The sequence below is a fragment of the Peromyscus leucopus genome, chromosome 2 (genome assembly GCF_004664715.2).
Source record: "Peromyscus leucopus breed LL Stock chromosome 2, UCI_PerLeu_2.1, whole genome shotgun sequence".
NCBI lineage: Eukaryota > Metazoa > Chordata > Mammalia > Rodentia > Cricetidae > Peromyscus > Peromyscus leucopus.
Genome location: NC_051064.1, coordinates 78,054,862 through 78,126,950, shown reverse-complemented (window position 1 = coordinate 78,126,950; position 72,089 = coordinate 78,054,862). Strand labels below are relative to the sequence as shown.

The window sequence follows — 72,089 nt, the reverse complement described above, 5'->3', positions numbered from 1 at the left end:
CTAAACTAAAAACAGGGGGAAAAGCCAAAGAAACACATATTGATGCCGACACACACACATATTTACACACACAGAAAACTCATAAAAACAAAATCAGAAACCTTAATATATAAGCAAAATATCTGTAAGGTTAAAAAAAGTTCAGATAAAGCATTGTAGAAAAAAAAAACCTTCAGAAGTACTATTGAGTTCTTTTTGTGTTGACCATCTACTACTGTAATGGGCCCTGCCTATAAGTGTGGTTTGTATACACAATGAGACTTCACTGGAGAAAGCTAATGTTCCTTTGTGAGTGGTTATCAACTGGAGATAGCTTCTGTGTTAGGGATGGGGGTTGTATCCTTTTCTCTCAGTGCTTGGACCCCATCTGGGGCAGATCCATGTAGGACCATGCTTCTACAGTCTCTACTAGTTCATATGTGCACTGGTCTTGTGGTGTCTAGAAGGCCTTGTTTCCTTTTTGTCCTCCCTCCCCAATGGTTCTTTCTTAGGTTTTCTATTTGCTATAAAGAGACATCATGACCACGGCAACTCTGATAAAAGAAAACATTTAATTGGGGATGACTTACAGTTTCAGAGCATTAGTCCATTTTCATCATGGTGGGACATGGCAGCTTGCAGGCAGACGTAGTGCTGGAGAAGGAGCTGAGACTTCTACATCTTGATCTTCAGGCAACAGGAACTGGATTGAGACACTGAGCATAGCTTGAGCATAGGAGACCTCAAAACCCACCTCTATGATGACACACTTCCTCCAACAAGGCCATTCATACTCCAACACTATTAGGCCACACTTCCTAATAGTTCCAGTCCCTATGAATGTATGGGGGACAATTACATTCAAACTACCACAGACTTTTAGACTCTTTTTGCTTCCTCTTCCACAGAGTTCTCTGAGCCCTAAGGGGATGGGTTAGATGAAGACATCCCATTTAGGACTGTGTACATTTCTTAAACATACTAAGTTCCATTTTGAGAATGAAAATGGTTATGCACCAACTAGATAAGAATGTTGTGAAGAGTGAATGTGACAACTTAAAGGCTTAACATCTGGAAAACATAATTGGTAAGTTATTATTGACTGATTATGCTAATCTAAAAAGCACTCATAATTGATTACTATATAATGGGAACTATTGTAAGTATTTTGGAAATACTAACTCATTTAATATTCATAACCACTCTGGAAGATACAAATATTTTCTGTCCTTTTTATAGATGAGGACATAGAGATGTGAAGTCAGTTATTACTACTATTTGTGTGTCTATGTATGTGTGGTATATGGACATACATGTATTTGCATGGTATATGAGCATACATGTGTATTATGCACAGGTGTATACATGTGGGGGTCAGAAGAGGACACTGATATCTTTTTCTGCCTGCTGTATTCCTTTGAGACGGGGTCTCTAACTGAATCTGGAGCCACACTAGCAGCCAGTAAGCCCAGATGATTCTTTTGTCTTTGCTCTCATAGTCCTATGGTTACAGGTGTTAGCATCATCATGCCCAGATTTTTCTTCCCTGTGGATGCTGGGATTTAAACTCGGGTCCCCATGCTTATAGAGCAAGCAAGCACTCTTACTAATGGAGCCATTTCCTCGGACCCCCGATGTCAATTATTAATGTTTAGTGCTTCTGGTGTCATGAGTTTTTGCTGTGTCCCTGTCTCCCACAAAGCTTCAGTGGCTTTCTGCCAAGTCATCTGCCCTGGCTTGGGTTCCACTGGACAGTTATGCTGCTCTTGGCTAGCCCCACCCATGGGTGTGCCAGTCCTCTCACCTTCCTTATAGGGATGCTGTGCTTCAGAGTCCCTCACACTGAGCCACAGAAACTTTGAAATGAGAAAGGTGCATTGTTTGGAGCACCTGTGCTTTGGAATAAGTGTAGGACCTCAGTATCCTCCTGTCTTCTCATTGCTTCCAGTCTTCTGCCATGAAGGAGCATGCCTGCCACATGCCTCCCAAGGAATCGAGAGAGACAAGTGATCTTGGAGCTTGCAAAGCCAGGATCCAAAAGAAAACATTTCTTTTTCTAGGTTCTTTGCCTCAATTATTTTTATTACAGGGATGAAAAGTTGATTAACATACAATGGCCAGGCCTATGGTGGGGTGTTATATCTGGCTTAAAGTGAAAGAGCATTCAAAGTTTTGAGATAAAAGATGTGATAGAATTGGATCCAACACATGTGGACTCAGTGATGTAGAACTGAATGAGACCTGGCCCTCCCTTTGGAGAGCTATGAGCTCATAGAAAGGTCAGAAGAGCCTCTGGAGTATCAGCACTATTTTTCCCTTTAGTGGCTTGACATTGACTATTTGGATAATTTCCTGAAAAGCTTACTACCCTTACCATAAATTGACAGAGGGAGTCTTCCAGTTCTGAGCACGTCCCTGATTACTCTCCTGAGTTAGAGTGCAGATTCTTTGCTGATGCAGCTTCTATGGCCCTAGATCTCACCAACTGCTAACAGAGACCTGCAGGGAAAGGAATTCATCTGTTCAATAAACATGTCTGTCCAACCATAGAAACAAAAATGTTATCTATCATCTTTGTCAATCAAGAAAACATGAGGTGGTTTTGGCACAGGAGGAAGCTGGGTATGAAGTATCAGTCATCAGAAGCCCAATGTTCAAAGTCGGGGGATCTCAATACATAGTCTTTGGTAAGTCTGTTAGGACACTGTGCTAGGCACCATCTCATCTGAATATCACAAGGGCTCTACAAAGTAGGAATCACTGTCCCCAGTTTGTGGGTGGGGAAACAGAACCAGAGAAAGTGAAGCTACTTACTGCTCAAGGACACAGAGCACCTAAGTACTGCATGCAGGAATGTTATTTACCTAGGCAGAGTTCTTTTCATAGGAGAACATTTTATACCATCTTCCTCTTACCGAATTTAACACTAACATTATGGAACACTGACTCTGGTCAGCACTGGAACAGGAGTCCTATCACCTTACATTCTAATTGTTACTGCCATGATGCATAAGTACCTTTCTTGAAGCCTGTTTTGGTGATGCCACTAACAACTGTCTGCTGTATTGAAAAGACTTTGAGGCCAGGCTTGTGCTCAGTGGGGAAGGATTTGATGCTGAGGCAGAGAACACTGAAAGACGTGTAGCAGTGGAATAGACAATCTCTTAGTTCTTTTGAAAATCTTTGTCTCCTCTTCTGTTTCTCTCTCTCTTTTTCCACTTTATGGGTATTGATCAGGCAAAGCCAATCAAGAAAGGTTCCATCTGTTTCTGAGTGTTCAACTGTTGTATGGAAATAGAAAGCTAGATGGGCAGGCAGCCCTCAAGCCTGCAGGGGGATGAGTCCACACAAAGCCCCATATGTCACTATTCTGATAGCACCGTTTTACCACCTAGTGTAAAAACCCCATCTGTGAGAGCAACCAATGCCATCAACTAAAGGGCCATAAGAACCTTATGAAGACTGTGGGCTCAGATGCTACCCAGAATGCACCTATCATCTTGGAATATGGGTGGCACCACTGTGAGCATCCAGCTGCTGGGATGCAACTTTGAGCTTCACTATTGAGAACCCAGACAAGTGGATACATCTACTTCAGAGCTGGTATCCTGGAGGGTTCCAGGAAAAAAATACAGGCCTCCCATTGGCTACTAGGTGTACTATTCGTGGGCCTTCAGTGGTTTAGCCACAGTTGAGTTACAACCATCCTTTTTTTGAGACAAGGTCTCATGTAGACCAGGCTGCCTTCAGACTTACTGTATAGCTAATGCAAGCTTAGAAGTTCTAATTTTCTGGCCTTTATTTCTCAAGTGCTGAGATTACAGGCATATGCTACCATGCCATTTTTATGTTATACTAGGTGGAACTCAGGGTCTCATTTTTACTAGGGAAGAACTCTGCCAATTGAGCCACACCCCTGCCCTCTTAAGTTAATTTTAATTTAAAAGTGAAATTATAGTAATAAAAATCTCCTGCACAGCCGGGTGGTGGTGGTGCACACCTTTAATCCCAGCACTCGGGAGGCAGAGCCAGGTGGATCTCTGTGAGTTCGAGGCCAGCCTGGGCTACCAAGTGAGTTCCAGGAAAGGCGCAAAGCTACACAGAGAAATCCTATCTCGAAAAACCAAAAAAAAAAAAAAAAAAAAAAAAAAAAAAAAAAAAAAAAAAAAAAAAAATCTCCTGCACATGTTGGCTCTACATAGCACTCCTTGGCTAGGATTTCATCTTCCTAATTGATGCTCAGGTTTTGTATTAGCCAGGATTCTCTAGAGAAACAGAACTGATAAGATGAATATTTATTAAAAGGTGATTTATCAGTTTGGCTTGCATGATGTGGTTTGGGTAGTCCAACAATGGCTGTCTCATACCCGAAAGGCATAGAATCTGGTAGCTTCTCAGTCCACAGTGCTAAATATTTAAGTAGTTCCAGCCTGGGACTCAAGGATTCCTGGAGAGCTTTGGGTCTTTTGCCATGTTGGAAACGTAAAGCTAGGTACTAATATCTGCCAAGGAATGCAACAGTAGCAGCAGCAGGATGGATGAATTTGCCAATGAGAGTGAAGGTAAGTAGACAAAAATCAAAGCTTCCTCCTTCCATCTTTTATCTAGGTTGCCACCAGAAAATGCCACTCATATTTAGGGTGCTTCTCCGCCCCAAACAATCTCATGAAGAAAATCCCCCATGAGTATTCGCAAGTTTGCCTTTTAGTTGATTCCACATCTAGTCAAGTTGAGAATGAATCGTACCAATTACAGGGTGTGTCAGGAAGCAGCTCTCAAAGTGCAGAGGTCTGTTGTGGGACACTAACTACAACATAGTTTGACGATGACAAGAGCAGATTTTGGACCAACTTTTTGTTGTTTCAGCTATGGCAGCAGATAAAGTACAGAAAACGGAAATGATGTTTGACCCCAACTAAGAATAAATTAGACATACATATCTGATAGTGTATCCAGCCAAAGTGGGCCGCGCCGGCCAGATGAGATTTTTAAAATGATGTTGATTTCTTACTATTCCTAAATGCTACACTTCATGGATTATTCTTCCTATTCCCCCCTTCCTCTTCCCCTCTCTCCCTTCTCTTTCTCCTCTCCTCCTCCTTCTTTTGCCAAACAGTGAATATTTTAACTGTCCATGGAGGCCTTAGTAGGCTCCCTCAAAAGACTAGTACAGAGTTGTAATTGATCCAAGCACTACTCCAAACATTGTCTATACATTTACCTACTTATTTAAAAATTGAGCTGTGACATAGTATTACACATATACAGTGTACTATTCCAAATACGTATATAAGTAATCTATTATGATCAAATGGGAATAATTAGCATTTGTGCCCATTCAAACATTCATCTTTGTTTAAGAATCTGATGAAGAAACTGAAGCACAGAGAGTTTAGGTAATTCGTGCAAGGTTGCACAGCTAGTGAGTGGTGGATCAAGGGTTTATAAGCAAGTATCTTGTCTTCAGAGCCTACATCCTTTACTGCAGTCCTTCTCAGGTCTAGAACCACACATTGTGTCATAACCATCTCTGCCTACTCAGTGCTGCTCTGTCCCCATAAACAATGGACTCTGATTGTGCATCCAGGGGACTACTTCCCTGACCCACCAGCACGGGTCTGTCACAGACTTTCCTAGGCTTTTGAGCTGTCTGGAAACCAGGACTTGTTTCTCTGGACCATTTACCCTCTTCATCAAGGTTGTTTTAAATATCATCTTTTCCCTTGAACCTCTAGCCTCTCTCCCCTTCCTTCCTTCCCACGCTGGGACCTAGTTTTTAGCTCACAAAGATAGCTTCACTCCCCCTTTCTTCAGGCAGCCTCTGCTCTACAGTCCTTCTGAGGACCAGCACCTTTACTCCCTCAGAGATGTCACATGTGCTCTCTCTCTCCTGGTCCCTTTACATAGGACACAAATATATCAAAGATGTACCCGATAAACACCTGAATCTCACTCTCCCTTCAGATGCTGTTTCATGATTGGTTCCCTTACAAAGCAAAAATTCTGAGAAGACCCATTTTTACTACTGACTCGATCCTTTTGGTACACTTCCTCCTTGCAATATTCTAATTGGACTCCTGTTCTTATCACTCTGTCAAATCTGACTTTATCGCCCATGATGATCTCTGCCAGCTCTCATTGTCTTTATGATGCTCAAGCTTCATTGTCAGCTTGACTGGATTTAGAATTGGCTAGGAGACATACTCCTGGGCTTATCTGTGAGGGCATTTTCCTGAGAGGTCTAGCTGAGAAGACCCACCTAGTTGGGTCTGAGGCTGTAGTGACAGCACCTCCCTGACTGCTGCTTGTACCAAACACTTTGGGGGACAGCTTTAGTTCCACTCTTTCTTTCATACCCTGCATACAACTGGTCAGGATCCCCTACTCATTCGACTTGCAGAATATACCATAATCCAGCCAGAGCTCACAATTGCCACTATCACATTGTACATGCCACTAGCCATTGCTCCTGGCCATTGTCATGACCTCTGGTCCTTCTGATGTCTACACCCTGCCAGTCTCATATCCCGAGTGACCTTTAGAAACAGCAGATTTCATTCTGCTGAAAAGATGCCAATAGCACCATGGTGGTACTTCCAAAACCATCCCTTCCCTGTCTTCAGTTCTGACCCCTACCCCAAAACTCCCCTCTCTCTCTTTCTCCTTTGCTCTTCCCATCATCCTTCTTGTCCTTCCCTGAACTTTACAGGGTCATGGTACCAGTTACCTTGTTCGTGCCCCAGCATCAAGGACTGACTCCCTCATATCTTTCACATGATCCACTGCAGTGTCCTTGTGGTTGAACTGTCTTCCACGTGTACCCCTTTTACCTTTCCTGCTTTATTAATAATGTCCATATCACTCCTCACCATCACACTACAGATCATCCCCTTTGGAAGGTGAAGTTACCATCTCCCACGTGCCAAAGGCTTAAACCTCAAGGTGAGACAGGCAGCTTGCTTTTTCTTCCAATAGCATCCTCCGAGGATGGAGCCATGAATGGTGCCTTAGGCACCCAGGAGGTAGCTAATGAACAAGCAAACATGTGGTGAGCCATTCTACCATGGATCTGTGCTAGGAGGAGATAATTTTGTAGAACTCACATGTCTTTGACTTCCTTTTATGTTTCTGGATCACTTTGAAGAGTAGTCAAACACTGCAAATCAATTTCTTTTCTTCCTTCTTTTTCCTTGACCCACTAGCATTTATCTGTGTAAGCCATGTTCTCAGAACAATGTACAGCTAAAACTAATGAAAACAATGAGTTTGTTCTGATAAACATAAAAGGGGTGCAGTCAGGGGGTTATGATGATGTTTTTGGTTTTGTATCAACCTGAGCATAGCATGTAATTTGTTTAATCAAAACAGTCCTGTTCTTATTGACTGACTTCATAATAAGTAAAGATTATAATCTGCACTTAGAAAATAAATCTGCACAACTAAAATATTTCTTTTTCCTTTTCTTAGTTCTTTGAATATTTTGTATAAAATGATTTGGTCATATGCACCCTCCCTCCCCCAACTCTTTCCCGATCCATCCTCCTTTCCTTTTCCACCAAACTTTGTATCCTTTTTTTGTCTCCATCAATGCCAATTTGTGGCCCAAATATTCTTGAGTATGTGGCCTTACACTGGAATGTGGTAGACTTACAAATGGCTACACTTTTAGAGAAAACTAGCTACTAAAGGAGAGAGAGAGACAGAGAGAGAGAGAGAGAGAGAGAGAGAGAGAGAGAGAGAGAGAGAGAGAGAGATTTTGGGGCTCAGATGCAGTGCTGTGTTTATGTGTGTGTGTATGCATGTGTGTATATGTGTCTGTCATGGTACACATACACATATGTGTTCCTGCATGTGGCGGTAAGAGGAAAACCTCAGGTGTCCTTCTCGGATTCTATTCACATGTTTTTGGAGACAGAGCCTCCCTAGAACTTCTTGAGTGGTCCATGGCAGACTGGCAGTGAGTCCCATAGATCATCTTGTCTACATCTACCCCAGCTAGGGTTACGAGTGTGGGCCACTGTGCCAGGCTGTCTTTTTTATTTTTCTTTTTAAAAGATGGGTGCTGGGGCTTGAACTCAAGTCCTCATACTCGCCTTACCAACTTAGCTGTTCCAGATTCTAAAAGGCAATTTTGCACGTATTCTGGTTTCTGCTTGCCAGCATACCAGTTTGTTTTCCCTTCTTTCTACAAGAGAACTTGTCATGCCTTTTGGCCTTTTATATGCCGTGGACTGCCATACCTGCCCTCCACACCCACCAACTTGATTTTAATCCTTTTACCTAAATTTAATTCAGGCGTCATCTCTAGGAAGAGTTTATGCCCCTCTGCCCTTCTTGCAGTATCTTCCCTGGGCACGAGTGTTCTATAAATAATGACAGCTGCTGTTTACTAAGCATTTATTACAGGTGGCAGAGCCTGGGCTAGTTATTTAATGTGGGTTTAACAATTCTAGAAGCAGGTACAATCATCCTTCCCATATTCTCATTTTATAGATGTAGAAGAGGGACAAGGAAAGGGTAGAAAGAGAAAGGGGAAGGAGAGAGAGAGAGATTTTACATAGTTACATATTACATGATCAGTGAATGTTAATTTCACCGTCAGGGACTGAGCCAATTGTGTAGCCCCAGAGGTAAGGCAGGGGTTAATTACTCAGTAGGGTCAGTGAAAGTTGGCTGCTACTACTCAGATACTAGATGTCTGTTTCCTGGTCCTATCAGGGTGTATGTTAGCCCAACTGGTCCTTTGCAGAATGTAAACACTTGGGTGCATGTGTATACTTCATCCTCTGTTGATGAACTCTTTGAAATATTCCCTCTGGAAGAGCCTCTGAGCTCCCATTCCTGTGGGATCTTTCACTTTTGTTCTGAAAAATGCAACAGAATATATCTGAGCTGTTGCAATGTCAGAATGGTGTTTATTATCACTATCTGATCCCAAGTTGGGAGCAGTGTGGCAGATCTAGGAAATAACATGACAGTAGCTGGACATCATTCCAGTTTGTAAAGATCAGAATGTCCAAGAATGAATCCCAGGGGTGGTGAGTGGTTCTTGTGCATAAATGCTTGGACTCTGTGTGAAGCTACTCCCACATATCCTTGGGAAGTAAGACCAGGAGGAAATGCATAAAGTATAGAAGAAGGTTGAAGAGGTAGAGAAGCAGAATTGGAGTCCAAATCACCGATTTTTCAGGGCTTCTATAAAAAAATAATACGTTGAGACTTGAGACGTAGCTCAGTGGTAGAGCAGTTACCTAGCACCTAGTACAAAGCCCTGTACTTGATCCCTAGCAGTACTGAGTAAATAAATAAAAATTTAAGAATCATAGGCTGACTCAGGTTCTAATACTATCACTGTGCTGAGGCTGGACTCTTTCTGAATATATATATATATATATATATATATGTGTGTGTGTGTGTGTGTGTGTGTGTGTGTACATATGTGATGTGTTTGTATGTATATATGCATACATATATAATATGCATATGTACATAGGTCTGTATATGCTTGCACACATTGTTATAGTTTGAATACTGTTTGTGTTCTCCAACGCCCATGTTTTAAAGGCTTGGCCTCAGGATTATGCTTCTGGGAGGTGGTGGGAACTTGGAGGGGTGAGGTCTAGTAGGTCTTTGGATCACTGGGGATGTGTCCCTGAGGAGGATGGTGAAATCCTAGTTGTCCTGTGCCCCATCCCACTCTTTTTGGCTTTTTGACAATAAGATTCCACCACATACTCCTGCCATGTATTATTACTGTATCCAAAGTAACAGGGCAAACTTAATGTGGATAGAATCCTCCAAACCCATGAGCTAATAACCTTTCTCTTTATAAGTAGATAACTTTAGATATCTTGCCATAGTAATGTAGTGCCAACTAACAAACATGCAGAGGCATATACATATGTATATACACACTTCTGCACATCAATACATTGTGGCATCCCTAGTTTTCTTTCTTATAAGTCTTGTTGAGTTGCCAAGTGTGAGAGTGGAGTGACTGACTCTGTCTCAGGTAGCTTACAGCTGGTCAGGAGCTGAAAGCTTTTGTGTGAAGAAAAAAAGAAAAAAAAAGGGAAGGTGGTGATGAATCCTTTGACTATTGTGTGAGCTAAAGGAATGAGGAAGTGAATAATCTGTGTGTAGGTAGGGAATACGGAAATTGACAAATGACATGAGAATATTTCACAACAGCTAACCCACTGTAAGCTTAGAACATGAGACAAAGTTCTCGAGTTCCTGCAGCTTCCAGCCAATGTGTCCCCAGGACCCAGAACTGTCCCCCATTGGGCTTTAGATCTTCTGATTTTTCCAAATTCGAAAATGTTAGACAGAGTCTCCTACTAGCTGCTGTAAATGTGCATCTTGGGCAGAATCTCCCACCATCTGGTGTACCAGTCGGCATTTGCCATGTAACAATTACCATATGAAATTACCCTTGCATCTCTGGGGTTAGCGGGGATGTCTGTTGCTCCAGATCATGCTTGACTGATGGCATGGAGGTTTCTTATTTACCAGCGGTTAGCTGGTGAGTTGGTCAGTGGCTTTGTGGTCCAGCACAACAGTAGCTGGAATCCTCATCTTTCTTTATGTGCCTCTTTCATCCAGAAGGTAAGCCACGTTGGTGACCGGGCCCGAGGAAGAGGTGAGGATTTAAATGCAAGTACCTTCAGAAGCTTCTGTTTGCATCATATTGCTATTCTCCAATTGATGGGAGAAGTCTGAAGGCTGAGACCAGATCCAAGGAAAACAAACTATAAAGCTGTGGACACTGGGAGGCTAGTGTTTGGGGCCATTAATGCAATTGATTATAACCCCTGGAAATACTCCAGTGAGTTTCTGAAGAACAGAAGCAAACTTAATTAATGAAATGAACATTTTCAAATCTGACCCTTTCCCACTATTTAGTGTACTATGGATTTAATATGTGTATGATCCCAGCTGAGGTCCTAAGGGAGCCATGTGAGAGGCTATGTTCTCATCTCATCATTCTCAGCAGTACCAACTGGTGCCCAGACTGTGGATATGTGGGAAGCACAGAGTGAGTTAGGATGAGGGATGGGGGGCAGAATGGAGGACTGGTGAACACCAGGTTCCTCTAGCCCACTGTCTTCCATTGTGACTGTAGAGGACCCTTTCCACTGTGACTTCTTGCAACTATTCTCCACACTCCAAGCTCCCCTCCCAGGCCTCCTTAACACTTGACTTATAACAGAAACCAGAGCTTCAGCTACATTACCATATGCATGTAGAAGCATGAATCTCTGAAGTCGGGGAGCAAAGGCCTGGAGAGGAAATCTATATTCGAAAAATCGTTAATTTCACTTAAAAATCACGTCCAAGCTATTGACTATGTCTGCTGCCTGGGATTTGGTTTACGGTTCCACTTTGTGGTTTGCATTCGGGGGCTGTGAGGAGGGAAAGAAGGAGGGGAGGTCTGATCCATCAATGTCTTTTTTATGCAGCCAGGTTGGAGGCTCACTTAGGATGGGGTAACTTGGGGGGGGGGGCAGAAAACAGTATTTGTGTATGTAGCCTTAGAGCCCTGTTTTGTTCCACCAGAAAATCTGACCCTTAGTTTACAGGTAAGGAAACAAGTGAGTTTCAAGGTCATGATTACCCAAGCTCAGAAACCTGTGAAGGCCGACCTGATTCTCCCAGTCCCCTGATTCTCTGCCTTGTTCTACTAGTTACCTCATCAGTTCCAGGAGATACTTCTGCACTGGGGCTTGTAGGTGTCATCTCTCAGCCCCACCTTGTCTTCTCTTCCCTCCCTGGCAGTGCAAAGACTTTATTTTCTGAAGGCAGAAACTGTTCCCGACATAAAATCATCCCCAGGAAGATATACTTTCCTTGGTGACTTATCGTTCTTTGTGTTCTTAGTAAGATTTTTATGTTTCCAATAACCCAAAGAAAGATGATGGATATATAATAACACTGAGCAATAACAGACTGTATTTACAAACACATATATATGCTCCATCAAATGTACATATTTTTATACCTCTCACCCATCTTTCTGGGGCAGCCGCAGTTTTTGAATTACATGGTGTAAGCAATGAGCCCATCATGTCCTTCACACATCCATAAATTACCCAGATGGAGTGGGGCATCCTGGAAGCATCTCTGCTGTAATTCACCTGCAAATCTATCTACCCCTCCTCTTTCCTGGATGGCTCACCCAGGAATGGGGTGGTGGGCATTTTAGATGGGGGAAGAGGGTTTGTAGAGAGGAGGGGGAGGGCATGGGCTCTGGTTTTCTTCCTCATTATTGGCTGGCTATGGGATCCTGACAGAGTCAACTCCAGACCTCAGTTCTCCTATCCTTTGAATGGGAAACAATAACAAGACTAGGGAATTCTTTAGCCTCTGCATTATCCAGCAAAGCAATCAGCAGCAAAACCAGATGTCAGCCTGATCTCTCTTGTATCTGCATCCTGTCTGGGCCCCTGTGATCATGGCTCTTGCAGACTGAGAGTGTTAGTCACGCTTCTGCTTCCTTTAAAACTCAGTGGTATTTGCAGGTGGCTCTGTGTAACACAGCAAACTTTAGTGGGGATGGGGGGTGGGGGGGTGGGGAGGAGGTGGAGTCATAGAACTGGCTTCTGGAAAGGTGATGTCACATCACTCGTAAGTATATTATATTGTGTTCATTGCCTGGAGTTCTCGGTTTAATGTTAATTCATAAAAAGCTTTGGAAGGGCTGGAAAGATTGCTCAGTGGTTAAGAGCAATGGCTATTCTTCCAAAGGACCAGGGCTCAACTCCCAGCAGCCACATGGTGGCTCATAACTGGCTGTAATTCCAGTCTCAGGATATTCAATGCCCTCTTCTGGCCTCCATGGGCACTGCATGCACATGGCACACAGACATATATGCAGGTAAAACATACATACATATAAAATAAAACAGACGAAAAACTGAAAAGCTATGGAGAAAATAGGACATAAGAGAGGTCACATTGGAAGGCTGATGAGGAACCAGATCATAAGTATAGCACTGAAGAAGGTAGCAGGCCAGTGTAAAGGATTCTATACCACAGCATTCAGAAAATGAGGCCTGGCTTTGAGGAAGTGTGAAGAATCACTAGGTGGATCATGTTTAGCAAACTTTCCTGCTGTGGTCAAAGCTGAATTCATCCAAAGCATCCAAGTTTTGCATCCTCATCTTTAATTTAGCCTCCTGGAGTTTTCCAGGTCACCATGTATTATTCATGAGGCCCTTACCAATGTGTCATCTAAGGTTCTGGATAAAGAGATGTCACAACCAATGAAGAACAAAATATTATCTTCAAATAATCCTGAGGCCTGGCCAGGTGATTCTAATAGCAGGGACTGCTGCTGGGCCCAGTCTTTGGGGATCTCCACTCCAACCTTTCCTTGGACTGCATATACAAATGAATATTTCAGGATTTTCTTTTGGAAAAAAAGCTGAGGAATAAATGAACCACAGTCACTTCTTCATCAGAGAGATGTCAGAGAGCTCTCACACCAAAAATGCACCACCTGGTATGTTTGCATTCATGATACCTAGTGGGATAGAAGCAAAAAGAAAGAATAAAGGAAAATGACCACTTAAATAATTCACTGAGGAAGTTGTGAGACAGGGCCCTATTCTTTGTCTCAAGTCTTTTACTGTGTGTTCATCAGGTTCAGCACTTCCAAGTTAATGCTTAAAGAAACCTTTGGAAATGGGCCGTGTTATTATTCCTATTATACAGAAGCAGAAGCAGGCTTAAACAGATCAAGTTACTTTTCCAAGATGGCTTACAGAGAGTTAGTTTGTTTTGCAAAGCACTTCCCAGGGGTAGGGAAATGCAGTGGGGGAGGTAAGTAAAACGAGGGAGGTGGAATAGACTCATCCATGGTGGATGTTACTAACTTAGGACTTTGGGCATTTGAGGCTCCATTCTACTTGTGATCCTCTCAGGAATCAGGTGAAATATGTTTCAAAATTGTCTACTCAAAATACAGAAGGGGTGCATTAGTTACTTTTCATGCCATGTGATTAAAAAAATGCAACAAAACAACCTAGGGAAGAGAGTGTTTATTTTGACCCACGGGTCAAGTTTATAGTCTGTCATAACAGGGAAGCCCCAGGAACTTGGTCTCACTGCCTCAAGGTGGCTGGTTGCTTTATAGCCAAAGTCGAGAAGAAGAGATGATGAATGCTTGTGCTGAGGTTTTTTTTTTTTCCCCCTCTTTTTTATACAACTCAAGACTTTCTCCCAGGTAATGGTGCTACCTATAGAGGGCAGGTCTTCCTACCTCAACTAACTTAATCAAGGTCACCTCCTACTAGCATACCCAGAGGCCAAAGTTGATTCTAGATCTTAAATTGACAATTGAGAATAACTATCACAGAGATATATTTAAATTCTAGCTCTCCTCCCTTTTGAGTCAATAAGGAGGTTGTTAACTTCCAGGTTTGTGCATTTTGATGGTCAATGTTATGCATCAATTTGACTGGGTCACGAGGTCCTTATTATCTGGCTAGCCACTATTTCTATGTGTGTGTGTGAATATGTTTGCAGAAGTGATTTCCCTTGAGTAGGTGGATTAACAAAGCAGATGTTTATTCCTAATGATGGTGGGCATCACTCAGCTTCTCACTGAGGGGCCTTGTAGAAAAAAAGCAGGGCAGGAGAATTTTCTCTCTGTGTTCTAATAGGAAAATTGGTCTTTGACTGACACTTAAACCATCATTCTCTTGATTATCAGGTTTTCAACTCCAGGCTACAATTACTACACTGGCTTTCTGATTCTCTAGAGTGAAAAGGGCAGATCATGAGACTTTTCAGCCTCCATAATCCTTTGAAGCAATTTCTTATAATTCTGTTTACTGTATTTTTAGCAAACACATGCATATACCAGAACAGCCTATTGGCTTTAAAGTACATCCTTTGTAAGATGAACACTGTAGCTGTGATGAGAGTCAGCCATATTGTACATCTACTTACAGCTGATTGCTATATCAAAAGCTATGGCAAAAAGGCACACCAAGAGGAAGTAATCCTCAACACAAAATATTGTTTGATTTCTTCACCCATTGAATCATTTGCATTGTTTTACTTAATATTAATTCTAGTTTCTAGTCTATCACAGAATCTGTGAGATAGTAATGGGTCACCATCTCTACAAAGTACTCCATGTGGATGCATTATAAATCAAGTTATAATTACTGCTGCAGAGAAGGGGTCTTAGATCTCAGTCAACCCATCAATCATCATCACCATCACTATCATCACGACTGTCATCATTGTTTCCACCTCTGGCCAGCATTCCAAGTTATTTTATCCTTTTCAACTGCTCCAGCACATTGACCTTGCTTGGAAAGGTAAGGATATGGTAAACCTGATAAGAAAATGCAAACTTCCCTGAAAAAAAATCAGATGCTAAGTAGGTGCTTTGCTTTTGTCAAATTGGAGTATTGGCATTTCTACTTACCATGAGTCATGGCAGCTGTGAGTCATGAAAACACTAGAAGATGATAGCTGTGACTCTTGTGATCTAGAGAAACTTTTTTCCTGCTGCATTTATGTAGCAGAACCATCAGTGTTCACGATTCCCGTCAGTCTTGGTATGCTTTTTATTCCTCTGTAGAATGTTTTCCTTTACCACACTAAAGGAACCAGTATGTAGGCATGGAAAGTATAAATACAAGTGTGTCATGGGATGAGGATAGGAGAAGTCAACCCTTCCTGGACCTGCATATTTTATCTATTAGTAGTGTAATACCTCATCCTTAAATACTCATCCCAGTAATTTAGATTATTGTCTTAGAATTGGCTCTTCCATGGAGCTTTTACTAGAGTATTTAAGTGTTGAAGGTCCCAAGGTTGTGCACTCATAGTGAAATGATCATGAATCTCTTAGTCTAAGATGATTTTGCATAAGATATCTTTTCAAGATTTATAAAGAATTGCTTCACAGGATTATGAAGGCTGAAAGGTCTCACAATCTACCCTTGCATAGTGGAGATTCAAGAGACCAGAATTGTAATTATAACCTCGAGTTGAGGACATTCTTTAAGTCCATGGTTGCTGGTGCTAACAAGAAGGGGGATACAGATAGAGACACTAAACCCACAGCTTGGGTGGTATTTTTTTCCTGTGTGGATAACTGTTGACCTGTCTTCAAGAAATAAGCTAGTGTGAGCCAGGTGTAGTGAATCATACCTATAATCTCAGCATTTAGGAAACTGAGGCAGGAGGAATGCTCCATGTTGAAGGTCAGCTAGGGTTACATAATGAGTTCCTGGACAACCAGAACCACAGAATGAGATTTTGTCTCAAAACACCAACAAAAAGCCTAAACAAATTCATAAAAACAAACAAAACAAGTAAAAGCAATAGAAAAGAAAAAGAACCAATGTCATTAATTTGCAACAAAGCGGTGGCTATTGTCGCATGGTACCACTGTTAGGAGTCATTTTTAGGTTCTGATTCTGTTAATTTTGCTACACATCAATGGTAGTAGCTAGATAGTCCTTAATGAAAAGAGGCCATAAATGACTTCTACCCTTGCATCATGCTGCTTTATGTATTGGACTCTTGCTTAGCACCTAGGAAGGTAAGAAGATTAAATAGGTTGGTTGACATCCACTGCTTCTATCATCCTGTCTAGCTTTTAACAGCCTCTGCTTGAATTACAATGCATGTACAATAATGTGAAACAAACATCTGCATGTATCATTTAGAAACCCATAACTCCATCCATATGCTTCTACCCCACATTTCCTGTCTTCAATCTCCAATGGTCCTTGGAGATTCTGGATCTACCATGAAGAACATTTGTCATCACCAAGAAAATCCTGTGTATTCATACTTTAACAATTTCTCTTCCTTCATATAGAGTGAATAGCCAAGTATATACCTCAAAATTCTACTATTGAAAAGAATTCATTCATTAAATTCCTTCTAGGTTGCCTGGAGCAGAACTATAGTCAAATCCCTTCATCTTAAAGAACACTGAAATCTCTATGAACCACACTAAAGTTTAGTTGTTCATTAGGAAGTTCTCATGAGGTCATATGTACTTGTTGAGAGAAAAGTGGTGCCAGAGATGGGAGGTGTCAGGCTGTACCCAAATACAGGTAATTGCCATTCTAATGACTATACTGAGAAAGTGGGTGGAAATGATTTGAAATGGGGCACTTGAAATATCTAAGACAGTATTGATGGAAAGACAAAAATTCAGCACTAGGAGAACTAGTAATGTGTGTGGAGAGAGAGAAGAAATCTAACATTTGTTCAAAGCCTATTTGTAATGTGACATTTTAAATATATTACAATGATTAGCCTTCACAACATTTTTAGATTTTATTTTTTCAATTTACAGATAGAAAAACAGGTTCAGAGAAGGAAAGTGATCTTCCTAAGGACACACCATGATTCATTAATGGAGATAGATTTTAATGCTGTATCAGTTTGATTCTGAGGGCTTTCTCTACTAATTGTAATTGCAACCCTGGATATGAAACTTTATTTTAGTTTGTACCCTTTTGGAAAGTTTCCCTTGACTGGGGAGGACTTCATTCTTAGCATCAATGTCCTTGGCTACTTGAGTTCATTACCTACAATGAACAAACTCAGGAAGCAGCCATCCTTTTCTGTTGCTCTCTCCCAAGTCACTTCTGTGATCCTTGGTGAAGATTTGTCTTTCAAGAATAACAAGAGGATTTCCCATAGATCTTCAAGCAGTTACCAAGGCCTACTCCTTCAGAATTTAGTTCCCAGAAGGGGATGAATTTTTTCCTATTGAAACCGTCATTGTTAACATTTTGGGAGACCCACAGTGTGTGCCAAGTGCTGTTCTAAGCACTTTTAATGTATCCATTTATTTAATATTTGCAATAATTTCATTAAGTAGGGACCGTTTTCATGCTTTAAAAAAAAATTGAAAACAAAGCAGATAGCAAGAAGTGTTTTGTCTGAAGTCATGTACCTAGAAAGGCCTAAGATCCAGATCTGGTACCTTCTCTGTGACCTCGATTCCACTATCTCATGCAGGTTATGGTTTAGAGATGAGTCACAGCATGGTAGATTGGAGGCACAGAGATACAGAAAATTGCAAAAGTCAGGTACGGGCCTGAAGAGATGGAGGAAGCTACCATTGGAAACATCTAGAATCTTAGCTATTTAAACTTCTGACTCTACAGGACTTAATGTTGTAGTCAACTTCATTGATGTCTGATCCATCGACCTTTAAGCCCCACTTCCTACCTTAATTCCAGTGTCAACAGTATTACTCCCTGTCTGAGGGGGTTTCTACAAGGAATTTAACTTCACTGCTCACATTCCAGTTGGCTTGATAAATGTATCCTTGGGTGATATCTCCTTCTCTTCTTTCCTTCTTGTTTCACCCTGAGTTTCCACTGTTTCCAGATACAATGCTTACATTCCCATCTCTTTGCTTTTCTACTGGGTGAGCCATACTAAAATAGATGTGGGATGCTGAGTACTCGAGAAGAGGGAAGAGTCAAAGATATTTGTGAAGGACTGAGAGAGTGTCTGTTGTGAATGTTTCCTGAAGCTTAGGACCCTGGGGCAGGAGAGCACTTGGGTAGAGAAGGATGTGTGACATGGAGGACCTGTTGAATCTTAGATATCTTTGTGGTATTTCCAAGGAAATGCTTGACAGGCAATGGGCTCCAGGAGCCCAGGAAAGAGACAGGGGTTGGAGAGTAAGTATCCTTATGGGAGTTCATGGCTCACTTCTTGGTATATGAGTGACTGGCCGTGGACCATATTCTTCATCATATCTGATCTGTTCTCTCCATATCTTATCTATATGGAAGGAACGAATGTGGGAGTGTTTAGGTGGGTGGGAGCTGAGAAAGTGCTTGTTAGAAGAAAGAGAAAGAAAGCAGGCTTACATTGAGGGAGCATTTATTGAAGTTCTGTCAGCCGCTGCAAGCAAATCATTGATACATTTCAAAAAAATGTCTGGAAGATTTTCCCTGCCCTGTAGGGAGTGTTTTTTAATAAGTGATGTGGTCAGGACTGTCGGGTTAATGTTTTCTCAGCCTGTGCTGCAGGTACACTAAGAGTTGTTAGAGAAATCCATTTAGACTTTATAACAGCCAACATGGAGAGGCCAGCATGCCTTGTTGGCATTCTCTACTTTCTGGGCAGGATGTGTTCTGTGCCTGAGCTGGGATTTTCCTAGTGATGTGGCACTTATTCCTTTCCAGCTCCAGTAATGTTAACATTGCTTTACTGATCTGAGATATGCCTTCCATTGTGTCTACTCACACCATCTGACTTTGTGGGTGCCACCCGGCCTCTTCTCCTCCACAGGTGTGGAACAGTTCTATTAACAAGCTGGAGATAGTGACGTGGCCTTCTCACATGGACTCCTCTTGTTCAGCCTGAAATTGTTCTTCACTTTACTTCCTCAATCTTGGAAATGCTTAAACCAAAATCAAGAGATGAGGCCTAATAAACTGGACCATGCAGACTGTTCTAGTCTCCTTACCCATATAGACACATATGAACTCCATTCACATTGTAGACACCCCCAATCTGCACACTTTTTTCTTCATGGCAGTTTTGTTCATTTTGGACCTTTCATCAGAAACCAATAGTCATGTGTCACATACACAGATAGTTATGGGAAGATAGATAAGGAAAAAGGAAGTTATTATATTAATAAGTTTCCTATCACTGTCTCCAAATACTTAAGATAACTGTGCAAATATTTTTTTAACTTGTTGCACACCTAGACATATTTGGGAAGAGGGAATCTTTTTTTAATTAATGAATCATCAGCTAGCCTGATCAAAGTTTCTTCTCCCTCCCTCCTTTCTGCCCAGTCCCTCTCCCAACCTCCCCTCTTCTCCTGCATCCAGTCCTCCTTTCTCTTCAGGAAAGGGCAGGCCTCCCATGTGTATCAGTCAGCCATGGAATATCAAGTTGCAGCATGGCTGAGCATCCCCTCTCCCATCAAGGCTGGACAAGGAGACCCAGTAGGAGGAAAGGGTCCACAAAGGCAGCCTCTACTCTGTGTTAGAAGTCCTACAAGAAGACCATGATATACAATTGTAATACATGTACAGAGGGCCTAGATCAGTCACATGCAAGTTCTCTGGTTGGCTGTTCAGTCTCTGTGAGGCCCTATAAATCCAGGTGAGTTGATTCTATGTTTTTTTTTTTTTTTTTTTTTTTTTTTTTTTTATAGTGTTCTTAGCCCCTCTGGCTCTCACCATCCTTCCTCCCCCTGTTCCACACGATTCCCCAAAGTCTACCTAAGATTTAGCTGTGGGATCTCTTAATCTGTTTCCATCAGTTGCTAGGTGAAGCCTCTCTGATGACAATTGGGCTAGGCAATGATCTATGAGTATAGCAGAATATCATTAGGAATCATTTCATTGACTATTGACTTTTTTTCTTTTTACCAGTCATGTTTGGTCTATTTTAGGTCTCTGGGCTGTCCAGCTTCTGGGTCCTGACCATCTAGTCAGTGTCAGGAGTGGGCTCCCTCTCATGGTATGGGTCTCAAGTTGGACCAGTCATTGACTGGCTAGTCACACAATTTCTGTGCCACATTTACCCCCTCATATCTTATAGGTAGGGAAAATTCTAGGTCAAAGGTTATTTGGCAGGGTTGGGGTTCCAATCGCTCCACTTTAAGTCTTGTTTGGTTCCATGAGATGGCCAGTTTAGGCTCCGTATCCACCACTGCTAGAAGTGTTTTCTTGGGTCACACTCATAGACTCCTGAGACCATTGCACTAGGTTTCTATCTTATCCCAGAGATGTCCCTGATTCTAGTTGTCTTTCCCAGTACTCTCTTCCTCCATCCTCCCCCTACCTGATCCTTCCTGTTCTCATGCCCACCTCCCCCTCTAGTTCCCTCCTCCATCCACCTGTAATGTCTGTTCTATTTTCCCTTCACAGTGAGATTCGTGTGTCTCCCCTTGTGCCTTTTTTGTTACTTAGCTGCTTTGGGTCTGTAGATTGGAGCATGGTTATCTTTTAGTTTATGGGTAATTTCAACCTATAAGTGAGTACATACCATGTTTGTCTTTCTGGGTCTGGGTTACCTCACTCTGGATGATCTTTTCTAGTTCCATTCATTTGCCAGAAAACTTCATGATGTCATTGTTTTTAATAGCTGAGTAATACTCCATTGTGCAAATGTACCACATTTTCTTTATCCATTCTTTGGCTGATGGACATCTAGGTTGTTTCCAGCTTTTGGCTATTATGAATAAATTTGCTATGAACATAGTTGAGCAGATGTCCTTGTGGTATGGCAGAGCATCCTTTTGGTATATGCCCCGGAGTGGTATAGCTGGATCTTGAGGTAGGTTGAAGGAAGAGGGAATCTTAACTGTGGAAATGCCAAAATGCCTCCATAAGAGCTTGGTCATCAGAGTTCCCCCTCACCAAATCCTGGTGAGTTTGCCTCTTAGTAGGTCCAAGTTCCATGTACTTGTGTCCTGTCTGCCCTGCCACTGTCCTATCACTATCTCATGCATTGTCCCCACAGAATGTTTTCCCTGTTTCTTGCCCTTGCCACACTTTGGTCCAGGCTCCTTACAGAATCCAGGATTGTCTCCTTTAAACTTAAGATCATACAGCTCTTCCTTGCTCAGGACTCCTCTGGGTTTTCCCAATGCTCTAAGGCTGAAGAGCAACAGTTTCATCCAAGGTTGCCCTGGCACTTAGCAGTCAGGCACTCACTTCCCTGGGAACTGATTTTCTGTGCTGCAGAGAAACAACATGGGTGCAGGAGGTAATTGGAGACTTCAACCAGATCATGGTGTCTTCTACCTTGGCACTGTGGGCATTTAGAGCTTGATGCATCTTTGTTTAGGAGCGTTGCTCTGCCTATTGTAGGATATTTAAAGGTGTCTCTGAGATCTACTCATTAGATGTTATTATAACCCTTCTGTCTTAGTTAGGGATTTTGTTGCTGTGAAGAGACACCATGACCACAACAACTCTTATAATGGAAAGCATTTAGTAGGTGCCATCTTACATTTGCAAAAGTTTGGTCTATTGTCATTATAGTGGGAAGCATGGAAACATGTAGGCACATATGGTGCTAGAGAAGCAGCTGAGAATTGTACATTTTAGCAGGCTTCAGGGAGAGAGTGTAAGACACTAGACCTGACTTGAGCATTTGAAACCTTAACACCCATCCCAGGACACACTTCTTCCAACAAGGTCACTCCTACTCCAACAAAGCCATACCTAATAATGCCACTCCCTAAGCATTCAAATATAAGAGTCTATGGGAACCATTTTTACTGAGACCACCACATCTAACTATCACCAATTATAACAGTAAACAGTACTTCCAGACCTTGCTCTCTCTCTCTCAATTTGTGTGTGTGTGTGTGTGTGTGTGTGTGTGTGTGTGTGTGAGAGAGACAATCATATCAGATAACCTGCATCTAGTACTTGACAACACAATGCTATGCATAAGGCAAATGTTTGGTAAACAAATCACAGTAGTTATTGCCATTGTAGATGTCTTCAGTGTCCTTAGTGTAGTCACTCAAACAGAACTATTAGCTGAAGTTGATGGGCAAAATCCCTTAGTTGTATCTGCTCCCCACCATCTCCATCTTACAAAATAACCCCTCCCTCCCCAATCCAGGGAGAAACCAACATGTACCCTCCTTCTGAAGAGTCATTTTCTTACGGGAATGAGCACAAATGGGCTCTTGTCCTTCGGGAAACAGTGGCCTTTTCCCGGGGATGCTTTAATCTTTTGAAGACAGATGACTGTGAGCTGCAGTAATCCTGTAGTGCTATTGGGAGAGCTGAGGAAAGGGAGAGAATTTCAATAGGGCCTTGGAGACTTTGAGACTCTGTGATGCATTCCTGAACATGTCATGGGGCTAGTGGAAGGAATTTAAGGGATGGAAGAGGTGAAGGTCATACCCTTCTCTGGGTTACCTGCCCTTTAGATCCACTCTACACATTACCCTGCTGTGTGTGTGCTGGGAATCCATTCTTAGGGACTGTAGCAAGCTCTCCTTTGCCTGTGGATTTTATCAATGGAAGAGGCTAAAGATGGAAGACTGGGAGGAGAAAGACCTTGGGCCAGTTTCCTTCCCAGACAGGTTCCTGCAGCCATTCTGTCTGCTTTTGCAAACTGTTTCTTTTCTTCCTTGTTTCACACTTTGGAGAAAGTATTGCACAGTTCTGTGTTGGCTTAGCCTAGCCTTAGCCTGGCCTTTGCAAATCAGACCTTTATTGCACTCATCTTAGTGACCACATTTGAATGTGTTAGTAGTTTCCTGCAAGGTCTGTGATAGAGTGGCTCCTTAAAGAGCCAAGGGAAAGAACTAAAACCCAGGTTTTAATTAGGAAGCCTTCTAGCCTCTGGCTTCTTATGGATCATGTTTTACCCTTCTCTGATTCTGTACTCCACATCTGGTATGGAGGAGGGCTGAGTCATTGCTGAACAGATTTTTATGCAAGGAAGGCATTGTATTTGTCCGTGTATGTGGAGGCCAGAAGACAACATTTGGGTGCCCTTCTTTTGTCTGAGACAAGGCCCCTCATTGGTCTTCAGCTTTGCCAGCAGGCTTGGCTAGCTGGCCATTGAGGTCCAGACATTAATTTATCTTCATGTCCCATTTCACTACTGCTGGGTTTTTAGGTTTTTCTTCAACCTGGACTCAAGTTTCTCACATTTGTGAGACAAACACTTCAGCAGCTGAGGCAGTCTCTTGTTTTGGATTTTGGAGATAGGGCTTGATATGTATTCTGGCCTCAAAGTCATTATTACCTGTGCTTCCTGGGATAGCCTGGCATTCATGATCCTCCTTCCATCTCCCAGGTGCTGGGGTTATAGCTTTGCATTGTGGAGTCCCACAGTTAATGGGCTAATTATGACTTCAAAAAGACACAGAAGTCACAGCAGGGGACTTTTTCTTTCATAACTTGCCAATGGATACTGATGTTGGGGGTTTCCAACATATTTTTATATTTTTATAAGTGACAGCAATGTTGATGGAGTTGTGATCTAGTCATGCAATCTCAACGCCATTGTCTTGGCCTGTAGGTGCTTCATAGGAAAAACAGAGCACACTCAACTCTGTGACCCGTTCCCCAGCAGAGATGTCACTCCCCAGCACTTACTGTGGCTTAGCTCATTGCTGTTCACACAGAAACCTTGGAAGATAGCTCTATCCCTTTTCACAGTACCAAACCAGAGGCTCAGAGAGGTGGATTGATTCTTCCTAGGATAAACAGCCAGGAGCCCATAGCTGAGAGGAACATATGATTTTAAACTCAATTCAATTTGTTTGAATCAAATTGTATTGTAGGTCCTTATACATTATGGGTGTGGCCCCAAAGAGGTTTGGAGGACCCTGACACTTCTTTATTCCGGCTTCCTGACACAAGATGAGCAATTTGCAGTCAGAACAATTTCCAATTTCTTCTCTGTGGTCAGTATGACAACTCCACAGTTTCAGAACCTATTTTCTTTTAACACTGCTTGCTAAGTGTCAGAATGATGCTGGAGCTAAAACAGAGTGAACAGAGAAAACTACTCATTGTGAATTTAAGAGGTGATTTTTGCCTTTGAGGGAGGAAGACGAAGGCTATCTACATCTAGACAGCTATGTAGTTCTCTCTGGCCTTTAAGTGGTAGTCAAATCAAGGTGCAATTGTTTTTTCTGGCCAGCAGATGGTTATGGTCTAGGCAAAGAAGGAAATCTCCGGAGGCATCCACCTAGGTATCCTCCTAATGGTTGGGGCCTTGTGTAGATTTTAGGGAGTTGGGAGCTATGGAAGAACCCTTTCCCACCACAAGGGAATAGTCTTAGGGCCACAAATTCCAAGAGGATTGTAAAGACTATGGCAAGGAGTTATTTTATTTTGGGTTGTACATCATGGAGTGATAAATTGATTAGATCTTGCTTGTTGATAGAACAATGAAAGATAGTAGGTAGCATGTATGAGGGCAGTGGACCTCATGCGAGGCTGTTGTTTTAGTTCATGCTTGTGGTAACAATGGTTGGACAATGGTGGTGGCACTGGAGTGGGAAAAAAATGAACAACCTAAGGACAAGTGTATGAGTCAGAATATGGGAGATGGTAGGAGGAAGTAAGGAGTCCCCTCTTCGGTCATAATAGTGTGTTGGGGTCACGTATATGACAGAAGACACTGTTGGTGTGAGACCAAAATGCCTTCATCTTAAAAAGAAGGCCTAAGTTTTCTCCATTTTAGGTATGGACCTTGAGTTACTGGAACCAGTCAGCCCAGATTCCAGGAACTAGAAAGTGCAAAGTACAGAGTCATAAGGTATTCACGTGGTAATGATTGCTGGACCACAGAATGTCCCAACCCTCGTTCCCAGGGTAACTGTTTGTCCACAGAGTGTCCCAGCTCTAGTCTCCATGGTGACTGTTTAATCACCAAATGTCCCCACCTGGGGGTAGCCAATGAGAAACGGTGACAGGCAACCACCCCCTTAGAAGTAAGATTAAATCATTTTTTTCTGGAAAGTCCCTAGACATGAGCCAATCAGAAATGTACATGTATGGAAAAACCCCTCTTATTGTAATCTTGTGGGTTTTGCCTTTAAAAACTGTGCTCAATTCAGGCTGAACACTTCCTTCAGCCTCCACTGCATTGGATGTGTTGGACAATGTCCCTGCCTAGGCTTGTATTGCTCTTGGATATCTAGAATTAAAGCCTTGCTTTTGCATTCTGGTATGCTTGTTTTTTGTGTTCTTTCTGGGGGTCATGATCTAGGCACAAATTGGTATAAACAACACAGTTCTCACCTCAAAGAGAATATGAAATAGATTGTTCTGGATCCAAAAATGAGTGACCATGGCTTTGGGGGGCACATATTCAGGTTACCCTCAATCCTGTGCTCCAATGTGATAAACAGTTTTGTAAAACATTCATAACAAAGTCATAAATCAGGGCACTTTGAAAATGTGTACTCGAGCTGGAAAATGGTGGTACATGCCTTTAATCCTAGCACTTAGGAGGCAGAGGCAGGTGGATCTCTGTGAGTTTGAGGCCAGTCTGGTCTACAAAGTGAGTTCCAGGACAGCCAGAGTTGTTACACAGAGAAATCGTGTCTCAAAAAACAAAAAACAAACAAACAAACAAAAACAAACACACACACACAAAAAAAAACAGAAAAAAAAGTATATTAAAGACATCAGGTAGACAGATTATAGCTATATAAGGAAATTTGAAATTTCTGATGGCATTTTTACCTTTGGGTTGGTGAAAGCTAGGAGTATGCTTGCATATTCCAAAAGCACTAGTTAACAGTCATGAGGATATTAGGTTCAATGTAGGCATAGACAATGCATGGCTATTTAGAGGTCTAAGATAGCCCAAGATTATTTAGCTCTGACTTTCAACATTTCAACTCTCAATCATTGCAGTTTTAATTAGTCAACCAGCCTTGAATGTTTAGTGAAAGCATTGCTCCTTCTACCCACTGGGAACTTCAGTTCACAATTCAACCATTTGTAGTTGTATTTTCACCTACTTTTAGAATCCCGGAACACTTCTTCAATGGGTGGTAGAATGACATTCCCTGCTTGTTTCCTGTTGATGTCCATGAGAGAAACAGTTCTCCTTTCAAAGGATCAAAAATGATGGTTTATTCTGGAACCAAATATGAATGACCATGGCTTGGGTACACAGGTTTAGGTTTCTTCCAAATAGCATGTCCCAGTGTGGTAACAGCTTCATAGGGTTTTTTAATAAGCGGAGACAATTCTCAAATCCATTTGTGGCTATAGCAGGTAGGAGGATTACATAAAAGGAGAGAAATATCAACTACAAGCTTTAGATGCTGTCTGATGACATTCTTAGCTTTCTGGTTGGTGGAAAGTAGGGGCTTATTTTTATATTCCAAAGGATTTACCTAATGGTCACAAAGATGTTAGGTCACATGTGGAGTAAGACAATAAATGGCTATTAAGGGGTTAAAAATGGCCTAAGATAATTTGACTCTGGTCTTGGCAATGCTCCTACCTCTTCACAACACTGAAAATCTGATCAATCAATGAGCTTTTGTATTCACAACTTCTTTCTTGGCATTCCCATTCACAGTGGATGTGGGATGTTACTACCTCTGTCTGGACTATTTTTCTGCTTCCATGCATGGTTGAACTAACTCCTTTCTCCACCATTGCTATACCCTAGGACTAGGCCACCATGCTGTGCTTTCTTACAGAACACAGCTATACTGGTTCATAAGTCTGTCCACTTTTCTGAATTTCTCAAAAAGCTAACTTACTGTTTTTTGCTGGGTTTTTGTTGTTGTTGTTGTTTGGGGTTTTTTTTTTTGTTGTTGTTGTTTTTGTTTTTTTACATCTCTGCTTTAGGCATGCTTGCCCTAACACTTGGGACTTCCTTAGTGTTTCTGTGATACTCCCCTTCCTGCTACGTGTCTGATGGTCTGCCATGTGTTTGACCTCCATGCTGGCTTAAACAGCATGGCTTTCTTTCCTTCTTTCCTCTATTCCCCTTTCCTAGCAACTTGTCTGCCCTGGAGGCTTTGCTTTTAAATGTAAATAAAATTGTCCTTGTGTTTCTGTTTGAGTCTATTCTTAAATTCTTTTATTAATGAGACTAAACTCCAAGAGAGGACCCCATTCCCTTTGTGTTAGTGCCTACTATTTATTTTCCTTCTCCAACAATCTGGCAAAAATATCTACAGTGTTTCGAGATAACTGTGCTGTGCATTCACAGCCTGAGTGATTAAGGAATGAAGATCAGTGAAAGTAGTGACCCAGAGAGACCTAAAGAGTCCCCTGGGCTGAGACAGGCCCCTGGGGCAGAGAGAGGCTCTGGGCCATCCAGCAAGGAGCCTAAGATTCTGGGATTATCCAGCCTCTTCTTCAGGTTAATCACAGCTCTCTTCAAATGCAAATGTCTTTAGGATGGGCACTGCACATTCATCTCCACCTACACATCAACTGTTTTGTTATTCTTAATGCAGGGAAATCAGACACGCTGAAAGTTAGGTATCTGGCATCTAGCAGAAGGTGCTGGAAAGATTCATACAGTTTGACCTTGAAAGTTTCTTAATTCCCTTGACTTCAACTTTTCGGTCATAAGTAGGGGCTCCAGGGCACTCCCTGGCAACATTATTTTCAGATTAAATCCTATAACAAAGATGCACCCAGGGTAGTGCTTGGCCCATGCGAAGTACTCAGTTATTTATTTATTTTTTTCTTACCCATGATCAGGATCTCAGGCTCCATCCTGTCTTTGTGGTCCAGGCTCCCTGATCTCCCTTCCTTGCTTTTACTTGGTTATTAAATGGGTCTTGGCTGAGACATTGCCTATAACAAGATCTCTTTGTAGAGGCTGCCAAATGTCAGTCCTTCTATAATAAAACTTTCTTTCCCCATTGGGGTTGGAGGAGGGATGGACAGTTTGATTCTGACTATCCCTCTGTGATTAAGGTCCACAATCAAGGCAGCTGCTTGATGGAATAGAGCTGGCTGATTAGCAGGGTGCCTTTGGCCTTAGATTAATGGATGATCTCACACTGTGGCTGCAGAGTAATTACCAGTTAAAAGGTTGGAGGCCAGGGCTCCCTGGTCTTGGGGAGGTCTGGCCCCATTTAAAAGAGAACCCAGAAAATAATAGTATTATCCAGGCCTGCAGCAGGTAGCTACTGTGGGGACCCAGGGCCCATGGCTGTAACTCGAACTCCAGGTTTAGTTTCAGCTGGCCAGACAAAATAGAGGTCAGCATTTTAATTATCATTATTATTATTACTTTTTTTGTCTTCAGAGAGGAAGCGTGGGGTTATGGCAAGAGCGTGTCTGGGGGTTGTGCAAGCTTGGGAGAATTCCAGCTGAGTTACTGTTTATCCATGGGATCTTTGGCAGGGCATTTAACCTCTCTGTCCCTCAATGTCCTCATCTATAAAGTAGGGTTTAAAGTGGCTGCCTCAGAGGTCAGTGTGAAGCTTAATCAGGTATGTGTAGCCTCTGGTAAGGCTTTCCATGCAGAGTGTCTGTGGCTGGTTAGTGACTCTCCTCCTCATTCTTTGTTCAGGTGGTTCCTGAAGATTGACTTTGTTGAGTAGCTATTGTGTGGTGAGTATGAGGCCACAGTGGGGATAAGATACTGTCTCCAGATTTAAGGAGCTTCTGGTCCTGTGGGTGTTCCAGGCTAAGCATTTGACTGCTGGTACAACATGTTCTAGTATCATTTCTGTTCCTGTGATATAAGGCTTGTTTTGTTTACGAATCAAAGCTACAACCCACTATTGTACTACTGTGAAGAAGAGGAACTTAAAACACCACGTCTCATTCACAGCCACGGAGAGAGAGGGAGAAAGTGAACGGGAGGTGGAAATGCATAAATCCTTGCTTAGTTGGTTGCTTTCAGCTAATGTTCTCCTTTCTTAAACTGTTCAGGAACCACTGACTGAGGAATGGTGCCACCAGTAATGGGCTGAGTCTTCTTACAGTGATTGCCAAGCATGATAGTACCCCACAGACATGCTCACAGGGCAACCTGATCTAGAATAATTCCTCTTTACAGCTCTCTTTCCAAGAGTTCTAAATTGTGTCAAGCTGGCAGTTAAAACAAATGATCATAAATGTTGTGATAGAGAAACTGAGGTGTGGAACCCTGAGATGGATAGACCTCGAGTCAGCCCATGATTCCTGGAGAGAGAGAGAGAGAGAGAGAGAGAGAGAGAGAGAGAGAGAGAGAGAGAGAGAGAGAGAGAGGGGGAGGGAGGGAGGGAGGGAGGGAGGGAGGAGGGAGAGAGAGAGAGAGAGAGAGAGAGAGAGAGAGAGAGAGAGAGAGAATGAATCTCATCTTAGGGCTGGAGGTGATCACATATGGAGTAATTTGTCGAACTTAAGAACAGTCACAGGCACAGAGGGAGGAGTGCTGAGGGCCTGTTTGTGGGAGGAAATGAAAAGTACTAGACCCTGAAGGAAGATGCTGATGGGTGGCAGAGCTCACGAACGAATGAATGACAGAGCAAGCAAATGGGGAACGAGGGAATGAAAAGAGGTTGGCTACATGAGGCTGCAGCCCTTGGGAACATGAACAGGGGATAGCTGGTGGACAAAGGAGAGGACTGTGGACGGATGAGAGCATGGATCTTGAGCTAACGGCTCAATGGAGGGGTGCGCGATATGTGTTCAGAGCTCTGCTCCTGCATCAGCGTTTCAACCCAGGACTGTCTCTTTATCTTACTGAAAATTGTCATCTGCACACTCCCACTCCATGCTGCCAGTCACCCTTTTCCTCCTCTGCTTGTTTTTCTTCCTGTGGTTGTCGGCACCCTCTAGAGATATTTAATCTGCTGATTTATTCTCTAAGCTGGTTTTTCTCCGTGTTTTCCTCTTTCTCACCGGGGCAGGGACTTTTGTCAGATCTGTTTACTGATGTTTCCTCTAGTAGAGTGTCCTGCACACAGTAGGTACTCATGAAATGCTTATGGGGTGAATGAGTTGGGTGAATAGTGAGTGAAGAAGTCAGGGATATTTCCCGAGTATGTGGGCAGGAACCTCAGCCCCCAAGGCCATACTCCCGTGAATGGGTGCACCTTGGCTTTATTACAGACATTTCTTTCAGAATTCAGTAGCCTGGGCCCACACATCCTCAGAGAAGCTACCCTGTGTTTTCTAGTTACTGCCCTGGGGCTGGCTTTACTGTGGGTGGTGGTGGCCCTGAGGGAAGGAAGAAAAGGAAGGGAGGGAGGTGAGGTGACAGAAAGCAATGTCTGCTAGAGAAAGCTATTCTGTCTCCTTCAGCAATCTCAGCAGTGGCCACTTGTCAGAAGAACCAGCAGGAGGAAAAATGACAAAAAACGCAAGTCCAATTTATCACCTTCAAATAGTGTTGAACAGGCTACTGTAGCTACTTGGTTTTGAAGAACTCCCCCCTCCCCACAGAAAACAAACACCACTAAATGCCTCTCCACCTCTTCAGCTCGGTGATGGCAAAGCTCCTGCCAATTAAAGGGCTTCCTGCTGTGGGGCTGTTCCAAGGTGGCCATGAGAAGAGCAGAGGAGAGAATTGAGTCATTAAAATGGGAGAACAAAGGAGACCAGACATGTTAAAAAGGAAAATATGCCTTGGGACATTTGTGTCCAGGGTTGGACTAAGGCCTTAGGTAGAAATTATATCTGGACCAGATTCTGAGATGGTGTGTGTGTGTGTGTGTGTGTGTGTGTGTGTGTGCCCGCGCGCTGTTTTGTCTACTCAGAATGCTTTGAGAGGAAACCAGGAAACCGTGTGTCTTCATGCCCCCTGTGTCTTCATGCCCCCTGTGTCTTCATGCCCCCTGTGTCAGGGATTCCTGGGCAAAATAGTTGCCAGCCTCAATGGGTCCATTTGGTTTTGTTTCCTGTGGCCTTGGTAGTACATGCTGACAAAACTTAAGGGAGAGAGGGTTTGTTTGACTCACAGCCCCAGGTTACTGTCCCTCATTGCAGGAAAGTGAAGATGGCAGGAACTTGAAGCAGTTGGTCACATTACACAGTCAATAGCAGAGAGCAATGAATTAATGCAGGCCCATGTCGCCTACTAAAGCTCAGCTTGCTCTCTCCTTTTTATTCATTCTAGGGTCCAGACCATGAAATGGTGCTGCCCCCATTCAGGGTGTGTCTTCCTACCTCAATTAACCCAGTTAAAAAACTCCCTTATGAGCAGGCATAGGACCACACTTATGCCCACAAGACAACTCAGTAAGACTGCCTTTCCTGGTGATTCTATGTTGTGTCAAGTAGACAGTCTAAACTAGCCATCACAGGGTCCAACACCTTGCTCCAATCCAGCGCCACAGTCTGTTTGTGCACCTTCTGTGATGGTGCTGACTCCCAGTCAGGGAACACTTTCTCCCCTGAGGCAGCATATCCTCTACTTTGGTAAACCATCAGCTCTTAATTAGTCCTTTCTTATGACAATGGTGATAGATAATTGGAACCTACTGAGAACTTACTACCTGCTGGACACTCTGGCAGGAGCTCACATCTTCTCTTTCCTTTCTGCTCTCCACTGTATACTTGTCTTAATGTCTTCCCTATGGGTCCCTTGCTCAGTGGTTTCCTGTCTGGAGAGAGCACTGTCTCTCACAAAATGTTATAGATGATGAACATGAAAGCATCTTGCTGTCCCTGATGAAAGCCCTGCAAATGATAGCTATTTTTATTGCCTATCCTTGGCTGACTGTCAAATAAACTATTTCTCTTCTCTGAAGCCTACTATTACAAAATTTCTTTTATCATTTACCTCAACACTTAGCCCCGATCTCACGATTTAAGAGTCACTAAGATCTAGTGATCTCTGGTGAAATAAATGTCATCACATCTTGGCTTAATAAAAGGAAAATGTTCTCATTTTGTTTCTGATCATCATCATCATCATCATCACCACCACCATCACTACTATCACTGTCTCTGTCATCAACGTCTGAGATTATTGTGGTGTTCATCACTATCACCATCAAACAATGATCACTGTCACCTCAGTGTCATCATTATTACCTTCATCATCATCATCATCATCATCATCATCACTAGCAAGCAACCATGACCACCATCCTGCTCCACCATCTTCCTCAGCATCACCACTACAACAATATTATCATTATTATCATCATCACCAACACATCACATAACGAACACTATTCCTTCTATCATCATCATCATCATCACTACCAACACATCATATAACCATTATTATCGTTATCATCATTATAATCATTATCACCATCATCACTACCACTTCCATCATCATCATAATAATAACAATCATCATCATCACCATCCTCCATGCTAAAATCTACTGTATTTAAGCATCTATTTTGTACCTGGTACTCTAAGTTGCTTTTCCTCTGTTTTCTCTGATCTTCCACATGTCCTTTCCAGTTGAGGATACTATGACTTAGAGAAGCAAAATAACTTCCCAAGCTTATAGAAGCAATAAATACCTTTGTCATTATTGGAGCTTGTACTTTTCTGACGTCACAGCCTCAGTGTTTTTGATAAAGTCCCAGGTCCAGCATCTTTAGTGTTCTACTTCTTCTGTGAGCTTAAAAGAAGCCTCAGTTATAGTCCTGACTGTGTGGACAACTGTAACAAAGCTAGCTTTAATTTGGGGCTGGTTTCTATAGTACTTACCGTCATCTCTTACTTTTAAATCTTTCACATATAGACCTCTATATTTCTTCCATCTGGAACATTGTCAGATAGCTTTGGGATCAAAATGCAATCATTTTATAGCCATTTTTATGTGTCAGTACTGTTTGGGTTGCAAACCCTGCCTCACTTCATGTGCTGCCCTGTCTTTCAAGCCAGGGCCTCTGAATTCACCTCTGTGACACCATCCTTCCACAAAGACTGAGACTGTCTCTGATATGGGACAAGAGAGACCTTAGCTTCATGTTCTGAGATTGTGGTGAGGTACTGGCTGGCTTCATGACTACTCCCTTTACTACAAATAACATACTAAGGTCAGGAGTTCATTTGAAGGTTCCTGTATCGATAGATTTCTTGATTTCCTCTTGTCTGCCCTGGTAGAAATGGCTACACCTTTTCTTTTAACCCGAGACACTATACAAGTTCCATGTCAGAACTAGCATCTCTAAAACCTTACCTTTAACTTCCTACACTGAGGCAATTTTCTGTTGTCTCCTAGTACTTCCTTGGTCAGGGTTGAGGCCTTTCCTTCAGGCCACAATCATCCCAAGGTACCCTAGATATCTCTAGCTCTTCTTCTATGGAGTCTCTGGGTTTAGGAATGCATCAAGACTCTGGGGTTATAGATGGTTTCCATGGGATGGACCTATCAGAAACAGTCTTAGGGCACAGTCAAATACCTCAGCAATCTATATACCCCATGGATGATAAGACTGACCTTTGGCCAACAGGATACTTCTGAGTCCATTTGTATTATTTAAATCCTGACACTTCAGCTACTCCACAGCCATTTGGTCACTCAGTCTTCTAAACAAAGCTCGACTTCACCTTCTTTGGTCCATGAATGTCCCTTCCCAGATTTATCTGTCTCTATTCTTCATCTTGCACCTAGTGTTTGCAGCTCTGCTGGGTGCTTCTGACTCTTTTTTTATTTGTCAGTATTCACAGCAATGTTTATTTTATTCCCTACAATAGATGATTTAGACTTTTCTATTCATCCTGGGGTTCAGGGGAGAGCTACCACAGAAAGAATTCAGTAATCTCAGAGTCTAACAGCCAGCATCGAGATTGATACTCACAAACATTTTCTACCATGCTGCATTTCCCATAAGAGTGAAGATTTGGTTTCATTTCTCTTTCTCCCTCAAAGCTTTACCTGGTACAGAGCCCCACAGCAGGCACTCAGCAACTTCTGTGAATGAGGGAATGAAGACTGATCTAGTTTACTGTATCAGCCTTGACCTGCCATGATTTCACAGTGTTCCTCCCAGACATCTGGTACCACAGTATTTCCTCTGAGAATGACAAAGCTCAGAAAGTCCAAGTGACTCCCTGAGTCACAGGATAGTAAATGATAGAGACTGGAACTGAACTCTAATCTTCTTAGCAGATGTACCTTCTGCTTACTTCACTAGAGCTGTGGCAGTCAGAATGTGGTCCCTGGCAAGCTAAGCTCACCATTGGTCCTCAGTTCACCAATTAAACTGACAGATAATAATGAAAAGTAGAGAGAGATGTATTCAATGTGGATATACAAAGGAGAGGATCAAAAAAGCCTAGTGACACTCCCCACCCCCAGGTCTGTCTTTAGGGTCCTGACGTGAGATTTAGGTTTAAATAGAAAGCAAGAGGTGTGTTGAGCTAAGGAGACTTTGCCAAACTCTGTTTCTACCTATCTTTGAAAAATAGTTGTCTTGACTCTAGCCTATCCTGCAAGGTGGTCTGGTATGTCAGAACTGTGTGAAGTCTTGCTCTGGAAGACAAGAACCTCTTCTGGTACCAGAAATTCTATTGGTTTCCACTATTTTCTTTTTCCAGCACAAGATTCCTGGAGAAATTACATTTCCTTAGGTGTGATGGTTTCAATAGCCTTGGAGAGGCAGGAGTCTCTTTAATGGATCTTCACTGCTGCCATGACTATTACATTTATCACTCACCTCTCCCTTGCTCTAAAAAGCTATAAGAACTACCCTGTTACAGATGACTCATTTGTAGATTTATGTATCCATCCTCAGACACTTGTTGGCTGTAATTTTTTTAGTTAATTTGTTTAATTCTCAGCACTCATATACAGATAATATTGACCTAAAGTTCACTGTATATTACCATATAACTTACTATATATGCAAAGCTCTTATTTACATGACTTGAGCACAGTAGCGTTGTATTATGGTTCAGATATGAAATGACCTTCACAGACTTATGTGATAAAGACTTGGCTCCCCAATGTAAAGTTTATAGGTAAGTCTTTGGAGAAGTAAGATCACAAGGGCTCATTTCAGAGACCTATTGATGAATTTATAATGAGGGCATTATTAAGATGTGGTAAAAAGGAGGAGGAGGTGATGGTTTGGAGGAAGCAGGGTACTTGAGGTGTGCATGTAAAGGAAGATCATTCTCTGTCCTCACCCATCCTGGCTCTCTATTTCCTGGCTGCTATGAGATGAACACCTCCATGCCCTTCTGCCATGGTGTTCCACTTCAGTACAGTCTCAGAAAGAATAGATCCTCCTGATCCCTGATCATGGACTGTAAACACTAGTACCATGAGACAAAATAAATTCTCCTTTCATGTGTGGTGTGTGCCCACCCACATGCATGCAGTACATGTATGTGCACATGTGCATGGAAAATAAAAGTTGATATTATGTGTCTTCCACTAGTACTCTTCAGCTTCCCTTTGAGACAGTCTCTCACTGGACCTGGAGATCACCAACTGGCTCCCAACTCTAGAGTAATAGATGAGTATGACTCTACCTAACTTTTATATGGGTGCTGAGGATCCAAACTCAGGTCCTCTTGCTTGGGCTGAAGGCATGTTACCCTTTAAGCCATCCCCTCATCTCCTTCTTCTCTGTCATAGTGATGGAAAAGTAGTACACATCCTCTGCAAGAGAAGAACTCACTCTTGATCACTGAAACATCACTCTAGGCTCTCCATCATCTCCCATCCCTTCCTTGTGATGCGTGTAGTAATTGAACTGCAAATTTGCCTTGCTTATCTCTAGGACCCACAATAGACAGTAGGTGCTACTTAAATGTACAGTCACTTGCTCCATTAACCAAACCCTGGGAACTCCTTGGGATTTTTCCTGAAGAGGGAGGGTTAAATGAACCAACCCTGGAACATACTGAAAGGTAGGCTTTTGGCTTCCAGAAAGCTCGCTTCTGCCTCTGCTTCTAGGCATTCATCATCACTCCTGCCTCCTGCCTAATGAGTACCCAAAGTGATTTTCTATTGCTTGTAATTCACAGAAATTGTTCTAACATTTGGAAAGGCCTGGAAATTGACAGCCTAATACTTCGCTTGCCTGTCTGTCTCGATGGCTTGTTGAAGGATGAGCTGATTGCTTCTCCTGCAACAATTATTCTGGAGCTTCAGACAACATCAGAGGAAATAAACAATTGGAAAGGTTAGAGACAAGACAGGAGGGGAGAAGACAGAGAAGAGGTTTGGAAAACTTTGAGTAAAAAGCCACATTTGAGATGACTGAGAAGCTGGCCTGAGAACTTGAAGCGATAGACGGGGGACCACTCACAATTCTGAGTCTCCTCAATTGCTGGAATCCAAAATAGCACAGGAGATATCAAGTTTGCCCCTTATCAGGGCTTGTGGGCATCTTCTGGGGTTTTCTGATCATCATTTTCTCATTTTATAGAGGAAAAAATGAAGGCCTGCTAAGGGGAAGGAGCTGGCCTTGCAAGGCCTGTGGCAAAGCCAGGATTAAATTCAAACTTCTGTATCTCTACAGATGGATTGAAGAACATGGGCTTGGGGCAGGTACCTTACCACTTTCCCCATTCCCTTTCAGTTACTATGGCTCTAGAAGAAGTGGAATTGCTAGATCATACTGGTCATTCTGCATTTAATATTTATGAAGTGTATTCATGGTGTTTTCTATAGATGAAGACACCAGCAATGTATGAGTCCCCCTTTCCATGTCTTCACTAATGTGTTTTACTTCTTGTTCTTTTGGATACTTAGCACCTAAACAGACACGACATGATTTCTCATAATGGTTTTGATTTGCATTTTCCTCAAGGTGGCTGATATTGACAATATTGAGGGGTGATATTTTTCATATATCTGTTAGCCATTTATCTATCTTCTTTGATGAATTGTCCTTTCAAATATATTTTCTTTTGTGTGTATGTGTGAGTGCATATGCTTCTGTGGATGTGCATGCATGCATATGTACATGGGTGTGGAAGCAAAAAGTCAACTTTAGGGGTGCCGCCTCAGGAGCTCTCTACCCTGTGCACAGTTTTTGAGACAGTGTGTCTCATTGTCTGGAAGCTTGCCAAGTAAGCTAAGATGGCTGGCTAGTGCGACCTTGGAGCCCTTAGCGATGACCTTGTATCCACTCTCCAGGGCTGGGATTACAGGTGCAAACTCCGTGCCTCGGTGTTTTTACACATGTTCTGTAGATGGAACGTGGGTCCCCATGCTTGCATGGCAAGCGCTTTACTGACTAACCTATTTTCACAGCCCCATTTTGTCCATTTGAAAATGTAGTCATTGATAATTTCTTTTGCTCTTGAGTTATAGCAGTGTCTCATAAGTTTGCGAAATTAAGCCAGATCAGATTTATGGTTTATATGCCATATTTATGGTTCATATATCTTTCTCCCTATCTCATAGGACGATTTTTTTGCTCTTACTTTGTTGATCACTTCCTTTGAGGTGCTGATCTTTCTGGCTTGATATAATAATATTTTGCTATTTGTCTTTTATTGACTGTGTTTTTGGTGTCCTATCCAAGAAATCATTGCCAAGACCCATTATCATAAAGTTTATCTCCTGTGTTTTCTTCTAGGAGTTTTAGTTCTCAGGTTTCAAACTTAAATCTTTAGTCCATTTTCAACTGATGTGTGTGTGTGTGTTATAGCATAAGTGTCCAGTTTCATTATTTTGCATGCAGATATCTTGTTTTTATATCACCATTTGTTGAAGAGACTATCTTCTCCCTAATGTATCTTTTTGGCAGCTGTACTTACCACAATAGCCAAGGTTTGGAAATAAGCTAAATGTTTATTGATAGAAGAATAAAGAACATGTAGTATATAGAAACACATATCATTTGGTCATAGAGATACTTTTTAAAATTTATTTTTAAAATTTATTTAGATTAAATTTTTTATTTAAAACTTTTATTTTATGTGTATTATTTCATGCACCACATGTGCGTAGTGCCTGTGGATGCCAGAAGAGGGTATTGGGTACCCTAGACCTGGAGTTATACATGGTTGTCAGACCCATATGGGTGCTGTGAATTGAACCAGGGTCCTCTAGAAGAGAAGCCTGTGCTCTTAACTACTGAGCCATCTCTAGCCCTAGGGGTGCCTTTTGAGAGATTCACCATTAGGAAATTCAGTCACTGTGTGAACATCATTGAATGAGTATACAATAGAGGCTATAACCATTACATACCAAAGTTATATGGGGTGTGTGTGTGTGTGTGTGTGTGTGTGTGTGTGTATTATAGATGATTGATTCTAGGGCTGTGATAAATGAAACAGCATGAGATTAAATCAGGTTCAAGAGAGAAAACCAGGCACGATAGTAAATGCACTGTAAGGCCAGGACTTGGGAGGTGAAGGAAGGAGGATCAGAATAGCAAGGTCATTCTTGGTTTTATAGTGAGTCTGAAGCCAGTCTTGATCACAGCAGACCTTGTCTTCCAAAAAAAAAAAAACCCAAAATACTATCAGGAAGAAATGATGCATTAAAAAGATTCAGCAAAGCTGGGAATGTGACTCAGTGGTAGAGCAACTGCCTAGTACATGTGAAGTCCTGGGTTTGCCCTTGGTATGAGCCCTAGCATTTAAAAGCAAAGAAGGAAACAAAAAAGGAAACCACAAAATAAAGACAAAAGCTCTAGTGAACACGAGTCACAACAGGGTCAGCACTGGTACAACATGTTGGAATGCTTCATGATAAACATTTTGTTTGTAGTTCTAAGGATCAAACTTGGTGCCTCTGAATGCTAAGCAGCAACTCTGCTGCTGGCCTAAAAACTCAGGCCTGAAGTGAGCTTACAGAAAAGTAGGCATACATTCTAAAATTATAAAAGTATAGAACTGTAAACACATAAAGCAGTAATAAAGTTATTTGTTCGTTTTGAAGTAGTATTATACATGCATTCGTGCATGGTATATTTCTATAAGAGTAAAAACAGAATGGGTTTCTTTACATGGGCATCCTCCATGAAGAATGAATTGTGCTATGAGTTATGGTGGCTATGATATCACTAGGTGATAAGATATTTCCAGTTCCACTGTTACCTTATAGGACAATAGGTATATATGCAGCCCATATTCATTGCAAGGGACTTGATCACCAGAACAAAGAAGGAAATTATTCCATATGGGACAATGTAGATGAACCTTATGGACATTGTTTGAAATGAAGTGATTCAGTCATAGAAGGACAAATAGCACTTTATCTCACTTATATGAGGTCTGTAAAATAACTATGAGGTCTCTAAATGATTCTATCATGGAGTAGAATTGTGTTTTCCAAAAGAAACAGTAAGTTGTTAATCAAACAGTATGGTAGTCAGTTTTCTGTTACTATAACAAATGCCAGAGATTCTCAGCTTATGCAGACATGAAGTTCATTTTAGCTTATGGTTTTAGACATTTTAAACTATGGTTGGTTCAATTACTTTTGGGCTTGTGATGAGGCAGTACATCGTGACTTCCAGGTTAGGTAAAACTGTTCACTTCAGGCTAGGACTCAAATTTTGAGAAGAACCCGAGGTCCCAATAATTCCTCTATGTAAACATCCCAGATATGTAAGACTTTCCCACCAGGCTCTATCTCTTGAAGTTTCTTCCATCTCCAGTGGTACTGTGTGCTGGCGGTCAAGTCTTTAATATATGGGCCTTCAGAGAACATCCATCTAAACCATTGAAACAGGTATACAAGTACAGTTACGGAAGAGGAAGGAATTTTGAGGACTCATTCTAGGGAACAGCAGTCTACAAAGGGTGTCTGTCAGTAACAGTATTTCATCTTATACTTGAAAATCTTTAAGGGAGTTGACCTCGTCTTAAATGTTCTTACCAGCAAAACATTGAAGTAGAAAAAGTTTCTACAGCTAAATGCAGGCTTATCTGAAAGGCACTATCCAACTGGCACCATGCTGATACATTCATTTTCTTATGCAATCTTGTCAGCTTCACTGAGATGTCAGCATCATCTTCCTCATTATAAGGATAGAAACATTGGTGCATAGAGGGGTTGAGCATGTCTTCCTAACCAAGTGGCAGAAATTGGATTTGTGTTTGACTTTAGAGCCTACATCCTTCCCCCATGCCATAACTCCTCATTATTAGTCCACCCACCACCAGATGCCTAGGTACACATAGGTTATGATTAATTCACTTTGCCTCTTTAAAAGTTTTAATTATGTATCTGTCAATCACAGTGACCAAACAGTGTGGAAGTCCAGTGTTTCTGAATTAAGTGATTATTATTATGGATCTAGGATAGTTAATCATGTTCAATTTTCAGTTGTCATGGAAGATAGGGCTCCTGAACCTATTTACTTCAGCACCCCACTACCTAAAGAGCTTGCCTATAGTAGAAATGCTGATTAGTCATCGCCATAATAATGATTAGTAATAAGTATTCCTAATTTTAGTGAAACATTTGATATTCCTAATTTTATGGGTAAAATATTTGATATTAGACTCAGAGGCCTGCTCTAAGCTGACTTTCAATGGGGAATTCTGTTTTAGGCTGCAGCCAGTTGGATATGGCTCTACAAGGTGGCTTTATTTAGAGAACCAGGCAGAGGGACAAAGGGTACCTAGGAATCTATTATGATATTGTGGTAGTTTGAATGTAATTGGCCTCCATATTCTCATAAGGAGTGGCACTATTAGGAAGTGTGGCTTTGTTGGAGTGAATATGACTTTGTTGGAGGAAATGTGTCATTGTAGGGGCTGACTTTGAGGTTTCTATGCTCAGGATATTTCCCAGTGTCTCAGTTGACTTCCTGTTGCCTTCAAAATGTAGACTCTCATCTATTCCTCCAGCACCACATCTGCCTGCATGCCATCATGCTTCTAGTCATGATGATAATGGACTGATTTTCTGAAATTGTAAGTGAGCCACCCCAGTTAAATCTTTTCCTCATAAGAGTTGCTATGGTCAGGGTGTCTCTTCACAGCAATAAAAACCCTAACTAAGACAGATATGTTATCAAAACACAGGGCAGGCTAGTGAATTCTATACAAGATGCATAAGGCTACTACTTGAATCACATCTCCTGGCTTCCACTGTCAAAGCAAGTCACATGGTCCAATCTATATTAACTATACATGGCATACCCTTGTGCATCATGGGAATGGGAACAAAATGAACATTTATTGAACACTAATCTACACCCTGGTCTAGGCCTTCAAGAAAATTCGACCTGAGCTTGGCAGTCTGACTTTGGATGAATGGTATCCCCATTCTACAGCCATACTATCTCAAGACTAACTTCTTTGACTCATGGAAATCTATAACCCACAGGTCAGGAATCACCCAGAAATTCAGTCCTAAGGACTATCTTGGGACAGTGCTTGGGGAGTATCCTGCTTGTGTCAATTGGGCTGGTCAGTAAGTGGAGGCAGCAAAGGATAGTGAGAACAACCTGAACTCTAAAGTCAGGTGGACTGAAATCTTACATAGATGAGACTCCAACCCTACCATGACATCCATGGTCCCCATAGCTGGGCTCCATTGTGTGTGATCTAAGCTTTCCTGTCTTCCTCCCTTGGCTTTCACAGATTACTTGGACAGAAAGTCTGCCTCAGCTTTCTGTTTGCTGTTCTCTTGGTCTAGAAGATTCTTACTTAATACACTGTCATGGCTGGTTCTTTTTTATCCAGCATCTAGCTCAGACATCATCTGTTCCCAGAGATCCTCCCACCAAGTTGACTAAAAATAGGATTTGAATCATGTTTCTTTTTCTTTTTTTTTCTTTTTTTTTTTTTTTTTTTTTTTTTTTTTTTTTTTTTTTTTTTTTTTCGAGACAGGGTTTCTCTGTGTAGCTTTGCGCCTTTCCTGGAACTCACTTGGTAGCCCAGGCTGGCCTCAAACTCACAGAGATCCACCTGCCTCTGCCTCCCGAGTGCTGGGATTAAAGGCGTGCGCCACCACCGCCCGGCTCACATTTCTTTATATCTCTTTCACCAACTGGATGTATTTCTCTTGTCCTTGTCATTATCTAAAATAACCTTTAATTTTTTAGCTCACTCTTCTCTCTTCATTCTGGAAAATAGGTTTCATAAGGAGAAAAATAGACTTTGGATCAGTTATTTCCAGAGGATAAGACAGTGCTGGGCACATTGTGGCTATTTAGTAAATATTTGTGAAACAATGAATGAAGGAATGCATGAATGAAATGAATAAAACATAGACCCTGATAACTCATTTTTTTGTTTGTTTGTTTGTTTGTTTGTTTTTCTGCAAAGGAGAATTACAAATAAGGTCATTTATTCTTGCACAGTTGGGATAAGGTATTTCCTATGAACTATATACCGGCCTCTAAAAGTGGCAGCATCTAGAATTATTATTATCTTAGCCTAGGATATTTCTGATTACTCTCCTAGGGTTTTTTGGTTTGTTTGCTTGTTTTTTTTTTTTTTTTTTTTTTTTTTCCGGGAGGGGGTTGATATTTTTATTCTTTCTAGCATTTTCCTGGCTGATCTCCACTGGCCTTATCTCCCTACCCTCAAAAATATGAGGAAGTCAAGAACATGGCTGCAGCACTGAAGGGAAATCAGATTGGAAAGGATTCTTAATTCTAAAGGGTTTGTCCCTAAACCCAGCAAAGACATGTTAAATTTGAGTCCTTCCCATAACTCATAGTCTATCTCCATGGAAATGGGCACCATATGGAGTTAATTAGTAGAACAACAAAACAATCAATTAGTTCCTTAATTAGTTTTACTAAGAAATGATAACAAACAAACACAAACACTTTATTCCAACTAATGCCTGCACCACAGTGATAGTTTAATGGCCTTGGAAAGGCAGCCCAGGCACCGAGCTGCTGTGAACAAAGATTTATTCCCATGATATTGACAGGTTCCCTGGTCTCCGTCCAGCCAGTGTGTTTCATCTTTATGATCAATTATTTACAATATCTGAACACAGCCCAGGGGTCGTCTGGAGCTTTTCTGTCTAGATAGGGAAAAAATGCAATAACTCAAATCTTATGAAGCCACCAGGCTCTGAGATGATCATTCTCTGAATCATTTATTTGACAAACATTTACTGAGCACTTTCTATGTGCCAAGCATGGCATTGGGCATGGGGTAGAGAGGGGAATACGAAGTAAATGACAATGGGGCTTGCATTTGGAGTGGGGTGGCAAATCCGAAAAGCCGGTAGACACAGATTCAGCTGTTATAGTCTATATGCTAGGTAAGGGGAGCATAATGCATAGAGGTAGTGGGCTGGGATGTAGGGGAGGGACCTAGAAAGGCTTTTTGGAAGACATGGTGGCTGAGTCTCCAGAGGTGAATAAGAAGCAGGTCCTGCTCCACAGGTAGCCAGATGGAGTGAAACAAAGACAAATACAAGACAAGGAAGCCATAGACTCTATAATCCTGTGGGTGCATCCAAAGCCATTGTTTTCATTTCCTTTAAAATAGGGGGATGATATACAAACTTCTTTCAAAGTGTTGTTAGGAGATCAGATGAAAATACAAGCATCTGGTAAATCCACAGAGTTTCACACAACAAGGTATAAGATCAGAGCAGAGGCCAGCAATGAGTGACAGGTCCCAGGCATGCCTTAACTTTCTAAAGAGTCTGCAAAGGAAAAGGATATTCCAGGAACATGTGAGGTATATCTACATATGTATTGATTTCTATAGTATATACTTTTATAATATATATATATATATATATATATATACACACACACACATATATATATCTGTATATTCACATATACAGATAGGGAAGCATAGCTGAGTATATATGGATGAAATATTTATCTGTCTGTCTGTCTGTCCATGTATCTATCATACATCATCAATCATCTCTCTGTGTGTTATCTTTCTTCTATATCTGTCTATCTATCTATCTATCTATCTATCTATCTATCTATCTATCTATCTATCATATATCTATCTATTCACCCATCCATCAGTCTCTATATCATCTGTCTGTCTATAGTCTATATATCATCTGTCTTCACAGAGCATCCATTTACTATTTGTGTAGGGGTAGGTATAGGAATGGGTGTGAGTGACCTACCAGAGGTCAATTTGACATGTTCTTCCTTTGGAGCCTTCCACATTGATTTCTAAGGCATGATCTTTCACTGGGCCTGGAACTCACCAAGTAGTCTAGACTGACTGGCCAGTGAGCCTCAAGGATCTGCCTTTCTCCTCTTCCCAAATTCTGGAATTCCAGGCACATACCACCATTTCTAGATTTTTACACATATGCTGAGGATTTAACTAAGGTCTTCGTACTTTTATATCAAGTACTTTACAAACTGAGTCATCTCCTTATCCCCTTATGCTGGTTTGAATGTAAATGATCTCCACAGACTCATATATTTGAATGCTTGGTTACTGGGGAGTGGCACTACTTGGGAAGGATTGGCCTTGTTAGAGTAGGTGTGTCCTTGTTGGAGTAAGTGTGTCACCGAGGGTGGGCTTTGAGGTTTCAAGGGCCCAAACCAGACCCAGTAGCACTTTCTCCTTGCTGCCTGAAGATCCAGATGTAGATGTAGATGTCAGCTACATCTCCAGCACCATGTCTGCCTGTGTACCACTAGGCTTCATGCCATGATGACAATGGACTAAACCTCTGAAACTCTAGGAACCCAAAAGCAAATGCTTTCCTTTGTAGGAGTTGACATGGTCCTGGTATCTCTTCATAGCTATAGAATGTGGACTATGACACTCCCAATTTTTTTTTTAAATAATATGTGAGTGATAAAATATCCAAGCTGTGAAGAATAAGTTTCTCACCTTTCTAGCCAGACCCTTGTATGAAAAATCTTAAAAAATAATGATTGCTACCTTCTGTATCCTTCTAAGTCACTTTGTTCAAACAGTGTGTTTTAATAATCTTTTTTCTTTAAAATGTACTATTATATAATTTAACTTTTTCATGAATTACACCTAAGCCAAGGACTCATATCTGTACCTTTGGATCTATTGTACTTTTTTTTTTTTAGTGGTTTAATGCTATTTTTTTAATCTACCTATCACCTAGCCTACTTGCAAGTTTCAGAACTCAGTGAAAGCCCCTGTCTCAGCACATAGGGTGGAGCCAGTTAGATAGCTTGATACTTTTTTTCTATGACTATTGACCTAGATTTGATCCCTAGATACCACATGGTAGAAGAAGAGAACCAACTCCCTCAAGTAGTCATCTGACCACATGTGCCATGGTGCATGTGTATGTACTTACACACAAATTCATGTGTGAGCATGCACAGTAGATAACTAATAAAAAATGTTTACAAAAGAGCTTTAATGTGGATGGTCTCTATTTAATGATGCTTGAGGTTGGCTTATGGCCTCCACATACACATATACATGTATGTGCATCTATACCACATAAACATGCACACACACTTCCATACAGAAAAATGAATGTCCTGTGGGGATAGATGCTAGATACATGATAGATAGATGGCAGATAATATACAAAACAGAGGACAGGTGTGATTTATTTAACCAGTCCTCACTCAACAAACATAGGTTGTTTCTCTTATCTTCTAACCTAAGCAATGAGTTGGGTTGGTATCTAAGCAGCTTCCCATGATGTATTGAATTCTCTGTTTCTTGAGATAGGATGTGTTGACCTCCTTGATTTTTATTTATGTCTTGAAGAGTAATTAATACTCTGTTTTATTGTATGATATTTTCTTTTTATCTATTGCCAGTAAGAGCTGAAATTGATTTGAAAAAAGCTGTTTAAAAAACATGCACATTAAATTTAGGGTCAGGATTACAGGTATCCAGATCCATGCAGAGAATCAGCTATTAAAATACCTATACAGAAACATAAAATGACATCCTATGACTGGTGGGCACAAGAATTTTCCATTCTGTCCTTTACTCCTATTTGCAACCCCACAGGTATTAAGATTTTAATTATGCTCTTCTAATCCACCAACTGGTCAACCTATGACAAATGCCTCTTGGTACAATTTGAACAAAGAACCTGTGGTAGACATTGGCAGATGAGTCTAACATTACCCAGAATAGCTATGTTTCCACATTTAGTTTAGGAAACAGAAGAGCCTAACTAAGCAGTTGCAGGAGAGAAGCCATAAGCATGTGGCATATAGCATCCAGTAGCCTTGGATCCTTACTCTGTCAAGTCCTAAAAGCACTGTGGTCTCTTAAACACTGTTCATTTGTGGCTATACAATGAGGGAATCTGTTCTATTGCTCCAAAGAGGAATAATAGAAACCATAACATGAGGGGACTGGATTTATATCTTGATTCAATGTGACTGTTGTTGATTTTTTTTCACTAGTCCTTAGGTTACATCAATTATATCTTAATCAAATCCCAATTATTATCCTCAGGCTTGGATAATGCACATCTTTCTATCTTCCTAACAATAGAGGTACTTCAGAGTCACCACAAGCACATTTGTACTCCATTCTGTAGAAGGAACATGCACCTACACAATGCTAATGCTTTTCTCTGAGCTAACCTTGAGTCTAGATGTCATCGAAACAGTGGCTCAGTAGGAAAACAGGTCTCAGCAGCCTTGTGTATGTGTGAACCCTCCCCTGCTACATGCTGTGATGATAATGAGAGAGGAGCAGAATCTACCTCCTCTACACAGAGAGAAGATACATCAAAGAAAAGTCACCAACACCATAAATCTCAGAGACAAGAATAACCACCTGATCAGAGGGTATTTCTCCTTCCTATATGAGCTCTTGGTTAAAGATGAAATGGAATGGCTCTTTAGATGTCAGCCCACTGTCTTCTCAGATTATTGACTGGCTTTCTGAATGGAACAGAGTTTGAAAATTCAGTTTCTGGTTTTTGCTTATGTGCCAGTGATAGGAACTAGAAACAGTTAAAATAATGACTTTAATGGAAGACACTTTTCCTAAGGTTTGTCCAAATGCACTATAGAGCTCTGAACTCAAAACCTTAGACATACCATATGATGTACATGTCAGAGTGTGGACTCCCTTTGAATGACTTGCTTATTTCTCAGTCTCCTTTCCTGTAAAATGAGGATATTAATAATGATATGATGATGATGATGATGATGATGATGATAAATCAGCTGTGAGGATTAAATGTACTAACAGAGGGATTACTGGAAAGAATGCTTTCTTGCACAAAAGTGCCCTGTAAGTATTTTTTGCTGTTTTGAGCTTCTCATATTTGCTGGCTTACAGACTGCTAGGAAAACTTTCCTTTGAACCACTAGTTTTCTTTGTGAACACAACAAATTTCCCTTCTCTTGTGTTTCTTCTACCTTCGGTGAACTTGAAGGAGCAACTATTATGGACAACACAAAGACAGCATCTTTTCTTCAGTTCTTACCATCCTCAATTAGACAAAGAAAAACAGCACAATCACATCCCAAGTCTGTCTCTGCCATCGGAGGGGTGAGCCTGTATCCAGACCCTCAGATCCTCCTCAGTTTGAAGAAAATAATTTTACCCTCTCACATCCAATCAATATCGTTGCTGGGCCTATTGTGAGCTGATAATTTAAATACAATTGTCTCCTTAGCAACCATCCTTTTATGGGCTGCCTTCCTGCCTTTGAAAGAGCTGGCAGTTATAAAATTCACACTTTCAGCCAGAAACTTTCTTTCTTACTTTTTGGTTTTTTTTTTTTTTTCTTTAATTTCTGTAGGAATCATATTCTCTCCCCAAACAAATTCTTGCAAAGATGGAAAAATGGAACAGGATTTTTAAAGTAAGATGAAAATTGTCTAATTATAAAGGTAATTAAGAAGAATTTTACAAAAAAAGGTGAAAGAGTCTTTACTGCCTTCACTTCTCAGTTACAAGACCATATGGATAGAGTTAGTTAATCAGATGCAGGTAGGATGAACTAGCATCTTAAAATGCTAGAGCTGGAAGAAGATGAAAGAGTCATTTAGTTCTGTACCAACTTTCTCTGCCCTCTGTTTTGCAGAGAAAAAAAACAGAAGACCTGAGGATTGGTAATTTCTTCCAAAGGCTATAAGCTCCAAGTGTAGAAGCTAAACTGGATCTATTACCTTGTCCTCCCTCCATCTATTGCTGTCAAAATGTGGCCTCTGGATTTTCTTGGGAGAGGTAGACATGTGTTAGTACTATGTTTTGAAGTCATCTCAACCCTCATTTGAATTGCTGGTTCTGGTGGGTTTTCCATTGTCCTCATTTTCCTTTGATTAATGGGATATTTCAGAACTTGTGACTACCAGTTCCCAAATCAAGAAAGTACTAAACAAGCCTGGCTCTTAAGTCACTTTGATGACGAGTCCATCTTTAGGTGGATTGGAGAAGTCCAAGTCTCTGTGTCCCCACCTATGGTCATGATAATAGTACACTGCTTGAGCTGGGGAGGTGGCTCAATTGTTAATTACCTGCAGCAGACATGAGTTTAATTCCCCTTCAGAGTGTAAGACACATAAAATTCCAATGTTGAAAAAGCAGAGAGAAGTGGATCTCTGGGGTTCACTAGCCAGTCAGTCTAGCTTAACTGGTGACTTCCAGGCCAATGAGGAATCTTGTCCTAAAATACAAGGTTAACTGTCCTCTGACCTCTATATGGGTGAACACACACACACACACTCACACACACACACACACACACACACACACAAACCCACACTCGTACAATCATAGTTTATCTCTTGATATGAGTCTACAATAAAATACTGAATGTTAGTTTTCTTTCCTTTTCTTCAGATTTCTTCTGTATGTTTCAAAACTCCTCACTCTCTTTAGCTGGAAAACATGGGGATCACTTAAATGTGATAATAGAAATTGTTCCCCAGGCTGGTCCAGTTCAAGGGAAGCCAGGGAACAAGATCTTTATCGTAGAGGGTCCAGTATTCTAAGACAAGTTCAAGTACACTTCTCCTAAATGCCACCCACAAAATGAAAAAAAAAAATCAAAATTCTCTTCTTGGCTGCTCTTGGCAGCTGTGATTAATCATTTGATAACAAGACAGTTGAAGCACAACTATTTATTTGCATTGGATCAAGGAGATTACAGAATATAACATTTTCATAAATTTGTTAGGATTCTAGATATATGTTAGCATGATAAATAGTTTAGGTCACAATAGATGTTTTCGTTTGAATAAAGTTATTTTGGGGATATATTTACATGATGAAATAACCTATTATTTATCCAACTGCATTTTTATGAACTAATTTTTCTTTTTGTGCCAACTTGCAATGGTGATTCATTACTTTCTGCCCTTCAATTTTTCTTGCCTTATAAGTGGTTTCTTGTTTATTATTTTAAAGTGTAGAACTCCATTCAGATCCATCGACCAGTTTCTCATGTGATCTTTGTTCTAAGCAAACAGCTTCAAAGAACCTCGAAGTCACTTAAAAGAAAGTCACTTTATTCTAACTGTATCTGGGCCTTGGAGCTTAATGGGTTTATGACCTTGGATGAATCACCTTCTGTCTTGGAGACTCAGTCTCCAAGGACTTAGGAGGTTTGGGGTGCAAAATAAGCACTCAGTAGTTGTTAAAGGAAGGTTGTGGGAGAATGAGGTACAGAGTATGGGACAGGGATTTGGTTGGAGGGCTCCAGGAAGAAGTCTTTAAAGGAGGGTTTGTGCTGTTTCCCAGGGAGAGACCTAGGAATCTCTTTTTGTACCAGTTTGTCCATTTTCTGTTTTTTCCTTTACAGTAGGAAGAGGCTGTAAATTCCTGAAAGGGTGTGAATACCAGGTAATTTACTCAGGCTGGGAGTTAATTCCTGGTGGGGGAGGTGGGTTTTATTTTCCAGGGTGGGACATTTTATACTTACTTCCTTTAAATTATTTAAGCCTGAACAAGTTAAAAATTGAAGTAGAAAATTGATAGTTGCATGCCAACAATATGATTCAGTAGGTGGTAGTAAGATTTTTTTGTTTGAGCAAATGTTAAGAAGGTTCTCGAATTTTCTGGATGAATTTTCTTATAAAATCTAGCTTTAGCAAGAGTCCTACTAAGTCAGGTTAGTGCGAATTCCCCATCTTTGATTCCCTTCACCCATAACTGATTGGATTCTTCCCTTTTTTCACTCCTCAAATGACATCTGATTGCCTGGCCTGTCTTCAGTAGCAGTTTCTCCAGAGTTTTCTTTTGTACTTAACATTTGTCTTAGTAATGTTTTCTTAGAAACTCAGTCACCTCCATCCTGCATCTCGGCTTTAAGTTTCTATTTGCCTACTTTGTATGAGGAATTCAGCTCAACTCTGCCCCTTGCAATGGTCCCTTTACCTGCCTCAGTGGTCCTGAATACAATCTTCTGTTGCATTACTTAACATTTGATGTTTTTTGTTTTTCCAGATAGGGATTCTCTGTGTTACCTTGGCTGTCCTGGAACTAGTCCTATAGGCCAGGCTGGCCTTGACCTCACAGAAGTCTGTCTGCCTCTGCCACCTGAATGCTGGGATTTAAGGTGTGTGCCATCATTGCCCATCAGCATTTGGGAATTTTTTTTTTTTAAATAATAGCTATCACAATAACAGAACAGAAAGTAGATGTATGAAGAACTAGGAATCTAGAGTTCCAGGTTTAGTTTACATTGCTGTATGATCAGAAACAAAGCCACATGCTCTCTCTCTGTCTGTGTAAATTTCTTCATCTGTCTGTAAATAAGTTAAGTTATATGGCCTTGGGTGATATATGTTTTTAACAGTTTAGTTCAGTGTTTCTGGGGTCACGAAACTTGGGAGTCTATAAAGATATTCTTGAAGCTTCTTGAATTATGGGGATTTTTATGACTTTTCGCTCTGATTTCAATTTCCTTTCACAAATTTTATTGACATTGAACATTTGCATAGAGTGAGTGAGACTTTTTTTTTTAACACTGAATGTTTTTCAAATCCCCAGCCAAGAATATGGGAAGCTGGTAAGATCCACCTTTCTTTAAAGGAGATTTGCACATTATTCTAGAAATATCAGGCAGCTTACAAACATCAGTACACTGCTTTAAAAATCACAGGGAGGGAAGATGGACCATTTGATTGAATGATGGACCATTGATGAAATGATCGGGAATGAGAATGAAAGACTAGAGAGCAGGTGCTGGTGACGGGGGCGGGGGGAGGGGGATTATTTTGTGTACTGTTTGTAGTGAAAGGAAGGAACCATCTTAGGCCATTCATTCAACTGGTTACTTAACAGATAACCACTGAGTATTTATTAAGTATCAAGCACCCATACAACATTAAATAGAAGGCAGCAGTGATTTACTCCCTGCCTCCCAAGGAGCCATGGACTAGTGGAGCAATTGAATTAGTAAGGCAAAAATGTAATTCAGCGAGATGGGAGTCATGGTTGAGCAAGCATGGAGATGGTGGTTTCCTGAGGAAGGTGGCTTTTTGTTTGTGCGGAGACTGTGGTCAGTGGTAAAGGAGATTCTGAGTGGAGCTGTGGGAGAACAGTAAGAAGTTTCAGGCAGAGGAAATGCAGAGGGTGGAGCTCTGAGGATGAAGAACTGCTTGTGCAAGGGCGCACACACATGAGGAGTGAAAGGGTGAATAAGAAAGACTAGCTTCCAGGAGTTCACTATTGGAATACAAGGGGTGACATGTGGTTGGGGATTTAGCTCAGTGGTAGAGGCCCTGGGTTCGGTCCTCAGCTCTGGAAAAAAAGGGGGGAAAAAGGGCTGACATGTAATCTTTAATATGACCATATCGTGAAGGACTGTGTAGACCCAGATAAGGAATTTTATCTTTTACACAAAGGCCAGAGAATCCATGGGAGATCTGACAGCAAGGCAGTGACACTCAGGCTCATGTTTTAATGAGATCCCAGTAATATATGTTTGTGCTTAGGGTACACTGGTAAAGCCATCCTGGGGGCAAGGCTGGCCAAAGAGGGTGGGTTTTGGTTGTTCAGAAGACAGATTATAGGCTGGCCAGGAGTACCACAGGGGAAGTGGGTAGGAGGTGTGTGTGTGTGTGTGTGTGTACATATACATATATACAAATAAATGTATATATACACACAAATATATGTATATGTACACACACATATATATGCATATATGTATATATGTAGGCTAAATAAAGATTATGTAGTAGAGGTTGTGTTAGTCACTCCTCCATTAATATTAGAAATACCTAAGAAATATAATTTAATGGGAAGAATTATTTACTTTGGTTCATGGTTTCAGACTAACATGGAGGGAAGGAAATGGCATAAGCAAATCATCTCATGGCAAACAAAAACCAGAGGGAAAGAAAATGCCTGAAAGTATAGTATTTCTCATTTTCTTTTATTTCATCTGAACCCTTGACCTATGAGACCATATTTAGGACAGGTCTGCCCTGCTTAGTAATCCCTAGAAATTCCCTCACACACATTCTCAGTTGTGCCTTATTAGTCTCCTAGGTGTTTCTCAACCCAATCCAATTGACAATCAACTTTCTCTATCAGAGAAGTAAAGGGGGCAAGAGAGAGTAGAAGACCCCTAGTCTCCTGGCTTGAATGATATTTACTTAGATTAGGGAAAGAACAATTGACAAGATGACTTTGTGCAGGTTGAGTTTGAGATGTTCGTGAGACATCCAGACATGGAAGTAAGGCTTAGAAGGGAGACAAGGAGACTCTTCCCTTCTATTATCTCATGGACTTACCTCCATAGCCACATAGAGTAGAAAGACAATGGTCACCACCAGGTTTTAGAGCCAAACTGGAACTTTGCTCAGTTAGTCACATGCCTAGTGACTCGGGCAGGCTCTATCCTCTTTGAGTCTCAGATATTTAATTTCTAACTTGGAGAAGAGAAGCCTGCATCCTATAATATCTGGGTAGCTTAATGTACTAACAGATAGAGAAGATGAACCAGAAAGGGCTGCTAGACTCAAGCTCCTCAGTGTTTATATTTTAATAATCCATTCAGATCCTTTTCTTTTTCCAGTATTGCAGAACAAAATCTTTACAAGTCAGGATCTAGATGTCTTTTAGGGAAGGTATTTTCTGTGCTGTGGAAATAGCTTTGTCAACTATTAGGGCACTGGAAAAGAAATGGTAGAGTGTGTTTTACAGAGAGAGGAGAAATGGGAGGGAAGACAGAGGAAACATAAGATGATAATGGAATAGATGAGGGAAGGAGAGGTGAAACAATTACAACAGGTAAGAAAGAGTACAGGTTGTTGGAGAGGAGCAGCTGTCAAAAATTCTGTGATGGTTGTAGACTAAGGGGCACATTAAAACCTGGGTATATAATCTTTGATTAGAAATTATTCATACTTATATAAACAAAAAAATTAAAGAATAAAAGAGCCAGAGAACAATGAGTTCTGTGAAATAGTGGCTTCTGGACATGACATGGCTGTTGTATTCATGGACTCAGAGCAGTTGTAGTTACTTACATAAGACCAAGCCAGTTAAAAATTTCAGCATGAAGTAGGGAGAGTATTCCTACGCCCCACCCCAAGCTGAGGAGATATTGGAAGTGGATGGCTGCCTAGAGAGGGAGAGTCACTTTTCTTTAAGGGGGTGGTCATTGATGAGTTGTGCTGTGGAATAATCCTTCTGTACACTGTGAATATGTATTGCTCTCATTGGTTAATAAAAAGCTGACAGGCCAGTAACCAGGCTGGAAGTATAGGTGGAACAGCCAGACACAGAAGACTCTGGGAGGAAGAAGGGTGGAGTCAGGAGAGATACCAGCCAGCTGCAGAGGAAGCAGGATGTATAGAAAATGAAGTAACAAGCCATCAATCATGTGGCAAAGCATAGGTAAGAAATTTGGGTTAATTCAAGTGTAAGAGTTAGCTAGTAACAAGTCTGAGCTATCATTCGAGCATTTATAAGGAATATTAAGCCTCTGTGTTGATTATTTGGGAGCAGGCAGTTGGGACAGAAAAACTCAGCCTACCTGGTTGCCCATGCCCCAGTGAATGACTTCACAACACCCTCAAAATGGGTAGTATTCACTGGAATCAATAAGGTATATGAAAATGTGTGACATGAAGTTGGAAGAGAGATATATATGAGGCATCCAAAGGAGGAATTGGGGAGAGACAATGAGAAGTGGATACCATAAAAATGTATGAAATTTTCAAAGAAAAATTAAATTTCTTCTCTAATTCTTTTCTTCAAATGACTGGTAAAGTTAAGCATGCCCAAGAATTCACTGTGTATATGAAATGTTTCTTGTGACAAATGTGAAGGGATTTGAGCTTCTTTTTGGATGTAAATGATATAGGATAGTGATGGAACATATTCTATTAACATTAATTCTGCAGATGCTGAAGGTCAGAGTTTGGATGACTCTAGAGGGTTCTGTGCTTCCACGGGTGGATAATCAGCTCAATCTGATCATTGTCATTTTCATTCATTTGTCCATCCATTCATCTGGTACTTCCTAAAGGTATACTGTATGTCTGAGACACTAAGAATGTGACTACAAGCAAAACAAACTTCTTGCTCTTAGAGGACATTCTTACTGAGACATTCAAAATCAACAGAAAAATATATCAGACTATGTTAGATCATAGTAAGAGTTATCTACAAAATCAAGGCATGATATAAAAGGATGGTTCAGAATTCCTCTTTGTGGAGGTGGCATTTGAACAGAGACATGGATTAAGTGACAGGAGTAATATAGGGAATACATTTCTATCATCTTGTTTATGACCTTGAGAAAAAGGACAACCTCTTGATCTAGTGATTTTTTTTCTCTCTCTCTGTGTGTGTGTGTTTATTTATTTATTTTTTTGTCTAGTAAGTGTTGAAATTTCCATGTCTTGAACTAGAAGTCAGGGTTCTTAGAGATTGTTTGAAAATATAAAATGCAAAACCAGGCCTTTTAGTACCCACCTATAATTTCAGTTACTCCTACTGAGGCAGGAGGATCACAAGTTCAAGGCCTTATTGGGCTACAAAGTGAGTTAAAGACTAACCTGGGCAACTTTGCTAGACACTGTTTCAAAGTAAAGAGTAAAAAATGGGGCTGGAGATAGACTTCAGTGGTTGAGCACTTTTCTGGCCTGCACCAGAAAACAAACAAACAAACAAAACAAAGGACAAACTTGAAGGATTGTGCAAGACCCAGACAAGAAATTAGGGTTAATTTCACACTTACTATAAGGTTGTATCTGGACCAAACCCTCAAGTAAATTGTATGATCTGTCTCTAAGATTTGTCAGGCATTGAGAGTTAAATCAAAGCCGGACTATATATTAGAATGTGACTGATCAAACTCTGCTGAAGTGACCTGGGAGAAGTGTCTTAATACAAACTATTTCCAGAAGCTCATGAATTCTGTATTACAGCAAGCCATCCCATGATTCTGCAATTGTCTTGCTGATGATACAGTCCCTGCTGTATTTATCATCACAACTCAAGCAGAAAGACCTGATAAATCTTGGCTGCACAAGGACTTGTCTACTTTCATCTTGTTGACTTCTTAACCCTTCACCCACTAGCCAGTCCATTTTGAAGAATGGCACAGACACATTTAACATCAGCTTTCCCTTCATTTGACCTTGTGGGTATTTATTCTAATTCTTGACTGCTGTGGTAGACATTATTGGTTGTCTATTTCTTGTGTATGTGTGTGTGTGTGTGTGTGTGTGTGTGTGTGTGTGTGTGTGTGCGCGTTTACACATGTGGTGATCAGAGGCCAGCTTCTGGTATGGTTCCTCATGGTTCTTCCATCTTGTTTTTTGAACAGTATTTTTCATTAACATTGGGCTCCCTGATTTTCCTGGGCTAGGTGGCCTGCCTCTATTTCCCCAGTTTGGGGATTACAAGCATTTATTCATAATAGCCAGAACCTAGATGCCCCTCAACTGAAGAATGGATAAAGAAAATGTGGCACATATACACAATGGAGTACTACTCAGCAGAGAAAAACAATGACATCATGAAATTTGCAGGCAAGTGGATGGAACTAGAAAATATCATCCTGAGTAAGAGAACCCAGACTCAGAAAGACAAACTTGGAGTGTACTTACTCATAAGTGGATACTAGATATACAGCAAAGGACAAGCAGACTACAACCCACAGCTCTAGAGAAGCTAGGTAATAAGGAGGACCCTAAGAGGGATGCATAGATCACCCTGGAAAGGAGAAATAGATGAGATCTCCTCGTGGGGTGAAGGGGGGCAATAGAGGGTAAGAGATGGGGGAAGAGAACATAAGGGAATGGAATGGTTGAGCTGGAATAGGGACAGAGTGGGAGATCAATGAAAGAGACATCTTGATAGAGAAAGACATCATGGGGATAATGAGAAACCTGGTGCTTGGAAAGTTTTCAGGAATCCACAAGGATGACCCTAGCTTAGACTACTAGCCATAGTGGAGAGGGTTTCTGAGATGGCCTACCCCAGTAATTAGATTGGTGAATACCCTAACTGTCATCATAGAGCCTTCATCCAGTAACTGACGGAAGCAAATGCAGAGATCCAAAGCCAAGCACCAGACCAAGCTCCAGGAGTCCAGTCAAAGAGAGGGAAGAGGGAGTCTATGAGCAAGGGGCATCAAGATTATGATGAGGAAATCTACAAAGATAACTGAACCAAGGTAGTGGGGACCAATGAACTTTAGACCAACAGCTGTGGAGCCTGCATGGGACTGGACTAGGCCCTCTGCATAATCAGGACAGTTGTGTAGCTTGGTCTGTTTAAGTGGCTCCTGGCAGTGGGATCAGGATTTATCCCTAGTGCATGAGCTGGCTTTTTGGAATCCATTACCGATGGTGGGACACCTTCCACAGACTTGATGCAGCAGGGAGGGGCTGGAGCTGCCTCAACATTCAGTTATAGTGCCAGGTTCTGCTGACTCCCTGTGGGAGGCCTTACCTTATTGTAGGAGGTGACAGTGTATGTGTGTGTGTGTGTGTGTGTGTGTGTGTGTGTGTGTGTGTGTGTGTTGGAGGGGCATGCCTGGGGGCGGGGAACAGGAGGAGGGAAGAAGGGGGATCTGCAGTCGCTATGTAAAATGAATTAAAAATTTCTTAAAAAAGAAAAAAAAAAGAAGTGGTTACACATGGTGTCTTGAGCCTTAGAGCACTGACAGTCTGTCTACATTCAATTGACCAGAGTAAGCTGCAAGTCCACCCTACATTAAAAGACTGTAGAAATAGTTCTTGTGTGAAAAGAAATATGAAGACTTGCTGCAAAATGTGTAAATAAGGGAGAAATTATGAGTTGGAGACAATCAAATAATCAATGACCCACACTATATGACCTAATCTTAGATAATGCAATGCTTTTCTTAAACAGGGTAGTGTGTAGTCACAAAGGGCCAAGCCTAATGGTTAGGATAACAGAAAGAGAATAATAACACAGGAGGTTAGGAGGAACTCAAGTTCCCAATGACACAATTGATTTGCCGAATTAACTATGTAATCATCTTCTGGTGGATATCTTGTTATGAGAGATAATGCATTTTTCCCCTACCCCCATTGTTTAAATCACTTAAAGAAACTGGCTGTTCTGTGACTTGAGACATAAAGCATTCTTGTCTGCTCTAGGGACTCACGGGTTGAGGCATCCTGTTTCTGTTCTACTTTATGAGCACATTGCATCCTTTGACAGATGCTGGGCTTCTTTGCTTTCCCAGAAAGGTGATAGGTTCATAAATCAAGGGCTCATACTCTAGAGTTTGAGTTAGAAGACAGCAATATGAAGAAGCAAGGGTTAGCTACCTAGGCAGTAACAGCTTTGATGGTAACAATCTGTGTGATTGCCTGATGCCACCTTGGAGAAAGCAAGAAGGCTGGAAATCCAGAATCACTGATGGAAGCTTGTAACAAGAGATCACTTTGAGCCAGAAAAGTTTTTTATAAGAATGTAAGAGGCTTTTTTTTTTTTTTTTTTTTTTTTTTTTTTTTTTTTTGCTAAGCCACCATTCTCCACAATGCTTGGCAGCAGTTACATACTGATGGTGGACAACAAATATCATCTTATATTCATCAACTCTTTTACAAGGACTGCCATGAAGACTCCCCATCTCAAGGCCTTTCTCACCCCTTCAGCCTATTGATAAGCTAAATTTCACAGTTCAGCCTAGTCTCTACTTTTGGACAGAGACTCTTTCTAGTATGCATTTAGAGAAGACCCAGTTCCTGTTTCTAGCTGTCTCATGCCATAATGCTTCTCCCCCTTGTTTTAGCAGCTAGAGACAGAAAGAAGATGTCAGTGTGCATAGGTTATCTCTGGGAGTAAGGACCTGGTCTCCCACTATGAGTCTGTAAAAAGGAATGTAGCCTAGCACCACCTTGATGTTAGCCCAATGAGACCGAAGTAAGATTGTTAAGCCAAGGAACTATAAAACTTGTATTGCCTAAGTCTTTTAAGTTGGTGATCATTTGTTATACCAGATTTAGAAAACAAATAGAATTCTTCTTACCCCATGATTCAGGAGGATACTCTGCTTGCCTTAAAACTGCACACCTGATATGAATAAACACTAACCTGAGGATATCCTCCAGTGGTAGTGTTCAGGGTTAATCTTTGCACTTGTTCTACATATCAGGTAGCCCAGTGACTTGTTAGTGTTGTGCCCAATATGTGGGTGATGAACACAATGTTGGATCATGATCAGACTAGAATTATGGATTGAGTTCTTTAAGATATGAGGTTAATTGAGGTAATTGCAAATGTTCATGTATGGGTGAAATAAAACAATCTGGGTGATTTTGAGTTTGTGATATTAGCAGGGGGATGAAATGGTTTTTGCTATGGATGGCCATTTGTGCTGTACACTCAAGGAGTAGAGAGTTCAGGTGGGCAGCCTGGACCTATGCCTTAGAATTTAATTCTTAACTCATAGAAGTTTCTGTATTTTTCCCTTTTTATTTTTCCTTTTTAGTCTAACACTGAGACACTGGGAAATTACAATTCTTCAGAAACTCTTATCTGTCTTAATTCCTTATCATTGATACACTGGTCCATTCAGCTGAAGTCCCTGAATCTGCCAGGCACAGACCTCCACCTTGCTAGCCTGAAAGGTAACCTTTTGTCATCCTTCAAGCCTCATTCAAATGCAATTGCCTCCTACTGGCTTTTACCACTACCCTGCTCCTGGCAGAATAGTTGCCCTCTGTGATTGATTGATTGATCCATTTGTTTTCCACTATGTATATTATAGTTATTTATCTTCAAGCCTACACTCTAAATGCCTGGATTTATTTATCTCTGCAGCCCCAATGCCAGACAAACAGTAAACATTTCACAAACCTTTGTTGACTAGAATAGAATTCAAGTTGCCACCGGTTATTTAGAATAATTTAATCTTTAACACCAGATCAGACTTCAGCAATCACCTTGCTTGCTTTTGCATTTTACCCCTGGAGAAACTGAGACCCAGAGGGTGGCAGGAGACTTCTCCACAGCCCTTGTAAAAAAATTTAGGGCAGAGACTAGGACTCTGTGTCCTAATAGATGGTCCAAAGTTCTTACTTATGCACTATGGCCTTTGATTTAGTTTACTTTGTGTGTACATTAGGATCACTTGGAAACAGATTTAAGATGTTGTTATTTTTGACATGTGATCTCCAAAATTACTTTGAGCACCGAGGTACAACTGGCAGATGGAGGAAGAGACAAGAGAGGAATATATAGGAGATTATTTTTATGGATCTGGTTTTGTGATGATTAATTTTCTCTTTTAAACAACTTATTATTAATGTGTGTGGGGAAGGTTCATGATATTTGTGTGTGGGGGTGGGAGACATGTGACACAGTGCTCCTATGGAGGTCAAAGGGCAACTTTGTAGAGTTGTTTCTCTTCTTCCACCTATCTGTGGGTTCCAGAGACAGAACTCAGGCCACTTGTGAAGTAGATGCCATCACCTACTGAGCCATCTTCTATGCCAAGAGAGATGCTTGACCTAAAACAAACTCTTCTGTGTTACTTTTGTCAGGGCATTTTATCCAAGCAACAGGAAACGCTACTCATAAGACAAGAAGTGACATATTCAACTTCCAGTCATCTGCTAAAGTAGCCTGGGAGATGTGGTTCAGATGGGAGCCCAGAGAGAAAGAGGAATTAGTTTAGCAAACAGCCATTCTCTGCTGCTGCATCCTAATTCCTTATGTGGGTTTCCATTTCTATCACTACACTGTATAGTCCAATCTGCCCTCAAACTCAAGATCCTCCTGCTTCAACATCCTGAGTGATTTCAGGAATACACCACCATGTCCATTTTAATTATTTAGTAACCACTGAGAAGCCTCCAATAGGCCCTCATGAACTTAAAGTTTCACCTCACTGTTGAAACTATTATTACTGTTTTTATTATTATATTAATGATAGATGGAGAAGTGGCAGACAGGAACTAACATGAGTTACTTTGCAATGTTAACCCCAAACACATTGTGCCAGGCAATTTGTCCTTTATCTTTTAACCTATGAATGTTTCAAGGGAAATTTAATCCTTGTGTTTCTGATTCATTTGCACTTAACTCATCAAAATGTTGCTTTATAAGGTGTGTTTGATGTACAAGAAGGCTCATAAGCCTTTTCATTAGCTTTTCAAAAGCCTTTTTTCTTTGAAGCCAAAGTTTGTGCTCTTCCAGCGCTAAACAGGGCTCAAATTTGCAAAGTCTTCAGTTACCTTCTACCTCAGAGGGCACAAATTAAGGTGGTTTGTAGAGCTCAGCAGTGGAAAATACTTCTTCTTCCCTGGTGCATGGAGGCATCCTTGGGGAGTGAAGACATGACCATCACTCTGTCCTCATGCTTTTGCTCATTGCCTTCAAAGCCAGAGTTTTTTTCTTACCGTTTGCTTACTGCTTCTTTTTTACTTGGAGGGGTCCACAACACTATGAAATTCCTTGACTTTTCTAGAAAACATCAAGCAGTCATCCCTTAGTGTCTGTTGAGTGCTAGTCCCTAGATCCTTATTGGTACCCAAATTAATGCTCAAGTCCATTGTATAAAATAGTGAAGTGTTTGGATTGTAACCTTAGTGAATTCCCCTCAGATGATTTGAATCATTAATAGATGATTTATAAAACCTGACACAATGTGAATGCTGTGAAAATAGTTGTTTAGGGTATAATGGCAAGGGACAAAACAGTTTATATAAGTTGAGTATAGGTGGAATTCTTTTCCAAATATTTTTGATCCATCCTTGGTTAAAACTGTGCATGTGGCCCCATAAATATTGAAGGCTGCCTATCTTTTCTCTCAGATTCCCCTGTATTTTACCTCAGCCATAGTAATTAATGTTAATTGAATACTATCTACCAGACACCTTTCTAACTTCCTCCCATCTGATAATTTATTTAGTCCTCCTAAGGGAGGTGTTATTTCAACTTCTTTACAGATGAGGAAACCAAAGAGGAGAGTGGGTAACTAACATTCTCAGCTCCCACACCAAAGAGAGATGATATATAGTCCTATAGAGACTGATGCTAATTCAACACAGCACCCATCAGGTGCTTTGCAGGGAGGTGCAGCCCCTCTCAGTGTCTGTTCTGGTTATCTGAGAGCCTGGTCCAGAGTGCTCTTCCTGAAACCACAGGAGAGGCCTGAGGACACAGCATTGATGAGTTCAGAACTAAAACTCTGCCTCTGCCTCTTGGTTTGCTGAGATTTGGGGCTAGATGTTTAAGGCTTACATTTCTCTGTTTCTTCACTGACACATGGGGACAATAATAGTAGGTTTCTTGCTGGCCTGGGTTATCTTTTTAATAATATATATAAAGAGATTAGTAAAAGGAGAGCCAGATGGTAGGCATGTCCCAGTCTAATAGGGAGGGATAGGATTCTGAGATAGAGTCCTGCACAATAAGACACAGCGGGGATAACTAAAAATCTCATGCTTGGTATAAACATCAGCAGCCCAGGTGGGTGCTGGGAGAATAGAGAGAGGAGTTTGCAGGTGTCCTTGACACAGATGCTGTTCTGTTCGAAAGGAAGCGTGGGAAGGTTAGTCTGCTAAACACAATCTAGAATCATCTGGAAAGAAAGTTTCAAAGAGGGATTGTCTAGATTTGGGCAGTCTTTGAGCATGTCCATGAGGGTTTTTTTCTTAATTGGGTTAAGTGAAGTAGGAAACTCCCACCCTGAATAGGAGTGGCACCATTTCCTAGGCTGGGCTCTGAGCTGTGTATGAATGAACAAAGAGAGTTTGAATAAGAGGCCTTAATGCACCAATTTCTCTCTGCTCTTGACTGGGGATGTGACGTGACTAGCTGCTTTGGGTTCCTGCCTTGATTTCCTTGCAGTAATAGACTATAACCTGGAATTATTAGAAATCAGCCCTTTCTCCCCTAGCTTGCTTTTTGTCAAGGTATTTTCTCACACTAACAGAGATGAAAGTGGGACAGAGTTGAAACCTGTGATCCACTTCTGTCCATCTAGAGCGATTGTTAGAGTATGGTGCTTACAGAAGGTGAAGCCTGGCTTGTGCATTGCACATCAATGGTGACAAGAACTGCAGTCATTTTTAGGATTCTGCTTGGTGATTTTTACTTGTATTGCACTTGTATGATTATAAAACATATTCAGTGTTGCCAATTTAGAAAATTTAGAGAAGATTGAGGCAGAAAAAAGATTATACATAATTGTATAACCACTTCATAATAGCTTGGTGTATTTCCTTTCTCTCACTGTCTGTATATATTTCAGATGTGAATTAGGATTTCTTGGTCCCTTGAGATCTGGATACATTTGGCTCAGATTTTCATTTTATACTCGGTTGAAGTCCAGGCTTCTCAACACTTCTGCAGCTGTCTTGGCAGTTCATATTTTAGTGTCACCACTGACTTGATTTCTTGTCCCTCACACTTTCTTGTTCTTGCAGCTGCTTTTGGCTCGAGATCTCCGAAGAAGTGTCAGGAATGGACAGGTTGGTTCTTTCTTCTGACTTATCCCTGCTGAGACAAATGTCATCTATCTGTCTATCTATCTATCGATGTAAGTATGTATATATGTATCTATCTGTCTTCAGCATATCTATCTGTGGAGTGGGGGGAGTGATTGATTGCAAAGAGTCTTATTGTAGTATATTCAACAAACAACCAGCAAGCCCACCCTACTCGTACTTGTTCCAATTAAATCTTTTTGCTCACTTGGCCAGACTAGCATTATTGATTTATGGTGGTGATGATGGTGAGAAAACTTGGAAGGTGAACTGGGCATGTGCCAGCACAGGCTCTGTTCTGAGTGCTGTCAGCATCCACAGAGGAAGAACTGCTGTTGTTGTCTGTTTACAATGAAAAAATTGAATAACAAGGTGCCTAGGTAATTAATTCAAGGTCACTAAGTAGTGGAAGCTAGATTCAAACCCGGGCCTATTGATGACATTTATTAGGCAAGCACACATTATTTGACAAGTGATTTTAAATGATTTACTGCAACCTATTCAACGGCAGGAGGTCTTCATCATTATCTCTGTTTTGCGGACAAGTAGATTGATGGATGTTCCTTGATTTAAGTAATCTGTTCAAGGTCACTTTTGAGTTAGGTCTGTTTGGTCTTCAAATGCAACTTCCCTCTGCACTTTCCAGCTGTATGGTATCATCCGATTCAAACGGCGACCATTAAACACATATTCTCTCCCTGTACCCACATTTAAACATCACACACATTGGGAAGTGCCACTTCACTGATTATGTATGGCAAATGAAGTTTACCCATAAGGAACCATGACACTAATGCCATTATATTAGAAGTACAAAGATTCCAGTAAGTTTCTGAGTACAAGTGTTACAGTAGCCTTCTCTGGGTTTCCAGTGAGAGTAAGTACAGCTTTCTGTTGATTTTCTTAGCCTCACACAGTTATTACAGTGTGATTTCCCCTAGTGCTCCAGCCTCCTTCAGCTCTCATTTAGATTTCCCTCCTAGATGCAGCCATTTAAATGCATATCGGCAGCAATTGAACCCACCAGATTTCTTTTCCGATTAGTTGGGAAGATGGTCCTGTTAGTTATCTGTGAGCTGAGTAAAAAATCTGTCAGGCTGGGAAAATTGCTTTGTGACATGACCTGGTTTGGGCAGTGTAGACAGAGAGGTGATTTACACGAGTCCACATGTTGGGGAGGAGGGAACTTGGAGAGTTATGGGGAGGGGCTTGTGTGGAGAAGTATGAGATTAGAGGTTAGGGCATCAAATAGGGTTATGAATGCATGTGGAGGGGGAACACTGCACAGAGGTTGGGTGAACAGTGTATTTACATCACAAGACTAGTATGTGTGGTTGGGTATATATGGAGTGGATTTTACATAAGAATGAAGATGTGTATATGTGGTTGTGATTGGCCTTCAATTATTTGGGTGGATAGATTTGTATATAATAAGACTCAGAGGCAGGCCATAGTTTAACATGGAGGCTCTAATGTTAGCTTTCCATGGCTTGACAAAGTTCTAAGATAAACCATGTAAGGGAGGAAGGATTTATTTTGGCTCCCATTTTCAGAGGTCTTAGTTTATGGCTTTATTGATTTGAGTTAAAGCCACCATGGAGAAGAGTATGGCAGAAGAAGGCTGTTCACCTCCCTACAGCCAGGAAGCAGAGAGCAGACAGGAAGGAACCAGGGCAAGATATAGCCCCCAAGGGCACAACCCCAGTGATCTAGTTCTTCCAGTTAGGGCTCACCAATTAAAGTTTCTCTCACTTTTGCAAATAACACAGCCAGCTTGGACCAAGTCCTCAATCCATGAGCCGATGAAGCACTCTTCATATTCAATCTGTACCACTTCTACTCCCCAACATTTATGTTTAGGGAGTCTCACTTACCCAGTTGAGGGTGGATGAGGCTGGGCATGCTTCCTAACATGGAAAGCAACCAATGAAGATTTGAGGCAGAGAGGAACAAAGTTGGCCTGCTTCATCTGGGCATGTTGTTTCTTTTTCCCACTTCACAAGTCATATCTAGTCTTTCTACATTCAATAGACAGAAAAAATAGAGAGGCCAGGACTTACACTAATTGCATTCACATTCCTAGGAGGAAACACCAGGGCTGGGAATATATACTTCCTGTCAGCATGTTCATATTATGTATTGTGTCAGTGTTGAATGCCTATTGTTATCCCAGGACCTACTCAGTAACTGAATTCTTACAGGTGTTCATTGTGAGTGGTAGAAAAGAATAGAATGGTGTTTTTAGAGTGAGAATGCAGAAATTAGCTAGACAAGTAATAAGTGATATGAAATGTAGTTCTGGGTCATAGATGTGTGATCCAACCTCCTAAAGTATAAATATTTGGAGAGTTCAAGGAGAATCAAAAAGGCTTTGCCTACCTGCATAGGGCTGTGCATAGGCAGAAGACTATATGCTGATCAGAGATAAGTGTGTGTGTGTGTGTGTGTGCTTGTATGTGAGAGACTGAGACAAATAAAAGGGAAGCAGATTGTTCAAGAGATAGATGAAGAGAAACAAAGAGGAGACAGAGTTAGACATATTAACAGACACAAACAAATATTACATATAAGTCAAAGATGGGAGGGGAGCTCTTTCCTTTTTGTCACTGTCCCACTTCTGCTTCCTGGTCCCCTCCCACTCTTTTCCTTTCCTGAAGGCTTCCTCGCTATCCACTAACAATAACACTACATGCTTGCACGGTGCTCACATTCACACACCCGCACTGGGCTCTAAGGGTATGCACAGCTGACATTCAGGGAGTTCCTTGCAGGTGCCAGGCTCCCTACACAGCATCCTGCACCAGATCATTTCTTCTGAGGGGCTATGTGTATGAGTCTCTAGTGTAAGAAAGGGAGTGTCAGGCTCAGGGAGATGAAATGTCCCAGTCACTGACCTGATCCTGTCTGTGGCTCTCAAAGTTCACACCTACTGCCTATCTCTTTTCTTCTCCTTTCATATCCCAGAAGCCCCTTCCCTTTTCCAGTCTAGACCCTGAGGCCTCAATAATTCTCTGTCAGTCTCTTTCTGAGCCAGCAACAGATACATATGACTGGGCCTCAGAGTCTGGATGCCACCCTGTGTCCTTCCTCAGACAGCTAGTTTTCTAGTGACTTGTCATTCTTGTAACAGTGTGGCCAAAGCTCAGGATTTAAGTCCAGGGGGTCTTGGGATCAATCTGGGCAGTGTGATCTCATGATATAATTTTGGCAGAACACCTCACTTTTGTAATCTTGACTTGTTTCATTTGTAGAGTAGCGATCATCAAACTGCATCCTTAGGCAGCTGAGAGATTAAACAAATCCTGTCCATGGACTGCTTGGCAAAGGGAAGATGTCTCTGGGATGCTGGTCCTTGTCCTGTGTGCCATTTCTCATCTGAGTTGTTCTCTCATCTCTGCCATTTACAACCTGTCTTGAATTTGGTCCATCAGGCAGGTCCAAGTCTTGGCCATTTGAAAGGAAAGCTGAGAACATCATTTTTCCACTCACTTCTTTCCTATCTCTAGGCAGAGGCACAGCTTCTGTTGATTTATTTCTTTAATTAAAAATCAATTGCTGATTCTCTTGTCTCTGGATGTCTGAAGTGAGCTTCAAGCCTTCATCTTTAAGGCTGCTCCTCTTCCTCTACTTGTGTCTTATAAGAAGTATAAAGTTCAGTATGATGATGCAGACTTATAATCTCCGCACTTGGGAGACTGAAGCAGGGGGTTACAAGTTTCCGGCAAACCTATCCTACAGAAAACAAAAAGCCAAACTAAACAAACTTTATAAAGCAAGGTGACATGATTGCTTGTGTATTTCAGAGAACGAGGCTGGTGGTTACATGGCTGCAGAAGAGTTAGAGCTAGAACTGAACTTCTAGTCTCTTGGAGTGTCAACCCAGGCACTTTTTACATTTAGAGCTTATGTGACACTACCAGGGGTGAGAAGGCACAGGTGAGGGAATTAGGCACCTCTATCCCGTCAGTTCTAGAAAACCTAACTATCCATGGCTTAAGGTAGATACTCCACGATGAGGTTTGGAGGTTGAAGCAAGGTGCCTCCTCACTGCCTCCTGGCCCCCAACAGCATAATTAGCCCATTAGCAAGTCGCCCAAGGTGTAGAATCACCTTTCCTGACAGGCTGTCAGAGGCTGGCCCAAAGGTGGGCAAGGAGGCAGAGGTGGGAAGGGAGCTGACTGTAGGCTTGCTCAATCCATAATTTAATACCAATGTGATGTCTTCGATCAATTTCATCTCTCTTGCACATTTTATGAAGCTTTTTTTTTTTTCATACAACTCTTTAAAATAACTGAGCCTTACCAAAAGAGGCAGCTGGAGGTCAGATCCCAGGCACTGAGGTAAGCAGAAATGCCCCTGCCACCTGCTGGCTATACAGAAATGGGGCTTTGTGGTCAAGGGCTTACCATGCTACCACCTGAACTCTATGGTGGTGAAAGTTGAGACAAGGTTAAAATGCCTGTCATTCCTGACATATGGTTAAGAAAACACATAGCTATGGGAGAACAGGGTATAACTTTAGTGCATGAAAGCTGATGCGTTCTTCTGAAGCCCATTATGAGCCAAGTGACAATACCAAGTCACTGGTCTCCATTAGGGCCTCAGTCTTACATAGAACAGTGGCTATGAGATGTCTGTGAGGCTGGGGGCAATGATTAAATTATCTGGTACATCAGAGCCTTTAGCATGCTTCCTGGAACACGATAAACAAGGAGGAATAAGGAAGACAATCAAAGATGCCAGCCAGTTGAGGGTTTCCGTTTTTTGCCACAAGTTCCCATTGCATGCTGCTTGTCCAGAGGTGAGGCTTGGAGTCCCAAGAATTCAAGGCACTTCCTTAAGGTGAAACAGCCTGGAATCTACAGTAAGAGATCCTACCCTGGTGGTCAGACCAGAGAGAGAACTGGAGATACCTGGCTGGTAGAGCTTTGTCATGAAGATGGGATTGTCCTTAAGGTGAAGAGAACCTGACTTTCCTCCTGTGTGTTGTGAGCATCCAGATTCCATGAAGGGGTGAATAGAGGGTTCATCCTCGAAAGGATTTCTCCCAGGGTTCTTGGGAGCCTTTTGACAGGGTCAGAACTGCTCAGGAGATCAACTGACAGGTATATACCACATGCTAAGAGTCCCAGTCATGAAGAAGTGAGGCTAGGGAGGCCAATACACTTGACCTCTTTCTTTCATTATGTACATGGAAGGCATAAAACTATAGCTGTATGAAGCCTTGTCTCCCACCTGTTCATCTCCCCAGACAGGATTTAACAGCTAAAGTCCTCTGGTGTGCCTTGGGAAGTTCAGTGGCTATCAAGTACCTGAAGTCACCATAAGGTTCTCAGGAAGCTTGCCACTCACTTCTGATCCTTCTCTCCAGCATCCCCCATTGATACTGATCCCTCTTGACTTAGAGAAGACAGAAGAGTGGCCCCTAAGCTTCAAGGCTCAGGGGAAGTCTACCTCCTTATCAGCACTTGAAACATTCCGTTTCCAAAGCACTGGGCTTACCCAGGCCTCTTTCTAGTTTTCTTCCACCTGGGGCCTGGGGCCCTATTCTCTTCTTATTTCAATTACAAATGCCAGCTAGTTACACACCACGGGACCTTTCTCATGCAGTTCTCCCTTACTTATAGTAAGGAAACAGAGACTAAATATGTGGGAAGGTCTGCGACATATGTCTGTGAATAGCTAAGACCACAACCTGGGTCTCTGCATTTCTCTGAGAGACATCAAGGGTGTGGGAGAGGCCATTTGAAGCTGGGTTGTTACCAAGTAACCATTCCAGTTCCCTTTTCCCATGTCCTTTTCCTTCTTCCTTTCCTCTTCCTCCTCTCTCAGCTCTGCTGTCATCCTCGTTTCACAGCAACAGTGACATAAGCTGCAGATGGAATGCCACTTATTGAGAACTTGCTGTGTTTGAAATATCACATTACATTTTTATCTTTCATTTAAATGCCCTCCCCAGTGATCCCCCAAGGCAGACTGTTTTGCCAATGTTCGAGGTGAGAAAGGTCATATGTAGCAAGAAAAGTTAAGGGATGGACCCCCAGGTTGTAGGGCCAGCAAATCCAGGTCAGTCTGGTCAGGCTTTTAGCCACTGTATTCCTTTGGCAGGCTTGCTGCTATGAGAAGGCTGCAGTATGAGCCAGCAAGCTACCTACCTACCTCTTCAGGGTACTTCACTGTGTAGAAAATGAAGCTCTTCTTTCCATTGTCTCCCCCATGCCTCAGAGTATCACTGGGAGGTTCTGATGACGATTAAGTAGAAAGAAGAAGTTTGACAGTTTGATGAGGATGGCAGGCCACAGCATTCCTCTATCTCTGTATATTACGTGCATGCCTTAGTGCCTGGCATGTATACAGCAGGTGACTAGTAGAAATTTAGAACAGTCCCCATTCCTGTCTCCAGCAGTCTACTCCCTACAGGGATGAGACTCTCACCTAAAGAAACAGGGGGGCTGGGAGAGCTCTATTGGTATCGAGTTTACCATATAGGCAGAGGAGACCTGAGTTTTATTTCCAGAACCCATATAAAAGAAAGCCGGTTATAGCAACGCGTGATTGGAATCCCAGTACTGGGGAGGGAGAGACAAGCAGATCTATCCTTCTGGCTGGACAATCAGCTCAGCCAAATTGGTGCATGAGAAATCCTGTTTTGAAAAACAAGACAGAGGGTGCCTGCGTGACAAGAGCCAAAGTGGTTCTCTGCCCTGCATATACATGTACATTTATGTATTTGCATACTCACATGCATCTTCTCCATCACACACACACACATACACACACACACACACACACACACACACACACACAGAGAGAGAGAGAGAGAGAGAGAGAGAGAGAGAGAGAGAGAGAGAGAGAGAGAGAGAATGAGCAAGAGCCTTGTCCATCTTTTTGCCCTTTCCCATTGCCTGTGGGAGGGGTTGGGTCTGAAGCAAGTGTGTCTCTGTCCTTGTAGCCCCCAGGGCTCAGCCTCCCCTGGAAGTTATCAGTGAATACTTAGGAGAAAAAAAAAATAACCCTGGAATTGTGAGGAGAGAGGGAGGCAGATTGTCCCTTCAAAGCATTTTCTTCTTCCTTTTTATTTTTTAATTTCATTTTTTCTTTATCCAAAGAGCTGCAGAGCTGAAATAATTTATTTTGGATTTGAATAGGATGCGATAAGCCAAAGAAGGGGCGGACGGGGTGGACACGGTGGAGGCATTAGGTTTTAAATTAGTCATTTGATGCTGGTTTGGGGGGCCAGAGCAAGGACTCTGGCTGGCAATGTGGCGCCGTGTCCTTTAGCTGGCTGCAGAAGTGGTCTGGGTGGGAGAACACAGAGGGCTGCCAGAGTGGATACTGTAAAGATTTGGGGTGAGGCATTGCAGGACTGCCTTCCTGGCTGCATTTTAGGATTTCCATGGGTCTCTTGCTTACGTCTCTGCTTCTGCTTATAAGCCCTGTGACTTTGGATGAGTCTCCTTGCTTATCACAGCCTCAGTTTTCTTGGGTAAAATGGGGATAATAGTATTTATAATGTCACAAGTCTTGGGAAACTTTTTCTGTAAAAGGTCAACTCACAAATGTTTATGTATGTGCAAGCTAGACAAGCTTTATTAAACCCCTCGGTTCGGCTGAGCAGCATCAGAGTAAGGACAGGCATATAAATAAGTAGATGACAGCTGGCTAGCTATCTAGTCTTTCCCCACTTAATGACAGAGAGGAGCTCTGAGAAATGTGTTTGGTGTGATCTTTGTCATGTACGCATCATACAGCGTTATTGGTACAAACGAAGAAGACTGTGACATCATTAGGCTGTGTCACCTGGTGCCACCACTTTCACAGATGTGGTGTTATTGACCAGAACACAGTTATGTAACACATGACTGTATTTTTAAAAATTGCTATTTAGAAAAACAGAGAGCAAGCAGCATTTAGCCTTCAGGCTGCGGGTTTGCAGACTCATGGGAAAATTTAAGCAGGGCCACATGTATGAGGTACAAGTCAGTCACCTGCCCGATCAGAAGTTCCTCAGTGTTAATTCTCCCCCTCAACTCAGTCTCCTTGAACTAAACCCTCTAAATCTCAGCCTGATGTTGCCACCTATCTTCTTAGAAGCCCCAAGAGCCTCCCTGCTGTGTGTACAAGGCTACCTAAATATTTTTTCTTGATGCTCACACCTGACACCCTCTGTTCTCACTAATCATTTTATCCTCTGCACCAACTAGGTCCCTTATCCATTCCTTGGTTAAGTCTGCTGGGCTTGTGGTTCTGGTCCTTTGAATTTGCTACTGGGTTCTTTCTTCCTTTTTCTACCTCCCTGTGAAACTGTAAAACCCACTACAGAGGTCCCTTGCCCGGGAAGCCTCCTCTGAGCCCTGGCATAATTGGGAAGAAGTCTCTTCCTTTCATTACAGGTTATTCTGAGAAGCTGGAACTTCATGTCCTAGAACATGGCCCTGGGTGGCCTAACTGGGGACAGAGAACAAAGGCTGTGACCATCTAAGCCGTCTAGAGGCCATTTCCTGGGAGCTTTCATTTACCTTTGCCTTAGAGAGGATTAGGTTTGTTCTATTAAAAACTGTTCTTAAGGCTAAATGGAGGGTGGAGCACCCTTTAATCCCATCTACTTATGAGGCACAGACAGAGAGATTTAGAGTTTCTGTCCAGACTGGGCTACTCAGAGAGGTCTTGCCAAAAACAAAAACAAATAAATTAGGCTGATTTTTAAAAAAGAATTTTTATGCTATCTTTTCCATAGAGAGGAAGGGTGTGATATATATAGGATAGGGAAAGGATTTTGCTGTCGGGGGAAATTTCTTTATAGTTGTGTTTCTAATTATTATTACTACTGTTATCACTAATCACTCAAAACAGAGGCATTTCATTGTGACATTTTCAAATATATATTGTTGTACTTTGCTCAAATCTGCCATCCCTCATTACCCTTCTCCTGCCCTGATGTCCTTCTCCTATCACTGTCGTGGAAGTGTTAATCCTTATT

At 41.6% G+C, this 72,089-nt stretch overlaps 1 long non-coding RNA gene across 1 annotated transcript; it reads left to right on the top strand.

Moving 5' to 3' along the window:
• Nucleotides 1–28,842: 28,842 nt before the first annotated feature.
• LOC119087413 lies at nt 28,843–63,140 on the top strand. Its single transcript, XR_005090853.1, has 3 exons — nt 28,843–28,912; nt 28,993–29,033; nt 63,050–63,140. It is a non-coding gene; the product is annotated as an uncharacterized LOC119087413 (long non-coding RNA).
• The last annotated feature ends 8,949 nt before the right edge of the window (nt 63,141–72,089 follow it).